Below are 60,948 nucleotides of genomic sequence, written 5' to 3'. Positions count from 1 at the left end.
TGGGAAGGCAGGGTATTGGAATTAAAAATTAAATTTGAAAGCACTTAAAGTACAAATAAAATGAGTTTTGTCAATACCGTATCATACAAAGGACAGAAAGGAAAGAATGCTGAGTGATTAGACCAGTAAATACCTTATTACTTCTGAAAAAGATATCACATAACAATAAATATCTGAACATTTTAAAGAATTCCAATATAAAAAAATATCAGTACAGTTAAAAATAATATTGTCACTCACGTATTGCTAAAACTCATTTCCTTAATAACAAAGAAGAAAATATGTGTTATGCTGCCCTCTACTGCAATCAGACAAAACCAGAGATGTGTCATCACTGAATTATGTTAAAATTCTTGATTTTTGGTGTAACTGAGTAATACCAAAGTCCAGTGAAAGCATAACAAGAAATGTGAGTTCAGTCAAATGATTTTTTTACCTTGAAAAGTATAGGAGAGCAGATTGTCGACAGAATTACGACAATTGTCCATTGTCTACCCATTTACATTTAAAACAAAATATAGTTATCCAAATGCTCGCTTTGCCTATTGTAATTACAGTTTTAGAAGCATGTTTGTCAGTGTAGGAAAACTGTAATGGAAATTCTGTCATATTTGAATTCTTACAAGATTTAAACACAACAATAGAAGCATAATTGTTTAATAGCTCAGTGCCCAGTGTTGAAGCTTAGTATTATAAGGTGTAACAAATCCAGAGACAGTTGTCCTAACATATGATGAAATTATTTATTCTCAGGTAAATACATTCCTGAATGCCTTTCTTTCTCTCGTTCCACATTTTTAGCTTAGCATAATTATGTTTTTTTTCCAGAAAATAACCACATGATAGTCCACACACATTCCCCTCTTTCTGAAATCAGTGAACTGCAGGGCAGAAGGGTGGGCTGGAGGTCATTCATTTAGCATAAACACATTTTTCTTTGCAGTGTGTAACTTTTCCTGCACAATTCTTATTCTGTGTCTTCTGTGGAATAATAAGCTTATGGTACGATTTGGAAACTGCTGTGAGAATTTTTTTTTCACTAATCCCAGGCAGTGGGCAGGCTTAACTATTCTAGTGGCTAGGCTCATATATTGTAGTAAAATAATCTTGCAGCACTGGAGTAAACAGACGCAACCTATTCACTCCATTTGCTTTATGAAGCCGTTTTACATAGACAACATGAGAGGTTTGGTTTATTATAAAGGTAACTGTGGTTTTGTTTTTTGCATAGCCCAATAGCATGTCTATTATTCTTATTTACAAGTAGTGACAGTGAAAAGAAATGTAAAGATTTTGGGGGATGAGGAGACATAATGTTGTAGACATTTACAGCCTGGAGGGTGATTAATATGATTTTATTCCGGCTTATAGTTCTGTTTTTGAGGTAAAATACTGCTCAGGTCCTTACAATTGTAAACATTTGGGTGGCGTTTAATCACCCATAGGTGGTTAACTTCTCTTATGTGAGCAGTGTACATCTATGTGAAAGACTAAATGACACAAAAATGTAACTGAAGAATCTGCCATTAATGTTGGGTGTGTGTGTATGAGGAGGTGGGCTGTAGACCCATCAACTGGACTAACTCTGATGATTTTTTTTTCCATTTACTCAGTCTTTAAGTTAGAAAAGTAATTCTTAACAACGTGTTGGTTTAAACTTGGTGTTTTTACGTTGGTTTAAATCAACGTAAGGACGTAAGAACATTCAAATGTGTGTGTTTTTTTACTATAAGAGATTATTTGATAATTTCATTTCAATTAATACTGGCTAAAATGTTATGCAAGTATAACACTGTGTAGTAGTGGGGGAAGGGGGGGGGTGATAAATGCAAGATCTGAGCCCTTTCCCAGACCCTGGGAAGCTTTTGGGAAGAAAAGGAAGTCATAAGGGTGATGGGACGCACCCCTCCAGTATGGGCAGTGTGGCAGGTCATCAAGAGGAACTGACTGCCTTTCACCATGAACTGGACCTCAGCCACACTCTTCAGCATAGTCAAAAAATTACCCCCCACCCCATACACCTAGATCACCAGAAGAGGGAAAGTGTGTTGATTTATGTCGGGTTAAGGTGCTTACTGAGCTGAATTAATTATTCAATTTTGTTTTTTGATTGATGTTCCCCCTTTTTGAAAATGTTCCTTCCATCTTTTACCCTGTGGCCACTATTGCAGGGTCGCTCGTAAAATGGCTTGGGTGGTAGTGAGATTTTTACTCTTCATTCTCCTCCCTCTTCTGAGACCCTCTCCCCATTCTAAAACAATCCAGTGCACTCCCAAAACACTTCAGCGTACATACATTATAGGAGTATAGTAAATCAATTAAGATTTTTAATCAATTAAAACAGAGACATGATTAGCTGACAATAATTGAGCATCCCCCAATTTAAATATGTTTGCATAAGAAGGATGAAAAATAATCAGATCCCAGTATGATGATCTGTATATTTAATAATAATCTATACATTTTATAATGGTGCTGTACTTGACACAAATCAAGTCAGTCGTGTGGTGAAATTTTAAGTTTCTGTTGTGTTCGTACTGAGTACGCTTTTGAAGGAGTTTTGACCTCTTCACAAGAAACTTTAACTGCAAAGTTTACTGAACTGAACTTTGCCTTCTCCAGGAACATTAGCCTCAGGTATTGTTATATTAACATCAACTGTCTCGTGTTTTCTAAGATCCTGTATTGTTATGTGATGCTATCTAAGGCTCTATGGTTTTTGTATATTTTTTTAGATGAAGTTCAGTTTTGGTTAATTTACAGATAATCAAATATGCATCTCAACTAAGAGTGAAGACTGCATCTGTGTTGTATATTCAGATTACAGTGTATATTGAATTATGGTGCAAATTAAAATTTCAATAGAGAAACGGTTCATTTAAACTTGATGGCTCAGTGGCCTTAAGTTCTTTTTAGTAACAAGTCCATCCTAAATGTAACAGATCTATCAAAAATGCTGTGTGTATTTCAGAGATGTGAAAGCAAACAGAATACTACTGAAGACATGGACTGTGAACACCTTTACTGTAGAGACATCCAAGGGAAACGGAAGGAATTGCATCAACACCACAGAGCCCAGTACCTTCGGATAGCAGGTACGTTGACCTTCATGGAAAAATATTTTATAAATAAAATTCATTGAGTCACATTAAGGATGTTGTTTTAGAGAAAAATAATAAGGAAATATTCTACTACACTACCTTCAAGGCTTGATGCACAAAGCTGAACATGCCATAGAAATTAAGCTTCAAAGTTACAGTGACAGAATAGAAAAATCTTTTTCAAGCAAGGATATCTTTCAATTGTAACAAAGGTAGAGAAATGACTGTAAGTGCAAATACTAGTCTTTCAAGATGCCTTTGTCTTTCAAGATGACATTTTTTATTATCCTTTATTTTTAGATTAGTTAAATTTTAATAATTGAATAATGAATTGAGTATCAAATCCAACTCAATAGAAAATAAAATTATATATATGTAATGTGTTCTTTACTACACTGTAGTTACAGAATCTTAGGTTAGACATGATCCATAGTTAAAATACATGCATGTTATGAACATCAATAATTGACCTAAAGCATCCATTGGTGTTTTCCACTATTATGCCAACTTTGACTGATTATAATACAGTTTAGTTTAGGTGTGAAAGGACCAATCTTGACATTTGGCATCTTATTTACATATCAGAATCTTCAAAAACTTGGTCAAAACAATGCAATGTTCTAATTAGATAAATCTAATCTAAGTTTATTGGGTGTTCGTTATTGACTTCATTTGTTCCTCTAGACACACATGTAAAGCTTAAAAGCTTTTTATACCATGCAACAAAGATTTTTTAGGATTAACTGCTAGAATAAGATAAAAGGGCTAATATTTCAGCAGAAGATTGCCAGAGAATTGGATTACAGTACAACAATGGAAAACACAAAATATTGAGTAAAGTCTGCAAATTATAGGACCCCAATTGGCTCATCTAGATCAAAATACATAAACAAATGTGATTAGACGTTTTTTTGTTTATCTTTCTGTAAAAACTAGCAATTAAAGATTTTAAAAAATCTGCATGTCTGTAAGTATGTTAATAAATATTTACACTATTCAACCAATGAACTGTATTTTTAAGTACACCTTGAAGTTGTATTGTAAATTTTCAGGCATTGAACAAAGAATAAAAACACAATATTTTGGGAGAATTCTCATTTGGTAAATTAAAAATAAATGTAGACACAATTAACAGGTATCATTATTGTAACAGATATCAAATAAGAAAATTTAAACGACTATGTTTTTAAAACTAACTTTATTGTGTGATATATTCTGAGTTTCTGACTTGGTATCATAATCTGCAATTTTATATGTCTCTCGCTGGAAAACATTTAGAAGCAAGTGGCTAGGATTGGTTCTCGTATCTGTAAGCTAAAGCTAAAAATATTACATTAGCTAATGCAAATATCAGAGTCGTCTGATAGGGGAGAAGAAAGCAATGTTCTTGGGAACAACACATGAAGTACTGAAATGTAATCGCTAATCAGTAAAATGTAATTGCGATATGTAACAGACAGAGATAGTGAAATAGAGCAATTTTACAATTTCTATTCCTTGCAAGTACCAAGTTATATTAGGACTGAGGTATTGCTTATTATTGTCACTTGTTTGGAGCCTTAGACTTCAGGAGTATTCCTGAAGTCTAATCTTAGTATGGTTTGTTAAATGATTGAGTAGTTCAAATAAGCAGAATGTATATTATAGTAAAATTACTCACTGGCATTTGTGTTAGATCACCTCTTACCACTCTTTTGGTCTCAGTTTGTATACAACCCCAGGAAACACATCTAGCCAGAATGTGAAATGTTCCACATCTTGGTAATCATTCTATAAGCAGTCTCTTGACTTCCATTCTAAACAAATATAATAGTAAATCTAAAGAACCGAATACTTACATATACTGTAGGTGTGAAGTTAAATACTGTCCATACTTCCAATAATGACAGGTATAAAAAAATTAGAAAATAGAATAGAAAAAAATAAAATAGAAAATAGAAATAACATTACTTCACACATACACATAAACATTTTATTTTAATTATTTCATAGCAGAATGTTTTGCTGCTCTGTTAGTTTTAAATTTATGACACAGGATGTTGCCAATACACAGAAAATTTTTAATGTTGTATAATATATCTGTAATTCAATGCATGTATAAAAATGCTTTTACAAAAGCATACATTTTTTTCTGAAATCAATTACCCCAGTCTGTCTTTGCTCATATTCATTTCACTGGATACACTAAAACAGTGGCAAAAAAATTCACACCAAATCCCAAGTGAAAAGCATGGGAATGTCTTCTAAAAATAGTTTAAAAATAAAAAAAATCCTCTGGGATATGTGGTACTTCATGTTGAGTTCAGTCCTGTTCATGTAAATTTCTGTGGCAGTGGATCAATCACGACATTAACATGCAATTGCATGAATAGGGTTACATGTTTAAAAAAGCACTCCAGCTGACTGAGGACTAACATATATATTCAGATGTTATTCCAATGAAATTCAGGGGAATTCATGATAAAAGTCTGTCAAATTATATTTATATTATTATATTTATCGGTTGTCTCAGGTTCTTTGAATTTGTTAAAATGACCTTTCACAATGTAAAAAAACATTTATAGATGTAGGATTTTTCTCTTGCAGAACTATTATTTATCACTTAATCAGCTCTGTTCTAATGAAAATGTAAGTCATCAGCACTACTCTATCACAGAGCAAATAACACTGTTTGCTTTGTGAAGGGCCTTAAAGGAGATTCGGTTCTGGTTCTTTGTGTCACATCTCCTTTCCCGCATCTCGAGAACAGACCCCAGGAGGACAACAGAACCCCGCTGGTAAGTACACGCAGGGAGCTGAGAGGAATAAAAACACAAGTGGTCGGCGTGGAGAGTTTTCCACTGTGGCAGGTTGCTTTGATCAGCTTCAGTTTCTCAAGATGGCATTGTCAATCAAAATCTCCTTCAGCACCAGACCGTCAATGGCAGGAGAATCTATAAGACATGCATGAATAATACACTATTGTTTCAGATAATGCTGGTTCTCTTACAAGCAAAAGACTTGTTTTTAAGAAGAGTATATTTATTCTATAAATAAATCGTAAAGAACTCGATATTTTACATATATGCAGTGAGTGGGGGGATTACTTTATGGAATGACTGAACTAAAACGTGTATGAATCAGTAGTTAGAGACACTGTATGAAAAATGAGATGCTACAATTACAATTGTTTCCTTTTCTGCAAAGTGAAACGTTCCTGCCTGCCTTTTTCGTTTTCCCACGCATCGTCTTTTCTTTCTCGTAGTTCCCGGCGTGGAGACGTGGACACAATGTCATGCGACAAGGTCGCCGCGTTCCTGTGGAGCCTCTCCCGCAGGAAGCCCCTGGCCCCCGAAGGCGAGGCGTCCAACCTCCGGCGCTGCCTGACCACCATCGACCTGGTGGCGCTGGGGGTGGGCAGCACCCTGGGGGCAGGGGTGTACGTTTTATCTGGGGAGGTGGCCAGGGGTGTGTCCGGGCCCAGCATCATCATCTCCTTCTTCATCGCCGCGCTGGCCTCCGTCTTCGCGGGCCTGTGCTACGCGGAGTTCGGCTCCAGGGTCCCCAAGACGGGATCCGCTTATTTGTACAGCTATGTGACAGTGGGCGAAGTGTGGGCTTTCATCACGGGATGGAATTTATTGCTCTCCTATGTGATAGGCAAGAAGGCGATTGTTTTGAGTTTCTCAAAGAATGCACAAACACCATGATGGAAGACATTTCTTGACAAATTCCCGGTTCATTTAATCCCTCAAATACAGTACAACGTCTCAGCCTTTAAGGCTCAGATAATCGCATAACTACATTAGCATCACTCGGAAGGGTCACGAAAAGAGCATATGGAATGTATTTTCTAATTAACTGACACAGATGTGAAACGGAACAACTTGATTATTAAATACCTGTAAAGCAGGAATCTAAAACTCATTTTCTGGAGGGCCTAGTGACTTTTGGTCTAATTAGCTAATTTTATAAGTGTCAAATTTCTGAAGCGTTTTGTAGCTAAGTGTACCTTTAATTAGGTGAATGCTTTGAGTAGCTGACATTAAAAGACCTAAAGAAATGTATACATATGTCTTGGACAATAATTAGACAAAAATCATTTAATTGAAAATCAGAAGACTCTAGGCCTTACAGGAAATGTATCTGTGATCCCTGCAAAACTTAATTAATTTCAAAAGTAAATATTTTTCTCTTCTCTTAAATCTTCAAATCAGGAAAGTCTTTCACAGAAGTATTAGGTGTCTTCAGGTAGAAACCTAGAAGGAAGTACTATTGAGGGAGATTCAGGTGGTAATGGGACTGGGAATTTTTATCTTTGGATTGTATTTTAAGGGAAAATAAAAAACGATTACCAAAAAAATCCATGAAAGAAATCTATGAAGAAGGTTTTGTTGCATGATAACTGGAAAGATTAAGGTTTTACCATTTGGTGTCTGACAGAACAGGTTTTTTTTTTTTTTTTGGAACAGGTACCTCGAGCGTGGCCCGAGCCTGGAGTGGCACGTTCGATGACTTGATTGGCAATGTCATTGCTAATTTCTTTGACAAGTATGCAGCCATGGACCTGCCAGGCCTGGCCTCCTACCCAGACTTCTTTGCAGCCGGTCTCATCATGCTGCTGGCAGGTGAGTGACTTTTGGGAATTTTTTCGGCTTTTTATTGTTTGTTACCCACTTTTTTCCTTTGCGTGTTAATGCAAGATCTCACCTTTTTTTTTTCTGTGCCAAAAGGTCTCCTTGCATTTGGAGTGAAAGAGTCAACAACGGTTAATAAGATCTTCACGGGCATTAACATTTTAGTGCTACTGTTTGTAATCATTACTGGGTTCATTAAAGGACGTCTTAAGAACTGGTACATCAGTGAAGCAACTATTCTGAATGAGACTGTGCAGGCTGAGTACGTCTTTAACTGTTGTTTTTCTAGGTTATTTAAAGGGAATAGATTTTTAAAGCTAACTTAGTACAGCATGAATACTTAGGTGATAGAACATGTGACTCTGTCTTTAATACTCATGATCGTCATTGCTTTGGCTGGATATTAACTGTTATAAAGTTTTGCAGTGAAATTAGGTGAAAGTTTGGCTAGTGAGCTCAAATGTACAATAATCGGAGGACCTTTCTGAATGTCACCTGTTGTATCGTGTCCTTCTCTGTGTGTTTCTCAGAAACCTGTCTTCAGCTGTCAATGTGACCAGTGAGTTTGGGGTTGGGGGATTTTTCCCTTATGGTTTTCAAGGAACACTAGCAGGTGCTGCTACTTGTTTCTATGCTTTTGTTGGATTTGACTGCATTGCAACTACAGGTAAGAAGCCAAAGAAAAACACATGAAGAGATTTAAAGTGAGCACCTGTTTATTAAAGAATATTCATTTTCAGAGACAGGGTATGCAGTTGTCAACTACAGTTAACTGAAAGAAAACACAGTAATTTGCTGTTGACAATTATGAAAAGGCACATTTTAAAGGTTTCTCTTTATTTTCCGAGATTTAACAACATTTCTGAATTATTTGCGGTTCCCAGAGATGTATCCCTGCATAAATCACATGCCAATACAAACTGCAATCCCTACGTTGAATGCTATGAATTTAAATTTCAAAGCCACTTTCAAAATAATGCAAAACTTCAAACTTTAAATGTGGGGGAAGGTTCAACTTTGAGTAAAAGCTTAAAGGATGAAAACAAAGCTGGACATAGACACTGCAAGCTAGCTTATGTAACCTACTGCCTCATTATCTTGAAATGTACCAAAACCATATTTCTTAGCATGTGCTTTTAAGACTGTCAGCTAATGAAGTGTGTGCTCCCGGATTGACTGTGCATTGCTCCTCCAGGAGAAGAAGTGAAGAATCCCCAAAAGTCTATTCCTCTGGGAATTGTCTCCTCCCTGTTGATCTGCTTCCTGGCCTATTTTGGTGTCTCTGCTGCACTGACACTCATGATGCCTTACTATCTTCTCAACATCCACAGCCCTTTGCCTGTGGCCTTCATGTATGTGGGCTGGAGTGCCGCCAAATATGTAGTGGCTGTGGGCTCCCTTTGCGCCCTTTCCACCAGGTATGGATTCCAGGATGAGGGAGTGATAATGAGTTTAAGGCGGTGCGAGTGAAACGTCCTCTGCATCTGCTTACCTATGAAGTGTTGTGATGCTGCAGTGTTACGCTTATAGAGTGCCAAGGGTTAATTTTAGAGCTTTAGCCCTGGAGGTGGAGACACTTTCAAATGGACATCTTGGCTCTTTAACACCTGCATGAGTTAACAAACTGAATCCCAGTGCACTGGCTCTTTCGTAGATCACTATTAAGAACTGGTACTCTGGATGTAAGCCATATTTCTGGATTGTTCTCCAAGCCTTAAGAGACATTATGATGCACAGCATGATTTGTGACAATAGCCTGTATTTTGTTTTCTTCTCATAGTATCTCTGCTTTCCGGTTATTCTTAGTAGTGACTCCCAAGGAATTATCTGCTAAAGAGTTACAATCAAAAGGGGGGTGTCCCCTGACACAGCCTAACTCTCGGCACTGTCCTTTCCCCTGCAGTCTTCTGGGCTCCATGTTTCCCATGCCCAGGGTCATTTTTGCAATGGCAAGGGATGGACTACTTTTCCGAGCCCTGAGCAGAGTTAGCTCACGCCAGAGCCCCGTTGTGGCTACACTCTCTTCTGGAACTGTAGCAGGTAAGGAACATCTAAGGAGCTATTTTCACCTCACTGGCTTTAAATGTGCAAATAACATCCTTTAAAAGGAGGATTATGTGGGTATCTGATACACATATTTTAAAAACTCCTCAAAAGCATTGACAGCCCAATGGACTCCTTCAGAATGAACGCAGAAACATCAACCAGAGTACGCACGTGGAATCTCTGTAGAAGTACATTTAAAACCTACATCAGGTTGGCAGTTCTTTACCGACAGGGTTATGTAACGAGCTGCCCAACCAAGAAATGACAGGATGAGATCCAAGGCTCAATTAGCTACTAATTACCAAAGAGGCTAGAAGGTCTGAATAGCCTCTTCTCATTTGTAATCTTACTTTTCTTCTTATAAAAAAATACCAGGAAATTCAAACTGAAAGGTCCCTGTTGTCCAGACTGGGCAAACTGTCCAGTTCACAGTTTAGTATAACATTGGATGGAACTCTACAGACCTGCTGCACCAGTGGTGCTCTACCTTTTAATGTTGCTGATAACAAAAAATGTATTAATTTTTTTCTCTAAAAAAATCAAATGATGAGGTTTTCATTTTCTGTAAAAAGTAAATGTGCATACAATGAACTTTCCAGCTATCATGGCCCTCTTATTTGACCTGAAGGCGCTGGTAGACATGATGTCCATTGGAACTCTATTTGCTTATACCCTCGTGGCTATCTGCATCCTTATACTTCGGTAAGCATTTTAGCTATGCCTTATTGTAGGGAGCAAAGTGCCTGTGATGTCTTATCTTTAAAGATAACAATAAAATAAATATATGCTCTACAATTATAAGACAAAACTATATTCAGGTAGGTACCAGTAAATGATTACCCAACCTAAGTAAGGAAGCTCGGAAGGTCTGAACACATTTCACACTCAACTATGGTGACGAGGGAATCTCAGCCTCCTTTAAATAACCCAGCCCAAACCTTCTAATCACTCAGCGGGATACCCTTATATACACCATAAGCCTTAACTAAACCCCAGGTGTGAATGTGTGTTACAATTAACCAGTTACAAAAACATCAATTAACCTGTGATTACTGCAGGTGAACTGTGTTATAAATCTCTGAGGCCTCTAGTCACAGGCCAACTGTAAATTGCGTTTTTAATGGCTAGAACTGTGATATGCTCTATATACACATATTGCATTCGATATATCTAGTTGATGAAATGTCTTGAGGTTTATGATAACATAGCTTCATTCTATATCTAAAGGAGAGTTTACTACGTATAGAATGAATACAGTCCTTGAAATGTATTATCCAATCATTTAATAAAGCCTTAACACCTTAATAAAAGAAGTGGAAACAACCTATTAGAAGAGAGATTATAAAATAAATGACATTTATTTTGTTTTGAATCAATATTTGCATTACCGCTATAACAAGGACCCTGCTTTTTTAGGTACCAACCAGATTCTTGTGAAGATGATTCCAGTGACCTCCATAAACCACAGGGAGGTTCTAAGTTTGCTTTCTTATGTCCTCCTTCATATGCAACATCACGGACCTCGAACACCGTATCAGCTTGCACAACATTTATAGGCAAGTAAAAACATTTTTCTCACCTTAGAACAAGGTTAACCAACCTGTAGTTTTAGTTTTTGCAGCCTACGTCATGGGAGAATGTGGCTACAGCCAGTAAATCAAAATGATCATTACTGAAATGATGATTCACAAGGCATAACGACAACAGCCAGTAAGAAACTGCTTTTAGAAATGTTTCTGTAATTGGAGGAAGTTAGGACCTCTATGCAGAGTGAGGATTTAACCAACAGATTGCTGCAAAGGTGGAGATAGGGAAGAGGAGGGATACAAAACACAAATGCATGTAAGAGAGTATGGCATGCTATGGTTATGGTAGATTTTAAGGAAGTAATATCGTGGATAAATATGAGTTAAGGTATCAAGAGCTTCCAGGAAGAACTTGGATGCTGTTATCCATCCTGAACGTTAACTAAAAAGTCAATTTAGAGGACACATAAAGCAATCATTACACAGGATTTGATACTTTAAACTTAAAAGCAAAATGAATAAAATCTTCTGTTGAGTAAAAATTCTGAGTAAATGAGGCAGCAGTGTGGGGCTGTGGTTAGGGATTAGGAATCCTAAGCAGAGAGTTACAGATCACAGGTAGGTAGACAGTTATACCCTTAAGTAATGTATAGTACCCTGAATGATTCGACAAACCCACCTGTGTAAATTGATATCAACATTTTGCATCTAATAAAATGCATATTTAAGCGTTTCTGTGGATAAGAGTGTAACACAGATAAATTAACGTTAAAAAATGTTTATCACAAAAACTGACTCACGTGTGGCAACAGTGCTGGTTTAAATTCAACCTTAAAAGGAATGACAAAAGTTAGCAGTGCTAACTTTATACAATTTTATAACTGAGAATTCTGCGCTGTGCTTGCTTTCCAGTTCTCATGGTGATTCTACTGAGCGTGATTATGACAAAAGCAATAAAGCCCTTGCTACTCAAAGAAGTTTGGAGTCTCGTTTGTGTTGCCGTGATTCTTCTGATAATTGCCATTGCTGTCATAATCATTTGGAGACAACCCCAGAGTAAAATCAAAGCCTCTTTTATGGTAAGCAAACCTTGGGCTTGGAAGTAGAAATATCATTCAATCAACTTTAAGAAATGAACTGTCATAGTATGTTGGTGTCAGTCAACATTAAAATTCACTCCTCTAAAATAATTTTCATCATGGAAAGGTGTGGTATTTGTGATAAGAATTAAAAAAGCATTTTTGATTTAGATTAACCACATATAAACAACATTGCTAAACATTACTTGAGGTGAATGAGACTGAAATAGAGACAGTGCAAAGTTCCTGCATCATATCAGTCTCTTAATCTAAAATGGTTGTTTGTCTGTTGGCATTATAAATACAATCAAACATTGTTGTCTTCATAGTTTAGATTCATGTATATCTGTGTGTTACCAGAACGAAGGAAGGTGAATCTCAGGTGGCATCGATAATGACAGTCAAGTGTCACAAACCTACATTGCGAGTTCTTTTTTGATTCATAAAATGAGATCACGTCAACAGCCCAGGTCTCTGCCATTAACCGATTTCCTCTGCTACCTCCGCAGGTTCCTTTCCTGCCACTGCTTCCAGTCGTTAGTGTGTTTGTGAACATTTACCTCATGGTTCAGCTAGGACCAGCCACTTGGATACGCTATGCTGTCTGGATGGCAGTGGGTAAGGATCATAAAACCCAGCTGGTTGACTATAGCAAAGTCTAACATAGAACTTGTACCAACATGAGTCTGTGCATTTTTGCAGGTTTCATCATCTACTTCTGTTATGGTGTCCGTCACAGTGTGCAGAGGAAACGCCTCCTCAGTGCCAAACAACGAGTTGACATTCACACTATTGATGCCAACTCGGAAGGCCATGGAGTGAAAGGAGAGGGCTCTTGAGTCGAACTGATTGATGGAAAATCAGGACACAAAAACCAGTGATGCAAACGAAGATGCATCTGCAGAATCTTCCCACTTTCAAAGATATTTCTAAAGCCTCCCACAGGAAAAACACTGAATGGCACAGCATGCACAGCTAAAGGAAACTACAGTATACTGTAAATGAAGCAAAGAGAACATTTGTAACCCATGCTGTGCATTCTGGTATTTCTACTAGCATAAAAAACAGGATTTTACACAGCATCAGGAGGGTTTTGAAGTTCATATTCAGAGAAAACATATAATACAAAAATATAATTCAAGTAGGCAGTAAAAGCAAATAATCAAACAGAGAAACGTATGGAGTGTAAAGCATATGAAAGGATAAAGAGTCTAAGGTACACTTTAAAGATAGAAAGCACTTATTTTATATTTTATAATGTTTATGTATGCTAAAAGCTGGGAAGCTCAAACACTAGACATAAGCTTTCTTTTAAACATTTTCTTAAAAAAACATCTAAAATGGATATTTAGACCAAAGAACAATGATGGACAAAGTTAGGAAAGATGAGCTACAATAGCAAGTTGTTTGACTATACTAAATGAAGACAATTACTAAAGAAGTTAAGATTCAGTGGACATATGTTCAGGGCACGTTTTCTTAAAACAACAAATCTCACCAAGTTCTTAATGCTTCACATATTTCACTCAGTGAGGAAAATGTATTGCACTAGATATGTTTTCACTTTATGTTTGAGCCGTGTACACAGAGCAGACACAAAGCACTGGGGAAAAAGGCAGACATTTTAGATATCCGACTCAGTCAAAACTGTTTAACTGATGGTGAACAAAAACATTATTACAGACAAAACATACATCCTAAATGTATGCATGGATGTAATACATTGTTAAAAAATCTAAAAAAAATATTTCATCACCTGACTAGCAAGCAAATGCCTATATTTTGGAGGCCTAACTTCTCTAATTTAAAACAGTTCACGCGTTATAATAGCAGGAAATGTATCATCTTAAGTAAACTAATCTCTTAATAAAATGAACTTGGTCTGTTTTTTCCACACTGCAACCCCCACCAGGAAAAGCGGAGTGAAAACGGGTGGATGGATGGATGTTTTGTCCACTGTAGAAAGTCATAGGTGTTTTTAGTCAATATTGTAGGTTTTTTTTTTCATTCCCGGTTTTTGAGTAAATTCTGGAAAGGCTGGTTCTACAGACTTCCAAATGCCATAAATGAGGATTCCAGTTTTCATGATTTAAGTAAAGTTTATGTAATGAAGTCACAGAAACTAAAACAACTGTCATTTAGGGGCTGTATCTTTGATCAGTATATACACTGTACATGGTTTTGCTATGAGGTGTTTTAAAAAGTCAGCTTTGTCCACAGCATGCCTGATACAGCCAGACCCTAGTTTGGACTGAATAACTTCATAACTATAAGTTCTGGGGAACAATGTTCCCATTCATGTGTGCTTACCTCCTCTAAATTAATCAGAGCTCAGCCATTTAATCTGAAGGAATTTTGGCCCATAGTACAAGAAATACATCTGTCTGAAGCAGCAATTCACTCATCTACCAAAGGCTCTATAATTGTACTGTATATTAACATCACTGGGGGGGTCATCACTACAGAGAAATTCCAGGTGGCATAACATGATTTAAGTGCACTATTAAATTAGACCGTTTACACAATCTGATTCTGAACTATAGATAAACTAGGAAGGCTGACTCCTGAGCACAAAAAAGGATATCTGTAGCGTGAGCACAGTACAATGATAAGACTGCTGGCAGCCCATTTGAACACAGTTAAAATAAGCACACAAAGTAAAGCAAAGGTTATTCCAAATGCTTCAGAAATAATCTTTAAACTTCTGATTTACCATCACATTTGAAGAATACAGGTCTTGGTGTTTATTTCAAAGGAGAATGTTCAAAGGGACATACTGTGCCATGGGTACTGTATTCAGCAAGCGTAGTGTGCAAGTATAGGTGAAGATGTGTGGCACTACAACAGTGACAATTAATTTTCCACACTATGTACTGCTGAACTAAATGTGAGATACAAGAGAAATGTCCACAAAATATTCTTTTTGGTCTATGGGGCATTAGAATTCATAACCTTATAGGAGGGAAATCAATAATGAATGAGAATATGGACTGGGAAAATTATTTAGTACATTTCCAATTAAATCAAAACATACCTTTGTGGTCTGAAATGATGTTGTAAGCCAAGGATAACTGAACTGACATAACAGAAAGCAGGAATTTATCCTTGGAAAAAATGTTTAAAGTTAGAGAAATGCTATATTAGAAACAATATGCATACTATGTTTCCAGGCTAGGTAGGCTCCTCTCTGTGCTTCTGATGTTGGGCAGGCTTGCCTTGCTTTCGATTGGCAGACTGGGCTTTGAATCGACTCTTTCAAGGCAGCCAGAGGAATGTGGGGTTAGTGTCACTCTCCTGTGAAAAGGAATTTGGTTTGAACTGGAAAACAGCTGAGCATTTGAGCTCTGTGCCTCCCCCCCACACTTTCTTGCTCTGCTGGGTCTCCTGACGGGCTGCTGTGAACTTTTTAATCTTTCACAGTAGCATTGGGCTCAAGCGCCAAAGAGAAATCGGCTTTTGAAGGCAAATAGAAGTGGTGCACGAACTCGGTGTAAATTTGTCAACCATGAAGCTGAGGCTGGTTTTAAGCATATTGGTGGTCACAACTTTGCTGGTGGAGTTTGGTGAGTTCTTCCATGGATACTAAGCTATAATGAAGTTGTCAATTTGTTTTCAAAAGATGCCTTTCAAAGATAATATCCTATCTTTGAGTGCTTGTAGGGTACTTCTGTGTGTTAGGTGCATAGGTGGATCTAATGTAAACATGGAAATTATGGTTGCATTGGTTGTGCTTAATTCAGGTTCCAATTGGATCCTATAATTTAAAGTCTAAATATAGAACTCATAATTTAATTCTACATTCCCTTCGATGGATGTGATAATTTTGCTGTGCTTGCAAAACCTGTGTGAACCATGTCTGGTTAATGTTGAAGACTTCTTTTTCAAAACCTCATCGCGTTGGCTTTTTCAGGTTTGCTTTTTGTTAACCGTTTCTGAACAAAAGTAGTAACAATCTCTTAACTCAAGTCTTCATTTGTAAATCCATCCAGGTAATGTCTGTCGTCTCCTAGCCAATACGACAACACAGTACTTACAAGGTTAGACGGTGCTGTTTAAGGGTTGTGCCTGTGTCCCTCTGCAGTTAACAGCCAAAAAAATGATGACAAGGATCCCAGGCTCACAACAGAGAAAAGGCCAAGGCAGAAAATCAAACCTGGAAAGGTTGTGGCAAAGAAGGCCAAAGCTGTCAAGCCAAAACTGAAGATTACACCCACGGTGAAAGTGACTCCGCCCCCAACAGCGCCCCCTGCTGCTCAGTCAGCCCTAACGCAGGTGCTGGAAAAGGGGAAGTTTCAGAAGGTAGGAGACACACTGACTGTGCAGGCAGGAGACAACCTGGAGCTGAGGTGCAAAGGCAAGCCTGTCCAGTGGGCTGTCCCCTACTACCTGGAAGAGGAGGACGAAGGCAGGCTCAGGTAACCCACAAGCAAGCTGAGGTCCAGTTGACTCTCCAGACAGATAGGGGATGAATATTTTACCTGCACTTCTTTAAGTGCACAAGCATTTTCTTTACGTACCTTACTTTGCATTTAAAAACCTGATTTTTCTTCAGTCTCAGTGATTCCTCTTACTGGCAAGGACAAGCTGCAATGGGGCACAGCATGCTTTACATCTGCTTTCTATAATACAGGAAGTACAACCTTCCTTAGATACCATGGTAAATCAATGCAGATAAGCATAAAAAACGTACAAGCTCATTGCAATTCCCTACGATTTGTCTACTCATGGATGAAAATTAGCAACTAGCATGGCAGTGTAGTCTTAGCCGTGTCCTGACCTACAAAGACAAAATATGTGAATGAAAATATTAGGGTGCCTGATTCTAAATTGCAGATGCTCAGGTTAGCGGTGCTACTCTGACAAATCTGTCTTTCCGGTCAGGATCGTTCAGCATGAAAGATACGGCACCCTGATTTTAGCCAATTCCACGGGCGCTGACACAGGAGAGTACACCTGTTACCCCATGTACTGTGAGGAGACAGACTGCAGAAGGGAGTATGACAGAGCTGCCAAAGTCTTCGTCTTTTTCCCAGGTAAATGCTCTGTACTCACTGTTGTTCTTTTTTATTACTATTGGATGAGCAGTACACTGGCATGATAATTAAAGCTACTTCCTCACAGTTCAAGGGTCTTGGGTTCTATTCTGAACGTGGGCTCTTGTGGTGTCTGCTGGCTGAGTTTGATTGGGTTTCTCTCCAGCGTCCCTTTCTCTGTGGCCCCGGTAGCCCATCCAGGGGACGAGCACTCATACAGTAGAAACCTTGTGCCATACTGTATACTTCCAGGATAGGCTCCAGCACGCTGCGGCCCTCACAATGCATGTCTGAGCATATCTTACAAATGCCCATACTGCTGAATGCCTTTCAGTATTTCTCCTAAATGTCAGAGCTAGCTACATTGTGACTGATATATTTTTTACGTGTGAGTAGCAGTGCTATACATACAGTATGTTCAGTATTTATTAGCTGGATGATAGCATGGAACTATTCACCGATTAGCAACCAAAATGTGCTTTTGCAGCTCTTTCCCTGTGTGATCCCTTCTCTTTAATGCTATTTGATTCTGTTTGTTCAGTACGCAAAATTAGATAGGCCTAAAAGAGGGGCTGGTTTGCTGAAAATGAGGGGTGCACTTGTTTTGGGATATCTGTATCTTAAAGCAAATACAAATTTGGCAATGTTGTTTTTCTAGGTGCAGAACTTCCGAGTTCACCGTCCCGTGCTACAGCACGACCTGCAATGTAACACTGACACCTGGTGGGCAAATACAACACAAGCTGTTGGCTCTCAAATTCATTTTAATTCATATTTAATTCTCCAATGTAAGCCAGTCCAAGACTGCACAACAACATCAGGGTGTGGGATAAAATATAGAAGGCTTGATTTCTGCACTGAGATAATTCGGTGAAGTGAAGTATGAACATAGGCAACAGATCTCAGGAACTAGCACTGCAAGACAAAGCTTTAAAAATAATTCCATGGCATCAGTGTTGGCGGCCAACCTCGCTTTTCTCCCAGATCCCCAGGAGCTGTTTGTGCCCTCGGCGGACTACTACGAAGTCCTGCAGCTGCGCTCCAACCGGCCAACCACCCTGGCCTGTCAGGTGACGTCCCCGCTGGCCACGGTCACGCTGCACCGGGAGTTTCCCCCCGAGGAGCTGAAGGTGGACGGGGTCGAGATCTCCTTCGACGTGAAGAAGGGCTTCACCATCCACCGGCCCAAACCCCACCACGCCGGCTCCCTTTTCTGCCTGGCCAGCTACCGTGGGCTTCGCCAGACGTCCATCAAGTACATGCTCATTTACGTCAACTGTAAGTGCGGGTCTCGTTCGTGACGCATATCCCTCTGTTCTTGGGCACGTTTTGTAGGAACGTGAAACTAAAAACATATTAGAACATATTGCATATTACAAAAACAATATAATACATATTAGAAAAAAAACACAATTGGTTCGGGGAGGTAGCATGCTGCTGTTGTAATGCTGTTGTATTCAAATCGATTTACAGATTACAGTTACAATCCTCAGTTTCTCTTTCTTTTCCGCGTATATTGTAGTTAACACACAGTTGGTTTGGCCGGACCAGTCTGGGTCTGCTTTACTCAAGGGTACAACAGCACGGTCCCCACCCAGATCTGAGCCCACAGTTTTGTATGACTGCTCAGGAAATTAAAAGCCAGCAGCCATATCACCTTGCAACTCACAACTGGCAACTCTCTGAAGCTCAGCAGGTGTGAGGCTGGTCAGCACCTGGATGAGAGACCTCCTGGAAAAGCTAAGGTTACTGCTGGAAAAAGTGTCAGTGGGGCCAGCAGGGGGTGCTCATCCTGCGGTCTAAGTGGGGCCTAATGCCCCAGTATAGTGATGGGGACATCATAGTGTAAACAGGTGTCGTCCTTTGGCTGAGATGTGAAACCGAGGGCCTGATTCTCTGTGGTCATTAAAAATCCTAAGGTGTTTCTTGAATAGAGTATGGGTCTTACCCTAGTGTCCTGGTCAAATTTCCCATTGGCCTTCACCAGTCATGGCCTCCTAATCTATAAACTGGCTTCATCACTCTGCTCTCCTCCCCACTGATAGCAGATGTGTGGTGAGTGCTGTCGCATCATCCAGGTGGGGCTGCACACTGGTGGTGGTGGAGGGGATCTACATTACCTGTAAAGCAGTTTGAGTGGGGTGTCCATAAACATCCTATATAAGTGTAATGAACTATTATTAAAAGGGCACAGGAAACAGAGGCATGATGGAGCTGATCGAAAATTGCTACTTACAGTCGTTTCCAAAAATAACATTTTCTGTTCGTACAGTTACAATGCTTTGACATGACAGTTCACATACCGCACATCACAAAACAAAATCAAGATACAGATAATATTTTCCTAAATTAAGAAAAGCTACATACAATCTGGATGTTCAGAATTATTTTACCTGTGCTAGTTCCCACGCCATAGCAGAAATTAACTTTCATTAGACATTGCCTCAAGTTACTTAGCTGATTTATGTGTTGGAGTGTGAAATTCAATTACCCAGCTACACAGAAAGCCCTGTGTTTAAGGATTACAGCTCGTAAGGCCGGCAGCTTACAGGCCCCAAATGCAATGAAAACAGGAAGTAAAGTGTGGCCTGTTTCTTGTTAGACCCTGTCTCTGCCCCCTCTCCTGTGATTCATGCCTCGTCTACTTCGGTCCACGTTGGGGAGAATCTGCAGGTGACCTGCTCCGTGCTTGGAGAGGCAGACATTGCCATCGATTTCACTTGGGAATACCCTGGACAAAAGGTACTGTACACTGCCAATAGCCTTTTCATCATGGGACAGTTGCCTAAAATGTCACCTTTGCGAAAGGGAAAAATGTCATTGTGGGCGTGGCTGATACAGTGTCACTCCCACCAGCACCTGTCCATTATAAATTGCTCCACTACTAAGAGCTGTTTAGTCAGAAATTAGTCAACAGCAAGCAAGCTGAGGGGAGGCTGCATGAACATCTGTGTGCTGAGGTTGCTAGACACAGTAACCTTGAAGTAGGGTAATTTTTGACACTCGGTACCAACCAAAGAAATAGCTTGTGGTCAAGCAAGACCATATTACTCTAGGGTCAGGGCTGGGAACTGCTGTCCTAGGACATAATGTAGGTGAAAGGAGACCCAATTACATCACGTATAATTTCCATAATGACTCAAGAATGGTAATCAGTGGCAGAACATGATTGCAGGGCCCACGTGCAAATACTTAGACCGCACTAGCTGCACTGTCTATAGCTCTAATAGGAAAACAACCCACAAGACTGAATCATTCACTGTCATGTGGGTGACCTCTGCAATGATTAGGGCCATGTTCTCACTGACTCAGCTGATCCGCCAAAATCATATGAAGTGCCAGTTGGCACCTCTGACGCACAACTTCCTTTGTTGAACTGCTCAGATTGGCAGGCCGCTGTACACTCAGGACGCCACGCACACGGTGCGCTCAGGAGGACAGGCCCGACAGCGCTCCGAGACCGTTCTCCTGGTGGACGAGGTGAGAGCAGTGGACCAGGGAACCTACAGCTGCACCGCGCAGAACCTGGAAGGGTCCACTACAGTCTCCACAAGCGTGACTGTGCTGCCTGCTCGCACTGCCAGATCCAGACACCACTGAACTCAACGTTCCCGGCCTGGATATGAAGCAGAGACATCTCTGGTCAAACAGCTGTGGCTGTTTACTTAAATGTGATATATATAAATGCTGTAGTACCAGTACTCTGCACTGCCATGAGGGTTTATTGATGGCAGGTAGTATTGCAGAAAAACTTTCAGAGTAGAAAACAGAGATGGATATAGTGATCTATGATGGCAGCTGCTGCACTGACAATGACAATGTTGCGTTTGGAAATAAACTAAACAAATAGCTTTCTTAGTTTATTCAGCAGGTTCACTGTGTATAGTTTCAATATACTGTATGGAGAGCGTGTTTTATTTCTAAACAATGGTGAGGAAATTAGATTTGACCTGCATAGTATCATTGATTGGACAGTTTTGGATTTTTAGCCCAGTCCAGCATATTTGATGAAAATAATTTCAATAATATTTACTGTTAAATTACAGTGTACTTCAGGAAAACATCAGGAAAAAAGTTCTTTTTACAATATTTTAGACTTTTTATATATGTAAACCAAAACATGCTATATTTTGTTTTTTTATGAAGGGGGACACAGCACCAAAAATTCTGTACATAATTCAGCCTAATATAGAACGTTCTTTCACGTGGTTTGTATATGAATAAAAATCAAAGTATGGTCTAAGTAATTTATGCTGTAAATATTTTAAAACAATTCAAAACATGAATCTGATGGCTACCAGTATAAAATGTTATTCCAAAGCATTTTTATCAAGTTCTCAAATTCTTTTCAGTATTTTACCTTCTCTGATCTTTTACAGAAAAAGTAAGCACTAGAAATAAACAGAATAGCTACATTCATGCATGGAACAGTTTAATCTTGTATCTCACCTTTTTTTCTGTTTCAAACATGCAACAAAGTTAATAGGCCCATATAAAGTCAAAACATTGACCCAACTGCCAAGTCACAAGTTCCAAACCCAGTAATTAATTGTGTCTTTGTGTTTGCCAGAGGTTTGTCAGAGCTTTATTTCATGTGCAATTTCAACATGAATTTGGCACTTGGATGGCAGGCTGAAGTTTTGATTTTACCCAGTTCTAAGTTAAGCATTATTAATCTACAAGGAGATACATACTGCCATTGATGTAAGAAGTATTACCAACACTTAAATATTTAATGTATTACTGCTGTGTGTAAACACTACTATTTCTTGACTGCAAGTATGACAACATGGGAAAGTTTTGGGAAAGCCTGTTTGTTGTTTTAGCAACTACCTGATCCTAGCACTTCATCCAGCTTCTTGAAAGGAACTGGGAAAACATTGCAAAAAGGGCATGCTTGGAAAGCTTTCTTCTTTAAATCACACAGGACCCCAATGGTACTTAATTGACAGGTAAGCCTTTGTCCAGACGTAAGCTGAAAACCATTACGCTCATACACTTGCGAAATTCTTGACGATGTTTATTTTCCCCTTGACAAGTTGTCAGTTAAAATGAAAAAGAAAACTATGTTTCTATGGCATGAGTTCAACACATCCAGAAGAGTGGTTTAGATAGCACCTGTACTGGGGAAAAAGGCTAACAGTACAGCAACTCGCATAAAATAAAGGTGTGTATTGCTTTACCAGCTATAGTAACAATAGCTAACAGCTGCACACAATTCTATGAATTAACACTGCCAACTACATTTCAGCTATAATACATACAGTCCTGTGATAATAACAGGTTCATTTTCAAAGCTTTTTGCTCTATACCAAAACCATGTCCTCCTCACTTGCTGAAATGGGACATTATAGGCATAAGAAAAATACAGGCACAAGTAGAAGAAATTATTTTTTTTCCCACTTAAACCGTTCTGAAAAAAATAAGAGTGTATCTGAAATGATAAGGACATTGTTTTTAGCAATAGTGAAAAAGCTTTGAAGTGCTCCAGTTACTTGTTTTTATGGCACCACAATCATACATCATACGTCAGCTGTTGCTTCTAAATCGGATAGGATCTATTTAAAACGATACCTAGATATAAGTTAGACATATCTTCTAACGCACACTACTCGCACTTTTGCACTTAGCATTTGTGAAATAATTTCAAAACAGTGCTCCACAGAAACGAACCATAGAAAACAAAATGGCAAGAAAAAAAATGCACGTACATTTTAAAAGTGCTTTCTATATACACATTCTCACCCCATTAAAATCAAATAAAAGCAAATAAAAACAGATAAAAACACTGGTTAAAAAGTGCACGTGTGCATCTGAATACCTCGTGCAGTTTCAGATTTCCTAAGGTTTATGTTAAAATATGTGTGCTTAGCTCTTTTTTTTTTATAACCAAAGATGCCAGTACAGTATTGATTTGTTTTTGTTAGCCATAGTGTTTTGGTCTTTTGTGGGCAAGAAATTTAAATGCTGTGACATTTCTCCCAGGTGTGAATAAAAGTAATGAAGTACACAGAAGGTGTTCAAAAAGCGTATCTGCTGGTTATCAGACTTCTTAGGCTGAAATTAAAGCTTTGAAACCAAAGATCCAGCTACAGATTACATAATTACTGACATTTGTCCCCATCAAGGTACTAACTGTTTACTATGTTGTAACCTTCATATAATCTAATCTTATATAAATGATGAAATGTTACTCCCAAATGAGTCAAAATATTACTTACAGTTGATTTCAAAAGAGGTAACAGTTGACAAAAAGAATAATACTTGAGACAAAAAAACAAAAGATAAAAATGTTTTTGAGCCTACATTGATTTGTCGAACTATGACAAGCACTAGTGAAAGACAACAGATGCAAAGAAACACATTTATCATAAGAGAAAAATTATCAACACAACTGAGATGGTGACTGTCTGCTGTTACTGTTACCAGCACGATACAAAGTCATATATTAAAACATTCACTTACCTGGAAGTAGTAAATAAGGCTATTGGCTCTTCGATTGGAAATAAAAATAAAATGTGAAGGGAAAGCAGGCATGCTTTCCACTCTTATAGGCACAGTTTGACCATGAGGTAAAAACAAAATTCTGTTGACTAGTAGTATTTTGGGTTATTTTCCTAAAAGAAAAAGCAGCACTAAAAACAATCCTGAAATTCAGCTTTCTAGATGGTGATGTCATCCTATACAGTGCATTTACTGATTTATGTAGATCACAGATTTCGTAATCAGTTTTTTTCAAGATTTCCATGTCAAGGAAAGCCCTGTGCATGTTTTGAAGTGAGATGCTGCAAAATGTGTGGCTTCCATCTCAAGGTCCACTAAAAAAAAATAGAGAATCAAACTGAAACACACCTTTCCGTTTTGTGCTGCAATATAGATGATGAAATCCATCAGAGTTCAAAATGGTTTGCAACACGCATCAGAAAGGTTACAGTCAAAAATCAATTCCCAAGCTGTTCTGCTTTTGACTACTCATCGGAAGCTCCTGAAGACATTTGTCACATTATAGCAAGGGCAGACGTTGAGCAGTTTAGGAAGACTGCCAGAAAGTTGTCCAGTTTAAACGTTACGGACATGAGGATTTAACGAATGGCTTGAGCCAAAGCCAAGGTGAAAGGACACTTTCAGCATTTTCCCGAGATATTCGGGATCAGGTCGCAGAAAGAGGAGACTTCTCCTCACTCAGCCAGGGCAGTTCCTCTTGAGAAGAGTGATCTCATAACCTCAGTGTGATGTGGTCACCTTGGGGAGAGTTCAGGGGTGAAAGGTGACACATGAAAGGTGGGCGGGGAGTCTCCGTTGACCAGTCTGTAGAGCAGCTCTTCTTTCTCTTGGTTCAGCCTCTGACTCAGAAGGGACTCCTTTTCCAGTGACTCCTGTAGCCTGGCATGCTCGCGAGACAGCTCCCTGAAATGCAATTGAACATAGACCAAAGTTGTGACAAAATTTACAACATTAAAGTAAACACATGAATGATACGTTAAGGTTCATCCCACATTCTTTCCTACCTGTATCTTGTGCTCAACCCATTTTTTTTATACTTATTTTATTTTTAATAAGTATAAGAAACTAGTCCATGTCAAAGCAGTCCAACGTAGTCCAACCATTAATGAGTACAGTATTACAAAACATACTGTCACTAACTTTCTAATAACTTTCTGATTTCTGCATAACCCACTCTGCACTCTGATCCTGAAAAAGGCTTTCAACTTTTTTTGAGAGAGAACTGCAAATTAAAATTGATCGATTCTTGTTTCCCTCTTTTTGTTTGTGCTCCACACAACTCTGTGACTTACGTCTGTTTCATTTTGTTTGATGCTTCTTCTCCTGAAGTGCTAACAGTTTTATGGAAAGTAGCTCCTGAAAATCAACTTAACTGCACAAGTTTAGCTATGACATTGATTCTTCTCCTGAAGTGCTAACGGTTTTATGGAAAGTAGCTCCTGAAAATCAACTTAACTGCACAAGTTTAGCTATGACATTGATTAGTACCATCTACCGTCCTGGAGCCATGCTTAAAGTCTGCTGCACTCAAGTCTGTGCCAATACTTGATAGAGTTATTCACAACACCCTCTTTTTCAAGCTTGAATTATCTTTTCAGAAGCAATTTTACATTCATGGTTTGGCAGAATGGGAAAAAATATCCTAAGGAGAAACAAGAAATGAGATAGAGAAGACACAAATAGGTTGTGAAATGAGGAAGAGCTGAAAACAGTGTTTTCAGAGAAGGGATAGTAAAAACTACACTCAGATAAAAAGAGTAGCATACATTTCTTGTTAAAAGCCCAGCATTCACAAATTGCTGTCAATCCTCAATGTCATGCTTTTCCTGTGAAAAACAAGCTGATAATCCTGATGCAGTACTCTGTCATTCAAAGGATGTTGGATCTACAGTATATTGAATTTTGTTTGTTGACCATACAAGGAAATATGCACTCATTAGGATTAGTCTGAAGTCAGGAAAAAATAAATAGGCAAAAAAGACATACAAAACATGATTTAGATACAGTACATGCATGTACCAACATGGATGAACAATAACACACACATAGTAAGAAACTATTTCTAAAAAATGTCAGACAAAAGCAATATATTACCTCAACCTTTTAAGTTTCAAAAACATTTTTATAAAGTTTCACTGTATCAACTTGTTTACCTTGTTTTAATGTGTAATTATACATATATCCTGTGCCGACTCTTCGTGAAACAACACCGTAAGTAACCAATCTTTGAATTCTCTGGCAATAAGAGAATCAGAATAAAATGATTTTACTGTATTAAGGTCTGATGTTTCTCCATTCTGAGCCTCAGGTCCTCATTCTGCTGAAGCAAGTTCTTCACTCTGTCCTCCAGAGACAGGTTCTTCTCAGCCTGAAAAAAAAATGTAGAACTAGAGTTACCTGAGAGTTCCTGTTTCTAACCTTTAAAATATATATACTGTGCATCTTGCATTGACAACTTCCTCTTTCTTTGCTAGGCACTAGGTGAATGGGGGCTTCTCAGCAGGTGTATGAACAAACATCAGGCTCTTTGTCCAATTTAGAAAAAGTTTAGAAGAAATTAACTTTTCAGTAAAATTAATATTATAAAGTAGATGAAGATAAACTAAAAAAGAATATCCCTTCCTATACAATCTATAGATTAACCACACCTTTAAATTTGGCAAAACTGTGGTGGTGGATAATGAATGGAGGTGCATGGAAGAAGAATACAGGATAATATGGATTGTGATTTGAGGAAAGTCAAGCTAGTCCAGCTCTTTTTACTCCAGCTCCTACCAGGGCTTCCATTTGGAGTAGCTTTTTGCTAAAGTTCTGGATGCGTTCGTTTTTCATTTCAATCACAAAAAGCAAGCTGTTCAGTTCCTGCTCCCAGAAAGAACCCGGGCTGCCATGATCCTGAGGAACGACAACAGGGATAAGGTAAGATGCACAATAAGAACAACTCAAAAGTGACCAGAATGCAACTGAATGCTAACTACGATCATGCTCCATCACAGTGGGGGAAAATTTCATAATTGCGAATGTAACAGAAAGCCATTCTACTGCATTACAGAGTGCTCTTTCAGAAAACCAGAAGAAGAAAAAACAATTATTAACTTAAATTGGGCCATGACAAACCAGGTGACCCCTCCAAAATGCATTACCTTAATATTTCGTAGCAGATCTCTGGTCAGGACTGACTCCTTCACTCTTTGTTTCAACTCATTGAAAACCTGCAGTTCAGCCGTCAGAACATCAACTTTGCCCTGCAAACAGTTCAAGGTGCAAAGAATAAAAATGTCTGCCTTCCAATGATGTCCTTCCTCCCTGTGACATCCTATGTGAATCTGGGAAATTACAAAACCCCATCTCTTGCCCAAAGTTGTCCAGACAGGAAAAACGTGTGAGACTGCTCCCCCTGGTGGTGATGAGATTGAAATACATGGACCCACCCCCTACCCTATGAGCTCTAATTCCAGAAATCAGGAAGTGCAAGAGTGTGGTTAGTTATCCAAATGACACAGAAGCCAACTTGACTGATAATTTCTGGTGTGGTACTATCAAGCAACACAAAGTGATGCATGTCTTTATGAAGATGCCCTTATTTTGGCGATAGAATGTGGTGTACTGTATAGCGAATCCTGAAAAGTGTAAACTACCTGCAAGGAAGCCTCTGTTTCCTTGAAATTGTCTGTCAAAGTTTTCTTCTCTTGGGAGTGCAATTTCTGCAGCTCTGCAAAATAAAGATCAGGGAAAATCTTAATTCAGTCTTCATTCATTCAGCAGAGAAATGCCCACAGAGTAAATTTCACTGTCATTTTCTTTAGCAGGGTTTAACACAACATATTCTGATGAAAAATAATTGCATGCAGTAAAATTATAAACAATACACATTTCCAAGTAGTGCACTTATTTTCCCATGCCAGTTATCTATCTCCATCAACTACTGTATGCATAATTTACCATTGCTTTCTATATTGTATACATAGATTTTATCAATTGAAACTTGCAGATTTTGTTCAGTGTTTAACACAGTTCTGTAGACTATTCTTATGACTAAATCTAAGCAAAGAGAAACTTCTATATTAACAGTGTGCAAGCAAACATATACTCATCATCCAAGTTTCACTTATTGTATGAGATCATTGGTCAACATTCCCTTAGTCTACAGTATGTTAAATAAAAACCAAGACTCTCACCTTCAGTTTTGTTTGTGTGCTCTTCTGTGATGCATTTAATTTTGTCATCAAAACTCGCATTCAATTCCACAGATGTTTCAGTTTTAATCTAAAATGAGAGAGGTTGAGATTTGTGAGCCAATACAGTTGCTCAGATAGGCTGAATGCTCAAAATCTTTTTTGGGTGGAAAATAAGGCAAGAAAATGCCGTAACATTCAGACCCTGCAGCCCAGGCAGGGTTATAGAATAAACAATCAAACAAAGAACAAAATACAAACAATATACATCATCATCACCATCATCAGTGAGCATGTCACTCAGGTAGCTTCACAATTGATTTTCTGCATCAACTAACTGCAATGCTTTTTACTGTGCCTTTCTGAAAATGTAATCCCGTTTTCTTTATACGTAAAAATAAAAATCTTTTATTAATACAGGTCTTTCTTCAGTGACCTGAAGTTCTTGTTCCTGGGAAGACATGCCAGGGCAAATGGCTCCAAACAGTAACACTGAGAACCAAAAGGAAGTGTATAAAAAGGCGTTGTTCCTACCTGTTCTGTAATGACAAAGCATGGCTTATTAATTCAGATTCACACGGGTAATTACTTATTACTTTTCATTACTATGCTTGTTTAGATATTTGTACCTGTTGTTCTTAAATTATGTGAAACATTAAACTGCCTATCCTTGAAGGCTCACATTAAACAGTTTATAACTGGACATAGAAGCATAAGCTCATTTTGTTCCAAAGAGCAAGGGAAAAAGAAAATAAAAATACGAATCATTAAATAAACTATTCTTTATGATCAAAGTGACCAGTGCAATGTTAAAAATGATAGCACTACTGTCTTTAATTCATGAATGCAACAGACTCACAACTGGCATCCCACTGAAGCTAAGCAGGTGTGAGCCTGGTCAGTACCTGGATGAGAGACCTCCTGGGAAAAATTAAGTGGGGCCAGAAGGGGGTGCTCACCCTTCAGTCTATGTGGTTCCTAATGCCCCAGTATAGTGATGGGGACACTACACTTTAAAAAGGTGTCCTCCTTCAGATGAGACGTAAAACCGAGGTCCTGATTCTCTGTGGTCATTATAAATCCCAGGTTGTTTCTCGAAAAGAGTAACCCAGGTGTCCTGGACAAATTTCCCCCTGGCCTTTACCAATCATGGCCTCTTAATAATCAGAACCATCACAGATGTTTATTCTGTGGTGTGCTTAGTAACGTTTTTGGCCTTTCCAGCTTAAGAGTAGCCTTTAGCCGTCACATTAACGCTTCCAAGCTTCACTCGCATTAGAAAGGTCAAATTAGTTGAGGGATACCTTTGCAGTGATCTCCTCCACGAGCCTCTCTATTGCCTCCTGGTGGGCCTTCAGCAGTTCCTCTCTCTCTGAGGTCCAAGTGCCCTTGAGTGTCTCCCTGAGACTCTCCAGCTCCCACTCGTGCTGTTCCTTGAGCTTCTCCAGAGCCAAGCCCGCATCCTTCTGCAAGCACTGATCTGGGAGAGACATCACAGCTTTGGCGTGAGAAGAGGTCCAACTTCACCATTAGCAACTATGAAAAATCTCACCAGAACGTGCCTCATTCTGCTGAACTACGAGAGGTTTACAGAATACGTGACCAAGACATAGCCAGTGGAGGAAGATCAGCTTACACACCCACAATCAATCAAAGACCACATTAAGCACCATCTTTGTATGAATGGAAACAAAATATCAAAGCCTGCTTTAATCACTTTTTGGGAAAATAAATTAGAATGATTGAAAAGGCTTGAAACAGTCTTATTCTTAAAGACTCTGAAATCAGACTCCAGGATATTGTAGAACTATTCATTTTTCTGCAAAATTTACTCTGGCCTTTTAATGTTATACTGCAAATAGCAACTATTTCAGTGCTGGGAAATAAATTTAAGATATCCTCTATAAGACATAGAATAGATAATATCATGTGTGTGTAATTTTATGAGAAACATACATCTCTTGCTAGTCTTGAAGAAAAAATATATAAAGCAGGAAACCACTTACCACATCCATCCTGAAGGTTATTCAGCTCTTTTGACAATTTCACCTGTTCTTTAGCTGCATTTTTTCTCTAGAAGAAATTTAAGAACAGTGCATGAGTTAAGATTTGTTGTTTTATTGTTTGCTACAGTTGTTTTCATGTCGAAGACATTTAAGGAGATTCACATACTGTATGTATCTGACATGAACTCTGTCAAACAGGCAATCCTTAATCTGCTGTGCAAGAGAGACAGAATATAGTTTTTCATCCATACATCCATTTCTTTCTTTTAAGAGTGGGACTATAAGGGTGAGGCAGCTTCAAGCAGTGAAGTCAGACTCTTACGACCAGTGAAATTATGTTGGTTTATTCTCATTGCCCAGTACTGACACACAAAAAATATTACAATCCTGGACACTGATGGGAACATGACTAATGACACAAATCTCAAGGCCCTTAATCCAACTATAATGCTTATCTGCGGATCACCATCCACTCAACAAAAAAACACAGTGCAAACACAATTTTACTTTTCAGTGCCACTCACAGTTAATGACTCACTTGCCCCTCACTCTTTGCTCTTCTTATGTAAACAATACATTTTTTAATGAGTTAAAATATATTTTGTTTAAAATACTCGCCTAAACTGCAATTAATCATTGCCCTGCTGGCTTTACACACTGTTTAGAACGGTGGAATACAAATTATAACATTTCAAAATCCACAGGCTGTCTGGCTTGAATGGTCAAATTTAAAGGAACATACAATTTCCCACTTACAGCTGGAAGATTGGTTCTTCACATGCCCTTGGTCTCAGCATCAATATACCTAAACAAGCTGAGCAGCATGATAGAGTATACTGCTTGTTGGTTTGCTATTCCTCACTAATTGAATATTGTATAATTGTATGACTACAATTTAAGCCTGTAGTAAAAGGCTGGTGCATTTTACTGCTTAGCAGCTATTAATGTGGTCTTTATTTTTTATATTTGTATGACTATTTATGACTTTCATACATGTGAGGCTGCTTGGCTTATTTTCACTAAGAAACCCTAAACATCTTTAATCTTAACTATAGAAAGTAGGCTAGCTGATGTTTATGGATTTTTTTTAACAGAATCTGCATCCTGTTTCTAAGGCAGAGTGTTATGTTTTTATATGACAGGAAGTGGTGGTCGGAGCACTATTCAAGGTAACAAATCAGCATTCAGCATAAAGTTTCAAACGACAGGAAACAGTGTTGTACACCTACCATATACGGGTTGAACTATAAAAAGCAAATTTGCCTAGAATTTTGCACTGGCACCAAAATGTGAAACGTAATTAAACACTTTGTAACAATTCACACGTGCACAATACTTAGTTGAAAGCAGTTCTTTAAATTAGACTACAATACAGATGCAATACAATACTTACAGAAATCACCCACTTCAAGAGTTTTAACATTCATGAAGCTGTGATCTGCTTCTTCAAACATAATGCAAAATACAAACAAAATTTAAAACAAAGATCTGAAATTCACAGGAAAAATACTGAGTAGCTTTTGGCACTTTGAAATTCTCTCTTTCTGCTTAGTAATTATTATTATTATTATTATTATTATTATTATTATTATTATTATTAGTATTAAGCCATGTTTTTAAAGCTTTTGACCGTTTTTCATGTTCGAGCCTTAATCATAGAAGGTTCTTAAAGAACTGCATCTATTTTTGACTCTAAGACCATTACAATAAACTTTCATAACACACTGCCAAAATAGGCCAAGAACTATCAGCAGCATCATTAAAATGCCAAACACCCTGTCAGCCTGTGCTCTGAATGTTGCCCTCTGTGGAATTTAGGCTAGAGCACCATTATGACATCGACTGAAGAAGCTGTGCCACACATTAGCAAAGTGTGTCCATGAAGGCTGAAGGTACAGTAGAGGCAGGAAAGGTGTCACCTCTCAAGTACCAGCAGTCCATACACCTTTCAAGAAAGCTATTATTTTTGTTAGAGGAACTTTAGATTTGTTCACCACTTTTAAACAGGCACTATGAGAATACATAGTAATACAAATACAAATAATAACATAATCATCATTAGCTACTAAGTTTCAAAATGTAACTGCCTTTTACTAGAGACTCAAATCATAGTAATACAATAAGTAATCACAAACTATCAAGCAAGAAATATTAAGTTTAAAAACATTTGCAAAACAGCGATCAGTTGACTGAAACAGTAAGTAACAACACACATGTTCACCTGTGCATATCTATATTCATAAACAGTACCATAAAATACAATTTTAGACATATATCAAATATGTTACAAACATTATACTCCTTAAGACATAAAATGACATTTTATTTTTTTACTAAAGGAAAGTATGGTTTAATATATGGAATTTCTTATATAAAAACAATACACTGTATATATTAGGCCTATTCTTCTATGGTTTGGTAAATCGAGTGATTCATAATTAAAAAACTAAATTAAAACAAACTACATGTACAGCACATCTAAACTTCATTAGACATAATTTTCACTTAGAGCTTTCAAAAACAGCTTGCAACGTCTACGAGATTTAGTCATTATAAAAAGAGGATATATTTTGAGAACCAAACCACCTCAAAGACTTTTCTGTCTTTTTTTTTTTAGTATTTTATGTATCAAATGTTGTGAAAAAAAACTGTTAAGAGGAATAAAGCACCTCTGGATAGACTTCAGCTTTAATTAAAACCAGACAATGATCTGACCTCTACATTAAAACCAGCTACGGGAACATTTTTAATGAAATGAGTTTCTAGGGTCTGAAAGGCTTATTAACACGGGCTGCATTCAATTAGTCTGACCAACATCCTGTTAAATGAACACAGTGTACAGCATGCAGCATCAGACCCCTTGACAGCCAGCAAGACCTGCTGAAGTCCACCCAAAAATATCACTGATCTTAATCCGGAGTCGATATGGTTAAAAATATCTCTCTCACAGGAATGAGGATGTTATCTGGCAATTTGCCTTTACTGATGTCAGCCTTGTATTTTACATATTGTACTTGCAGTATGCGTACGACATATGTCATATATGTGAGTTTGCACAGCAAAAAGCAGCTAACAGTGACTTTGGACAAAAAAACTGATAAATGTAAACAGACAGAAAGTGTATGCAGTTATTCTGACAACTGTTGTTGACTGTAATTGTGAGCCATACTGTACTTCACACATACAACGTTAAAACTGAAGGTACCAATACCGACATATGCAAACAAATAATTTAATTAACCTGGTAAAAAGGGGGAAATGACTAATATGACACGGCTTTATGAGTGTACTCCTGAGAAACATACATTTCCGAATTTCAGACGATAGTGCAGCAATTCACAAAGTGGTTTCCTTTTTAACCGTTACCCTGCTTCCCGGACACTAAAATGGGGGGAAAAGGGTAATTTATTTTTGGTTATAGCACTTGAACCTTTTGTAATACTGAGAGCAGCCTCCTACGTTAGTACTTATATTGACATTAAAAGCTGTTGTTTTTTGTGTGTGAAATGCTTGCTTGAGATCAATTCTCTTGGAAGATTTTAAATGTATCGAGATAATACTAATAACCGTGGTGATGTGAGAAAGTGAACACGCTTAGAAAATGTCACATCTGTTGCCCATCAAAACTTCATGCAAAGTTTCACAGCCGGCTAATAACGTCTTCTGAAACAATAAATAAAGCTTTCGAGACCTAATTAATGTAAACTAATACACAAAACTGCACATGGTTAAGAATGATTGAAAACCGAAGACTGGCTTACGCGTTCTGGAGTTTTGTATTAATTCTGGAATCCAGAACACTATTTCATTTCCTGTAGTTCTACTCCTCACTATAGTTCCCAATTTTAAATGTAGATATTTTACAACAAACAAAACACATTTGATCTACCTTTTTCTTCCGAAGTCCTCTACAGCACCCTCGGCTTGTAGCGGCACCCATACCTGCTCGCCGCCTTTCTACTGTTTTGTAGTCAAACTCGCCAGTTTTATTCGGCTACGGCGTTTGTTGACAGAGCACAATTAGCCCACAACTTCTCCACTATCTTTTAAAAACTCGAAGTCGAGACATAGGAGTATAATCTCCTGGCCAGGACTACCATAATCTCTAGAATATGTGCGCCACTACTTTTCTGAGCAATCCTTGCTTGAAAATATATCCTAATAACATTTGCTAAGCAGTTCAGAACTTTTTAAAATACTGCATTGCATGTCCAGTGATAATAATCCATTGTGTTTCCTTTTGACAATAATAAATCGGCAATAGACATCCTAGTGGATTTTAACAGAAAGGTTCTCTTCTGCAGCCAACTGATCTACAGTTTAAATTTTAATTTATGAAAATTATTTAGTTTTATGTTTTACAGGAGATGACAGTTAACAAAGATATGCATTGTAGCAATAAAAACTATATTTATATATTTGGTAAGGGTTGTCAAATAATACTATTCAGCATCAACAACTAGCCTGAGGTAGTCAGACCTAGGTAAGGTTGGACATCTGATCAGTGCTGGCTTAAAATGATCAAGGAAAACCAGACTGCTGCTGAAAAGTGGTGTTGGTAGACCAGTATTTGGCACACGTTGATGCCAGAATTTCCACACCAGTGCACCAGTGTCATGACCAGGGACATTGTGCTATACAAGGTGCCATTCATTGGAAGAGATACTAAACTGGGAATCCGACAGCTAATTCAGATTTCATTACAGAAGTAAAAAAAATAAGGATGTTAACTCTGATATCAAGCTAAATTCCACCCTGAGCTTGCACAGCAAACTGGTCTCCCTAACATTTTGCATCCTGGAATTATGTGATGGGTGAAGGTCTCCTCCTGTGTATAAAATTATTTGGGATAAAATGCACTAAATGCTGGGAATTATTAGTAATTGTTATATTGTGATTTCGTATTTACAAAAAATCATCTCAAACTCAGCTCTTGTTATGATTTTTCTATACTCATAAACACCTGAAACCTATATATTAAAACAATGCACAACAAAGTTTTTCAAACTACTACTATCACAGCAAAAAAACAAAAAAACAAAAAAAACAAAACTAAAACAAGCTTCGTTATCTGTAGGACAGACACACAGAAGAATCTAAAGTCCTTGTCCACCGTTCTGTGGGAACTCAGAGACCGATACAGCCTGGTGTATGATGCATGTAAAGTTTTTTAGGTCTTTCTCTTCTGTGTAATACGGTAGCTTGTCCCCATAGGTACAAGAAAGGGAGAACAGCTCTGTTATTCATGTACAGAAAACTGTTATGGTAACCAAAGCTTATTACAACACATGTTTGTCATGAAATATTACCTTTTCAAATCACAGACTTTCCTGGGGATTAGGTTTCATTGCAAAACAAGGTCCTAAATGACTTGTTAAAGCTGCGCTGTGTGGTGAAAATGTTGATCTTTAGGGTGGAGTACAAATTATAAAGACCCTTATCTCCACCATTATCTCACCACAGCACCCACCTTTCTCTAGAGGGTCTGTAGTGCCTAGACCTACTGCAGGTGTTCATAGAGGATTTGGAATCTGACATGGCAAGATATTTGGAGAACGCACCAAAAAATGATGCTTTTGTTCAGAGTGAACTATTTCAGAATGAGCTATTTGCGTGAACTTCTTTGTACAGCCCGAGCTTGATAAAGTTCCTCACCAGGCACAGGCACTCAGCTGCAGTCGAAATGCTGTGAAGTAAAGAGCCAAATGACCTTCAACAGGGAATGCTTATTGGGAGCCTTAGGGGGTATGGGTGTCAGCAAGTCAGCTGTGGGTAATGTCATTCACAATCAAAGAACAAGCCGTCCGGGATAATCTGGAGCACCATCACAACAACATCCCTCTCAGAACCTGCACAAGCTCCACTGGCAGAGCTGGGGCATGCTCCACTGGATAGCTATCAGAATTCTGTGCTGTGTATGAGTGATTACATGGAAAATAAATTACATCCATGTGTCACAGAGCTGGTTTCACAGACAACACATTCAACTTGTAAAAATGAAAAAAAAAAACCACATACCATTCTTTTCTCCAGTCTCCTAAGTGTTCTTCTCAGCTTATGTGATAAAGTAATAGTAACACAATGCTTCATGTTTTGTTATTATCATCAAAATGGCAATATTAATGTATGTATCTTTTGGTAATTGCAATACTGTTAACTTGTTAACTAAATGCTTGAACCTATCTAGGGCAAAGTGCATCTAAACTGGAGTCCAATTATTCTGGTTATAAATCTCCTCATGGATCTAGTCATAAGAGTTCCCAGGGGAACCTGATCCACTGAGTTTAAACCAGGTCGTTTTTGTAAAAGCCATGCTATTTATAGGCCAATTCTAAGCCCTGATAAAAAAGATAATGACAGTTGTTCCTGGTAGCCAGATACGAACGGAAGAAATTTCCATGGTGCAGCAGCTGCTGAGAGTCTCAGTTACCAAAAATGGCTGAGCTCACCATCCACAGAGCAGCGAGCACTCTTCACAAAGAGGAGAGTCCTGCTCTGTGCTGACAGTCAGCCACTGTGTCCTTACAGCATATGACAAAACACACATCAAACCTGCCTTTTCTTGGCAAAGGGAGACTGGGGGAAAGTGTGGAATCAAAGCTGGCAGAGTCAGAGTCAGTGTGTTTTGTATCCTGGCCTTTTCAGCCTCAATAGGATAACATGACAGCATTAATGATGTTTACAGTTTAATAAGAAGTTTAATCCCACACATTTTTTTTTAAAGGAAAAACATCTCTTTGGTTTAAAATATCTTGAGAATGTTACTGTGATATCATCACAAGGAGAAACAGAGTGTAAAATATGCATTACATCTAAACAGTTTAACTTTGCATTCAAATAGATATTAGACTTACTGTATGTAAATCCAGTAGACAGGAAAAGAATCACCATATGATAAACTAACACAACTAGTCCAGAGCCTGATTTTGTCATCTTTGCAGGTTGTTCATAGTTTTGTACTGTAAGTTTCATTTTTAATACAATTGACCACAGTTAGTTTTATTAGGACATTTGAGTACAGCCTATAATAAGCTCTACTGGCAGACAAACAATAATGCAATAGATTAGGTGCTACAAGCTACCGGCTAATACAGCTGATATGCGTAAGGTGATTTATGTTCAAAGCATTCTGTAATTTATTACAAATCTTATAAAAGGCTAGTGATATATCCTCAGGGATACTGATGGGGAATTGGTTTCTAGCTCTTTTAAGAGAAACTTCAATATACAGGTGTACACTAAGTATATGTTTTTAAACCTAATTCTCACTTTAAATCAAAATTGTTTAGAAGGCTTTGCAGATGTTTGATGCAGAGTTTTCAAAGTAACCAGAAACCTTTTTAGTGCAGTGATTTTGGCATTTTAACTAATACACAGGATTTGGCAATAGGTAAGAGAGACTGGATGAAATTTTGTAAAGTACAGATGCAGTTGTTTATAGCCAAGGAGTGGGCCTGCTGCCTTCAGCAATAAATGTGCTTAGTGTCACTGAGCACTTGAAAAGGCACCGCTTACCCCCTCCCCAGACTAAGATAAAATTCTTTCCATAGCCTCATGGAGGAGGGGAATGGTTACTGAAGTGGCTTGGAATCCATATTAGAATCATTGCATCAATAAGAGCAGAATTTCAGTGACTAGAGAATGGCATTATTTTAGTTCTGCTTTCTTAAATTAACACTGTCGCATTTGCTGAAGTCCTTAATGGAGAAAAGCAAAATCAGCTTTTCAGAAAATGTTCAGAGGACCTAATCTGCAGTCATCTTGTTTAGTAAAGCACATGTTTGGGCAGTACAGTGGCATGGTGATTTTCTGAGCATTGCTGCCTCACAGCTCTTGACTCCTGGGTTCGAGTGAGGCCTGGGATACCATCTGTGTAGAGTTTGCATACTCTCCCTGTGGCCACATGGGGTTTTTCTAGGTGTTCCAGTTTCTTCTCACAGTCTAAATGCAGCATTTGTTGACTAATGTCTTTAAACTGTCCCGTGTGTGTTTGTGTGTGAGTCCTGTGATGCACTAGGGATCTTTCCAAGGTGTGGTCTTTCTTGTGTACAGTGTCAGCCAGCTCATAATGAACTTGTATTGAGCTAAAGGGTTATTTACAAATGATTTTTCTTCAACATTCTCATTTTATTTAATTCTCAAAGGCTGTTCTGTTCATCTGCCCTCACCAACTAATGAATGAAGCAATGCAGAAGATTTTTTTTTAAATTCCTTCCAACCATTATTGTAAAACCACGTTCATTGAGATTAAAATCCAGACTATTACACAAACAGGAGCACCTGGCAAAAAATAACACAATTATGAGAACATGCAAATTTTCCAAACACATATGCCCAAGGCTACAAGAACCTCTGAATTGTGATGCAGGGGCACTAACCACCTTGTCATTACTCAATTAATTCTTTTCTATAACATCATTCTTGGGATTTTGTGCCAGGAATGGGTGCCTAACATATTTTGACAATCCAGTATGTACAGTAAGTGTGTTATGATCTTATATAAAGCTTACTGCAACACAACAAAACAATAACCCCACATACAGTAAATGTTTGCAAGTGACATGTACTATAATTTTCCAGAGTACACTGGAGAGATTTTAAAACAAGAAATTTAAATTCTAGACTGTGCTCTCCTCATGTTTTTGTGGGTTCCCCTGCTACCTCACAAAGACATGCTGCTAAATGTATATTGATCGGTGTCTTTAAATTACCCCTGTACTATATGCCTGTGTATTTGTAGACCTGTCTACAGTTTTTGTGCCTCTTGCTGGGATTAAGTAGCTTTCTGATAATGTTTAACACATTAGTTTGCTCCCACAATTTGCCTGGATCCTTTCGAAAACCTGAATTAAAATGCACGCATTGATTTTTGAATACTGTATTTTCAGGAACTTTTTAATGATTAAATCCTCTTGCCGAGAGATAATGAAAATATGTAAAAGAATCTAATAACACATTGTCTTGCTCAAGCATTTGTCTTTATTCTGCCAGTCAGTATAATATGCAGAGTTTAAAGCCACTTGTTTTGACATTTAACATTCTCAGAGGCAACAGGACCACAGTTTTGGTTTCAGTAGAATGACAACACATATGAATCCCGAGTTAGAGTTTTTGATGTATAGTCAATGTCTCAAAGGTTTTTTTTCATTTAATAAACTACCTCAGTTGATGTTGCTTGCCAATGACATTGCTTTTATTCATACATTTTAATTTTTTTATACATTGTGTCATTTAAACAGTATGATGCTTCATTGATTAGCTCATAGATTTATTCATGCAGACAGACGGTTTTCCATGTTATTATCAAACCCCCCCCCCACATGACTATTTTAATTTCATTGAAACTGTAGTCTGAAAACAGACAATCTCCTTCTTCCCACTAATAGCTTTGATTTGGACTTTGTAAGTGCCACCAGCTAGAAAGCTAGGAAGTCTCACTTTTGGGATGTGAAAGGTAGTTGGAGGAACATTCAGCACACCCTGGAAAAAAAAAACCAATACATGTAATTCCTTCATTTGCTATATTTGTGCTCCTTGCATCCCTTATATAATCAGGCTGGACTTTTTCTTTTTTTTCTTTTTACTAAATGAACACCCAGATTCTCTTGTTGCCTCAAACTGAAATAATTTTTTCTTTCCGACATTAAAAAGAAATCTTCAACAATTTTAAAGACAAACGTGTTCAACTTTTTGAAGCAGTTGGAAAAAATGCATTGTTATACATTTACAATTTCACTGAAAATAGTTTTTATACGGTATATCTTTCTAGGTAAGTAAACAGCAGGAGATTGCGATTATGCTTACTGGTTTGATGGGGCAGCGACAGGACCCTCCATATGACACAATTCGGGATGGGCAAGAATTTCCTGGAAAGATCTTATTCAGTTTCTCACAAATGTTACGGTAGGTACAACTGCCATACTTAAACAAACAAGGCACTTTCATCCAAAACCAGACGGCCTTTTTCTTCACTTGAACCTCAATCTAGAAAGAACGGAACAAGAAATATAAATCATTTTAACCTGCTCAACAAGGGGCTTTTGTAAAAATGCTAAAACTTACATTCATCACTTCAAATTGCCTTGGCTTGGTCTTCAATCTTTTATGAAAATATATGGAAATACACCTTTCAGGAAACTTTCTCCTGGCATTAAAATTCTGAGACTGGGGCACTGCCTGTTTGCAAGGGCTATTGTTCAGTTTTGTTGTCCCTTGCAAACAATACAGACCAATATCCTCATTAGTCATGGATAAGATGTGTGTTGAATTTAGGCAGTCCATATAGCATACATATGCATATCCATATCCATGAAGTACCTAGTGAAAAACTTATGAAGGTTTAATAAATACTTAGATTAATAGGGCTGGAAATCGAGTAGTACAGCACGTTTAAGTTATTTAATTATCTTCTTTCTTGTAGAAGCTGTTTTTTTGCACAAGAAATATCTCAAGTGCTGCCCCCTTTTGGGGAAAGACACAAAAAGCACAATAGCCTTTCTCTGGAGAAGCGTAAGTGATCCTTCAAATCATTCAGTATTTAGGTAAACCTTGCAAATATATTTAAAAAGCATGTTTTTATTTGAATTACTTTAAACAGTTAATAGACAACTGGATCCAGAATGTAACCACTTTATATCGAATAAATGATTGCTATACGGTGATAAATGCAAAGTCAAAGCAAAGTAGTTTTTTTCTTACTCGGAGAGGAGCTTCTATTGGCACCTTCAGTTCACCCAACAGAGAGACTGTGACGGATCCAGGTACGTAAATGGTATTTGGGAAGTTAAGATTTTTGATGACAAGGTCATTCTTGGGTCCACAATGTGCCCAGTTTGATGAATTTGACTTGTCAATCTGAAATACAGTGGGAAAACAAATGAATAATTAATTTTTAATACAATTTCACAGCACAATAACTAATAAATACTGTTTAAACCTAAGCCAAGGTTAGGTTTGAATCATTCAATATTTAGAAAAGAAAAGATATACGAGATGGGGTGTGCACAAGTAAAAAGAAACACATGAAAACAGAAATAAAAAAGCAGACATAAAGTAATTTCCTTATTCTTTTTGTCTAGTAGATAAAAGTTTGGAATAAGTGCTTTACATTGGAGACTTTATTCCAACAGAGCCCAGACCATAATATAATCAGTGTACCACTCTAATGAGAAAACAGGACACTGAGAATTAACCCTAAACTTAAAAAAAAAATAAAACTTTAAAAAAGAGCAAAAACTGTAATCAGGTTTACTAAATTAACCTGAACAAAAATGTTATTCACTCACAGGGTATTACTTTTTTATTGAAAGACACACAGAAAGTTATAGTTAATTACAAAAAAAACCTCCTTATTTTACTTCATTCAAGTTTGGTGAAATGGTATGTAGTTACACTTACAGTATATACACCATCTGATTCCCAGGTAAAGCACTTACTGGTAGCATTCTCGGGCCTACCTGAGCTGTGTTTCCAAAAGCGAGAAAGCAGCAGAAGATGCTCAGGACAGCAGTGAATCGCAGGGAAGTCATTTTCAGTCTTATGCTGGTGGGAACATACTAAGAACTCCAACAAACCTCCTTATATACCTTGATTCTTGTTTACCCTTGGGTATCTCAAGTATACGTACAATTTTATTCTTTTATTGTCACGCATTGGTTCACACAAAGCACTTAATTATTCTCGGTTCCCATTTTCTCTAGAATGATTTTTTTTTATCATTTTCTTATTTGCCATTGATAACATGATCACCTTTTTTGTTGAGGTGTTTTTTTTTAAACCAGAGACACATCGTTCCGTTCACAAAACCTTCCCCAGTACAGTTCTCACCCTCTTAAGCAAAGTAAAACAAAATCTTGAGAAGTAGATCTGTTAACATGCTTTATCTTATCCATTCCTCAGGGGGCTCACGAGGTGAGCGAGTGAAATTATGGTGAAATTTAAGTCAGGATAAGTAGAACCATGACTGTAGATTAATGATTCCCAAGAAAGCATGAAGCAGCAACACAACTGAGCATAAGGACATTTACTCTGTTTTACTTCAAAAAGACTTCACTGACTACATTTATTGTAGTGGCATTACTCAGCTATGATTAGAATTTCTCCAATTTAATCAAAACACTAATACATCCTAACAAATCTACAGTTATCATACAGCATAATAGTAACATTACCAATCTTGTGAATATATCCTAATATCACAATGGTATGGAAATTTCAGTTCAGTACAACCTGTGTCCACTTTGAGCTTGACCCCAAGATCTTGCTATAATTTCTGGACCTTACTCATATTGACTGTTTCACTGTAAAGCCTGTGATAAATCTCAGAATTGTTCTGATATCTGCACCTTACGTTGTATTGTTTAAGCTATTCTATGAGGTTGAATACTTATATCTGGAGTTTATGCTCCTGCCACCTCACATATTTTCATTGTCTTGAATGCGAGTCACTCTTAATGAAGACTTTGACTAAATGTTTTTTTTTACAAAAGAAAAAAAGAGGAGCTTTAAACTGAAAAGCTACACCAAGTTAATATAGTATAGGTGTAGGCCACACTACTGTATATTATTAATGCTATAAACCGGATTCAAAATAGTTTTTATCATGAAAAATGATTTGAGTTGGTAAGATAAAATATCCACAGACATTGGGCATCAATTGGGAGTTAAATGACAATAGCAGAATAAGAATTATAACATTGGCAAAATTAAATCAAGAACAACTATATGATCAGATACATCAAACTTTAAATTTTGCATATAAAAAAACGGAGAGGGAAAGTCTTACAGCTACAATCACAAATTCAGTTTCTCAGAGTAAATTTATTTTTATGACGGAATCCATTTTGATATATTTTCCATCCATAGTACATTCACTAAATCAACTATTTTATTATTTTTTCAGTATTCAAATGTCTCAAGTTAGTCCCCAACAACAGACCCAACTAAATGGTTGTGCTAATGTGTAATTGAGGCATTTTCAAAGCTTTAAAACTTGAAGCTTGAAGAAGGGTTAAGATTTGCACACACTTCCTGTGGCTGTTTTGAATGCTATTAATTTTGGAAACATTGGTACCCAAGAGCATGTATTTTATTGTATATACATACAACCCAATGGAATTCAAAGCAGTGTTAAAGCAATAATTCCCAACTTTACTCAAAGACTAAATCTTCTTCTAAGTGAAAATAGACCAAGCCAAACTCTTGATTACATATGACAGCCAGAAATAAGACGCCAGTCAGTACAACACGAAGCATTAAACAGAAACATTTTATTGCATTGAGATTTTAGTATCAGCCAACTGTTTATGTATCAAAGGCAAACATTCAGATAACAAGTCAGAAAAAAATAGTACAAGTGACTTATCTCACACAGAATAAATTCTGATAAAGTGCACATTAAGATAAAATTTCAAAACAAACTCTGATTCAGTGTTACATTATTATGGTCCTGATCTTATTTTGTAATTAAAAAACTATTTAATTTAATAGCAATGAAACCACACGCTCAAAATAAATCAATAAAAATATGTTTTTAAAGTTACAGTTTTACAATAAACAGTTATAAATACAGTTGCAGCCTTAATCCTAATCTTAAAATTCTTCTGAATAGCATTCTTGTTTTCATATTAAGTTAGTATTTTTAACTTCTACTACTACTACTTTATATTACTTGGGAATTTCGTTACATCTCAGGAAGGTATTGGTTATATACTGTATACAAATACTCTATTAATGCTGCATTTAAAACAACAGTCCCCCACAACTGTGATCTGCGTTTTAAATTAATCCTATAAATATATTATTCAGATTATTTCCGAAACAGCCTTCAAGTATTTGAGCTCCATTTTAAATGCATGTCTGTCCAGTGAAGGCCACATTTGGCAACAAACAAAAGCTAAAGGTTTCAACCAAAACAAACTGCAAAAAATGATACACATATATGTGTTTATGGAATTAGTATAAATGTAAAGATAAAGCATTACAATTTAAAATGATCTGCTTTCCAAATGCTATATAATTTCTCAAACACTTCCTCAGCCTACTGCAGAAATATTTACAGAACGTACCGTTAATGTTTAGATTTTTTTTATCTATCATACTTCAACCTTTGAAAATGTAAACCAAGCAGAATATTAAAATCAAATTTCACCTGAACGTTTAAAAATGATCAGTTAAGCATTTAAAGGGAAACGAGTGTATTGAAAGAAGAATCAAGCTCAAACTTTCATTTAAGAAAATTTGTCAGCCACCATCTGTAGTTTCATATGTTAACAATCTTGGCAATCAGACCTGTCAAAGATGCAAAATATTTCATTACAGCTGCAGCAGAACCAAATTTCTCTGCTGAGCCGCCCTTTCTTTCTTAAGACTTTGAAGGACGACTTCAGCCCTCAAAGACCACAAGCATTACTGAACTGTTATTTCAGTTATTCTTACTGGCCTGCAATACTTAGCTTGGTCAATGCAACATGTGTTAGCTTCTGTCTGCAATTGTAAAGATTAAAGAAAGCATGCAGCTCCATTAATATTGCAGATCGAGGCAATCTGTGAAAGCACGTTGAGCATTAGTTGGAGTGTACAGAAAACGTCACTTTCAGACAGCCAAGTTCCAGCCCACTGTTTCCCAGGACGCCTTCAACTCTGTAATTTCCATTTGTCAGCCAGTAGGGAAGGTCCACATTGGGCAAGTAAAAGTCAGTCTCTGGCAATGTATAGTCTCCCTTTTGGGGAAAAAAAAAAAAAGAAAAATTCAGAAATGCAGGTCAGATTTGCACAATTATGGTGTAACAGGTAGGGTTCCGGACCTGTAACCGGAAGGCAGAATAGTACAGTGCTAAACCAGATGCTTCCCTCAGATTTCAAAGATTATTTGAATACAGATATGAGATGCCTTGCATAAAAGCATCAACCAAGTAAATTCGTGACAATAACCTTAAGGAGTCTGAAATTTCAGAATTAGAAATATGACAGATCATTTTAAATGCTTGATTGACTTTGAATAAATTGAATCCATTGACCGGTCCTGCTGACCAGGCCACCTCTAAGAGAATAACATTTCTACAATTTCTTACTTGAAAAATCCTATTCTTATATTTCCTTGATTTGAAAATTTCACTAAAGTCTAAATGAAAATGTGAACATAAAATTCACCAATATATACTCTACTTAATATACATATACAATCTTTCTTTCTGAGACTATAAATGAATTGGGAAAGTGAGTCTTCCAAGGCTTAATATGATATAGTATAGATACCAACTACACATAGCAAGTATAGATATACAGGTGATTAAGCAGTGTCAGTAGAAAAACCTATTGGGCCACCTTTAAGTATCTTAAAAACTTAAACTCAAAACAATTAATAATATGAGAGACAACACAGTTAAACATTTACATGTAGATAAGTTTAACAAAAACAATATTATTACAAAATTCTGCTTAGTAATATTTACTTTTGACACAAAACATTTAAGGCTTCCGTCATAAAGATCAGCCTTTATTCAATAATATTCTGGGAATCCTTAGAGAAGTCGCATTTGTAGATAAGTTGCAAAAGATTTCTTGTGACATGATTTTGTGGTTGACAAAGACTGCTGACAGTTTGTGGTGCAACTGTGCTCTTCCAAATTTTTAAAGTTGCATTTTCCTTTAAAATATGATTTTTAAAAGCCTTTTTAAGAACAAGTTTATAAAAATTTCAGAAAAAGACTAGCAAATTACATATACAGTAGGTTCTCAGCGTCTGCAAATTTAACATTCACCAATTTAAATTTGGGCAGAGCTGGAAACCGAGCCATAGCTTAACTGCAACTTTCATATTAGAGGCGCAAAAAAAATAGGATTGTGGATTGTTTTCATATTGTAACGAACGCTCCAGGCTCTGGGTCAGCAGTGTGGGGAATCACAGGCTGGAGACGACTACCATGTTTTTGCCCATTTTATTATAGTGGGTGCTAATCACGGATTCAGGCTGAGAAAGTGCTGGCTGGATGCAGAAGAGGGGTTCCTGTTGTTTATTTTAATTGATTACTATAAGCTTGTGCTTGCCGTTGTTTCTTTTAGTTGATCAATGTTATTTACATTAACTTAAACCCTGTGCACTAGCACTTTAATTATCATGGAAGGGAGAGTTACTTTTGCCTTTTAACCATTCAAACTATAGACTTTATTACATTATGCGATGCGACTTAGGCTGTTCAGGACAGATGGCTACACCAAGCCCTCATGAACGTTGGGACCCCACTGTATGTAGTTTTGATACAGCCCTGGGCTCAAAAAATATCTCTATAAGAGCTCGTGCTTCTTTTATGACCAATGTGATGAACTCACAGCCTTGAAAGGGCAGTGGCAGGGAATGCCATAGGTGTGCAGGGGCTCTGGACAGGCCTGGCCTGGGGGAATCGCCTTGTCCAAAAGTTGACAGACATCAGTGTAATCACAGCTCCCAATCTCTTCCACACAGGGTACCTTCACCCAAACCCCATATACTTCTTTCTCCACAGTCAGATTGACCTGAGGGGAAAAAAAAAAAAATCATGAACACTGATGTAACACAACCAATCCATTTTCAGCTTCTGTTAGAACAGTTTTCCATAAGACTTGGGTATGACACAACTCCACTTGCGCACACATTGATAATGATGTTATTTTATACAGCAAATAGTGTATTCCAAGACTCTGTGCATCAATGGCACACAAATAAGAAGACATAAAAGACAAAAACAGGAATGACACCACAATGGCAACGTAAATATTAAGAGAGCACAATGAGTTTTGAGTTATGTTTGTAGATCAACAAAAATGAACTCAAAGTCCCTTAGTCTTACGCTGAGTCTTTCACTAATTTTGCACGCGGCAGAATACAATCCTGAATTGGAGAAAAAGTTAGGTGACATTCAAGAGTTCCTGCCAGAGCAACTGTAGCCATTCATTATGGCCTTGTACTGTATCATTACCCACTTTCTCCTACAAATCCAAAGCCCCTTAGCTATAAGCTACAAATTCCAAACGCGACAACATTAGCACACTTATTATTTTTAAATGTCAGATTTTGAAACAGTTTTAAGAAGGTGTTTTAGTGTCTTCCTAAAAGTGTGACTCTGTTTTATATCTGAGCAGGAGAAAAAAGTTTAACTTTGTGGTATAAACTAACAATATAAATGCAACACATTTTACTGATATAACCCTTAACAGGAGGGGAGCACGTGATTCTCAGTTGGAACTCTTTGCTTTTTTGCATTTTCCACATTTATTCATGTGACTGCTGATAAGAACATGATGTGAACTCAAGTAGCCCATTACCTTACGTAAGAAAACCTTAAGTGCTGTTTCCATTCAAGCTGTGACAGAGACACAAATATCTGTACTTAGGAAAATGTGTTTTTTTGTAAGCTACCGTGAACACTTTCTCAAATAATACAATAATACTTTGCAAATAATGAGGAAAGGGAATGCATTAAAAAGAAATTTGTTTCAAAATTCCCAGAACATAAAATTGTGATCTCAAATACTACATCATGACCAATTAGAAACATATAAACATAAGATTAGATTAGGCCTCTTTAAAAAAACCCACTCAAGCAACTTTAAATCTTCCACAAAACAGCAGTGTTTTTTACCGGTTTCCTTCTGTGAATTAAAAATTCAAACTCTTACTCTAATACATACTTAATTTGGGAGGATGTCAACCCCTAACCCACCTAATCTGCTCTCAAGTATAAATATCGTCATTTAAGCACACCTCAGACAGGTGAGTTAATAAATCAGTCTAATTCAATTACACCTTATTATGTCTTAATTTGTTTTTAACCAAGCGGAAATCGAAGATTAAGTGCATTTTTACACATGCTATCACCACAGTCGATTTTCTTGAAAGGGAAACTAACATTCTTCAGTATGTCACTTGACAATGGCTTGACAGCTCATCAAGAGTGACTATGAGACCTTATGAAACTTGTGACTTACCAGTTTCTGTTCAACAACAACATGCTAAGAGCTGTATAACACCTACTGCATGCCAACGTCAGGAACATTTCACCTTTACCTTAATCACACAGAGAATAACAGAATAATCCATGGTACTTCTAAGACTTTCATCAGAAAGCATTTCTGACATAAAAACAAAGATGCAATGAACAAACTAAAAAAGAAAATGTTTTGCACATAGGTTTTACATCTACTAAAATGAAAGTTTGACTATTTGTCAACATTCTTTGAGTCTCCACCCTGTACAAGCAGACAAAACTGTATATACAGAATTTCCTGCTCCTAAAACAAGGGTCACTGGGATCAATTACTAGATTATTGTTTCTATTGATTATTGTTAATTTTATTATGTATCTGGCAATGCAAATCTGACTTTACAAATCCATATGTTCTAAAGTATTAAGGATATGATTGTTGGAGTGGGTTCTTTACACACTAACAACTTAATAATTAAAACAATTCCTTAGAGCTAGGTTTAGAAAGAACAGGTCATGGATTATCACTGCTATTTTACACACGTACACATTTATATACTTGTGTCAATGCAACTACTGGGGAATTATTGCAACACAGTACTTGTAAGAAGTCTACTGTTATGACAAAAGTTAAAACATACAAGAAAACCCCTAATATTTTCTTCTCTAGAATGTTTTGACCTATTTTACAGTTATAAAAAAATCGTCAAAAGTCACTGTCATAAAGTCAACCCAATGGATTTTTTTCAGAATCAATATTCAAACACAATCCAGAGAGCAGAAATGTAAAGTACTGGGAAGAGCATTTTAAACGAAGAAAACGAAGCATTTTGTTTTTACACAAAGCATTGTGGGTGTTTTGAGAAAGGCTACTCAGCCATAGTTCTGTAGGAGATACACTGGCTTCTTTCAAAAAAACATAGTGGGTATTTTGGCTGGATGAGATCGAGCTCTTAGCACCCTTTTTATATTCATATGCATTGCATGCTAACCTTTTATTTTACTGTTCTGGGCTTCAAGCACTGCAAACAAAACCATAATTTCACCACTGGAATTTCCCAGTGGTGTGTTAGTGTATACAGAATGAAACTAAACTGTTCATGGAACACTGAACTTTTTAAAAGTCAAAAAAAGTTTTACTTCCTTGTAGCAGCATGTTTGCAATTTTTCTAGTTGACAGTTTTGTTCCTTGATATCCTAAACGGAATGTATCACCTGACTTCCTTGGGTTACATCAGAAGCCATTAAAGTCTAAATACTGTAGATTGCTCATATAACATACAGTATGACCATACAGTTTCTGATTTTAACTTATAACAGGGTTTTGAGGTTTGAATAGTAAAAACAATGTAGTCGAAAGCTGGATTTTGAATTTTGTTATAAGGTGTAAAGTAGGCTACATAAAACATATAATGGATCGTCTAAGAGGGTACTGTATACTGCCAACAACATAAAGCCTATGATTTTATAGCTCTAGCAATAAAAGATTCATGACCAACGTTCTTGACTGTTAACTTTTATACAACAGAAGAAACCATGAAATTATAGGATATCAGAATTCGTTTTAGAGAGATCCCTATAAGCATTCATTTATTCTTAAAAGCAAGAATGCAGGTAACATCCTGACATGAATGGATTTAGTTTGTAATGTGCACACTACGACTTAAAGAAATAAAAGTAGAACTGAGACACTTTCAGCTAGCATGTGAGATTGGCAATCCTGGTTCAGGTCTTTAACCCAGCATAATTTGGTTTCATTAATATCTTATTACACTCCAGAGTTTTTGAGTTTCAGAGGATATTAAAAAGTCCCTTCAATCTCAACCCAAGGTTAATGTTCCTTATATATAAAAAGACACACAGTGGCGTTACGTGTGAGAGTGAATAGTCACATTCAAAATGTATGGCTATTTTCCAGTGTTGTTTACTCAATGTGTAAAAACAAACATTACCTCATTTATCCCTCCTAAAGAACAGTACTTTGTAAAAGAGCAGGCATTAAAGCTACGTGATTTATAGATTAGATATAATAGTCTTTTAAATTTAACCTTCACCTTATGGAGATTCCCGTCTAATAAAATAACTGAGACTTTGCAGCACACTATACACGTAAACGTTACCTTGCAACCAGTAACATCGACACCTGCACTAACACGAGAGGAGTCCGAAAAGCATTTTGGAAACATCATATATAAGTGAAAGCCTTTTGTTTTTGCTCTGGCTGAAAAGAAACGAAAGTCATTGTATCGACAAGAGTATTTAAATTCTTTAAATTAAATAAATATATACAGGAGACGCAATGGTATATGGCGCACTGCTAACACCAGTTAGTGGTGTAGTGTATTTGACACGTTAATATTCTTGGGTAGATACTGATTAATGCTTTTCATTCAGTTTTTGATGCTGGATGGGTAACACATACTCTGAAAGCATGCTTGCTCTCTCTCTTCCCCAGACCCCAGCCCCCGTACTCACGGCCAGCGGAGAGGTAAGCGCTACTGCTGTCGAACCCGCCGCGCTGGCTTTCAGGTCCCCAGGAATAGAAATGGGATCCGGCGACAACGCCAGACTCTTCATCACCGCCGGGTCTTTGGCTTGGCCGCAGTTCTCCCAGGAGAAACCGATGACCTGCAACATTTGGACAGTTAGTGTCTTCTCCGGAACTTTCTTATGTGACCCGTCTCCGCATCACCTGAAGAGAGAGGCGAAAAGACTTTATATCTAGCAATATGCACCACGCCGAAGGTAACAAAGGAACGCGAATACAACCTGTAAATAAAAACAAATGAATCTATTATGCTTACAACTGTTGGTCACACGCTTGTCTTGAAACACATTTACTGTAGCAATGCGGGTTTTGTCAGTTGCAAGTGTTGCGAGTGTCGGTGCCGTGTTTCATATCGCACTCACCTTGGTAGATTTAAAAGAGCTTCTTTTTAAAATGTATTCGCATTTTCCCTGCTGAAGACAAATGCACAACACGCACAACAATAAAGAGGAGGAAGGACTGGTGTGCATTGTAAAGGCGGAAAATAATTCAGGAAACGTTTTCAGGCATAAATTCAAGGTTTGATCTGGCTAAATCAAACAAATACAGAGACTGGATATTCTCTACTGTTTCGAAGCCAAAGGTTGCTGCACAATATCCAGAGAGAAAACTGTTTTGTTGGCTTCACTGAAATGTCGATTGCATTTCTTCCTGATTTATTTCAGTTTTTTTTTCCACACGATTTAACATTACAGAGACCTCTAAAGGAAGGAGGACTGAACAGGACTTTCTTTCGTGTCGTGAAAAAAAAAATCGGCATTTAATTCGCACTGTATCGATATACTGTATACTGTACTGCAGACAAATAACGTACTGTAATGTGAGTAGAAAAAAGGCATTTTAATGCCTTTTTAATGCAAAATATTATATTACATGCATCATTTTGCTTCTTCATCAGAAATTGTTTATTTTGGAAACTACCCACGGTTTCTTTTTTCTTGGTTATAAAACTGCTCAAAATGTTGTTCTTAATTATGTGAATTAAATGTATTATGTGAATTAAATGCAGAATGTTAACTAAATTCAGTTTACTGATGGTAGCTTTGTCAGGACCTTCTACTTTTGGTAAGGGTAGAAAAAAATGGATGTTAAAACTATTAGGCTAAAAAGTCTTTTTATATATTGCGTCATTTTAACAATGAAAAAGGTTATATTTTAATAGTAACTTTATGTGAGAGCTTTAGTTGACATTTAGCGTGAACTCTTCAGTACGACATATTCCTTTAGACAATCACACGGGAGGATTAGAATTAATTTATTTTCGCCATTGCTAAGGAACTGTATTTTATTGCTATAGGACTATTTAAAATGTTAACTTTTCTACTAAGTACATTTCAGCATGCTTGCCTGTCTTAAATACACGCCCTTCCCATAATTGTACCCATTCTTTAATGTACCACTAGGTGTCACGCTGCTAAAGATCATCTGGAAAAACATATTTACCAACAAATACAAGAAGTACAGTTAAAAAATAGTTTTATTTACAGTATTGTTACTGTTCTATACAAAATGTTTCGTTTCTCTTTCTGGTTTTGTTACTACTGTATATTAAGTATAATATGCAATTTTCTTAATCCTTCTTTCTTGTTTCAAAAAACTATAAATCGATGGAGTCAAAATGGTTTACCGCGGTTTGCATGTCCTTAAACTAGTGTTCTCGTCTACAAAATAATTATTTTGGCAGGTATTGACAGGTCTCGCACTTTGTTGAGTCAAATACTTTAAGACAAATTATCAGTGAGTTCATTTGTAGCAGCCAAAAACAATAAATAAAGTTAAAAATATACACATTTTTAATTAACTTTTACAATAACGAGAAGTTGTGCGTAACTGGACGCTTTCATTTTCTGAAATAATTGTCTACCTCTTCGTTATGTATTTAACTCTGTGGCTAAGGATCTGTGCCTGTGGCCGGAAGGTTGCCAGTTCGTATCCTGCAGTCGGCAGAGGAATCCTACTCTGTTGGGCCCCTGAGCAAGGCCCTTAACCCCAAGTGCTGTATAAATGGCTGACCCTGCGCTCTGACCCCCAGCTTCTCTCTCTGTCTGTGTGTCTCATGGAGAACAAGTTGGGGTATGGGAAAAGACAAATTCCTAATGCAAGAAATTGTATATGGCCAATAAAGTGATCTTATCTCACCTCTGCCAATGTTCATTGTCCACGTTAAAGTTTGATTGAAAGGCGCCTAAACATAAATGTTCATAAAAGATTAATTATTGAAGTTCCATTTCAACAGCACTAATATGAGTTTATTAAGACCCGTCTATCTTGTTAGTCATAGGGAACAAAATTAAACTGGCGCTGTTTCTCGTTTGTGTTTATTTATTCTATTGATATTTTTGTTGGCAAGAAAAATAAATCCTGGCTACTAATTACCCAAGAAAAACTGAACCTATTCTTCATTTTAAATGAGATTCCTGTCTGTTGGCGGCAGTTGATGATAGGTAGCAGTGAAAATAATTTACAGTAACCACTAATGAGACGTTTTTTTTAATTGGGTGGTGTCATTTATTGTCAGCTTTAAGTGTCTATATAAAGTTGCCTAACTGCCTTTTCTCTCTCTCTAAAGAACTGGCATTATCTCCAGGTGGTCACAAATGTTATTTCTCTTATATTTTCAGTGTACTCTGTGTGCTATTAGCTCAACAATTAGCTCATTATAGTCTGCATGTGACTGCAAAGTACATTTTGAATAATACAGTTGGACCCACGAGACGAATGTGACTCACTTAAGCCATCTCTTATCCCTGAGGTGTGCCAAGAGATAATGGACAATTATTATTCCTAGCATTGTGACATGCATTTGCAAACTAGCTTTGGCTGCTGATATATTTTTATATATGCTGTTTATATTCTTGACATGGTTTTTATTATTTCATACCCTACGTATAACATATTCTGTTATGCGTTAATTCAGTGTGATATTGTATTCATTAAGTACAGTTTCTTCAGCTTTTTCTCCCTAGATAGTGGCTTGTCTCTGCAATTATTGATCACCCCAACCACAGCAAAGAATTCTTCAGAAAATACTTTGTCTTGAAGAAAATAAAATAACTTTTTTATGATGGGAGTACATCGGTTGTGCATGAGGTTAAATGCTTCACTAAGGCAGTCTGAAATCGAAAACTAGAAGTGTCCTTCACTGCCTTACCAATATCTTGGCAAGAATTCCTGATGCTTGCAACAGCAATTGAAGAAGAAAATGACTGTGTCCATTCTGATGTTTGCCACTTTTACGGATAGCAGTTATTTCTTGTTCTACTAAACCTTTTTAAATGGGGATTTAATAGGAAATGCGCAGTTGTTTCTTGATTGTCTTTTAGTGAACTGTCATGATGTATCATAAAATGTAGTTTTGTTTGGTCTGTCAATAGCAATCTGATTCTTGAAATGGGCATGGTTTCTGGCATTAGTAAATTTGCAGAGATGATTTAAGGCTCTGGACCTATAGTCGGGAAGATATGAGTATATGTCCTTTACGTGAAAAGAGATCATTGAGCAGTGTACTTTGCCGAGTTTGTCCAAATCCCCAGGTACTCCAACCTGCAGTTAACTAGCATCTCATCCAGGGGGAGTACCGTGCTCTCAGTTCACGTAAAGCAGTGGAGCATAACCTTGCTCTTCAAGTGACACAATCTGGCAGGTGTTGTCAATTACATTTGTTTAAATTGGTCCAGTTAAGCTAACAATTCGTCCAATTAGCTGGTTAAGAGCCCAGCAAGGTAGAGAAGCCGAAGACTCTGGGACCATTCACACTGGAGTGAAGGTGGCCCTGAGGCAGAGTAGAGGCAACAAGTGTGAAAGGAGTCTGAGACACTTAGTCTTGCAAAAGACTTGAGTTGCAGGAATGTGAAATGAGTGTGGGATTGGGGATAAGTGTAAAAATCCTATTGCAGATGATTTCCTTATTATGAATGCATCTGATTTGAGAGAATAATTTAGGCAGTGTTGCATTGTGCTAACACATGTCCTGCTGAGGAAAATAAATCTGCAAACAATCGATCAATGGAAAATGTCAAAAACTACAGTGTGAACTTCACTTTACATGAAATTGCAAAGTATTTCTAATTAATGACTGGTATTTAAATTTAAATTATTACTTCCCTTAATACTTTAAAGATCTGTGATGCAACATTATATACCCAGGCATCAGAAAGTTAGCAACATGTAGTTTGTCTTCTTGAACATTTATAGCTCGGTTGTATCAGGCATGTCAGTTTATATGGAAGGTGAGGAAAGGAGTATAGACCTGAGCATTTAGCACAAGTCCCTAAAAGTACAGTACATGTGAAAGGTTTGGATTGGGGTAATGTTTCCTTATAAAGGTTTGGTTTATCCCCCACAGAAAGATTAAGTTTATGAATGGAAGTAAGTAGTTTTCAAGGAATTTTGGCTTGATACGAATAAGTGTCAGATGGACTAAGCTGTTTTTAGTGTGAGGTTAATCACACAGCTTTGAGAAGGTAATGCAGAAGCAAACTTGAAATACTGGTGATACCACCTCCACACTTCAAGGTTTCCGGGATCACAGCAGAGCAGTTCATTTTTGTGCTTGGGAATGGATAGTTATTTTACATTTAAAGGGGTATACTTCTACAGTAGTACAATTTCACATTTTACCTACTTATGCATTGACTCTTTAAAAGGGAAGAAGGATTTGATGTGTCATTTTAGATTCTCAACACTTTACTTTTGTGAGGTCCACTGGCTATTATATTCCTCTTTCAGGAAAAAAAAGAGCAGAATTTGCCTGTTGGCAAAAAGATTAAGCAAAGATTTGACAAGATTAAACTTGCTGTTTCTGTAATCGGCCTAGCTATCTTGGAGAAAGGAAGCTCTGTTGAGAAACTAAAGAGGGAGTTCAGTACAATACAGAAGAATATTAAATAATATTCAAATATTAAATACAATTAGAGAAACATGCTGCCTTTATTTGTGATTTATTGTGCTGTAGTGGGCTGTCATTTGCTCTTTAAATATAAATTCAAAACACCTTTTACTCACTTAGAGAATTAGCACAGTACTAGAAATAAAGGAAAAAAAACAATAGAAACAAGAAACCACTGTGTCAAGCTGAACCATTTGTAATGTGTGTTTCTTTGGTGATGCTTCAGACAGTTTAGTTTTTGGATTTTTCTCAAAAATACCAATGCAGGATTGCCAATGAGTTTCTGAAACAAGGGCACTCCTGCATAGTTGTGGGCTGTAGTAAACATCAAAGCAATTGCACATTGTGGTGTTGGGGTTCATCGCAAGTAGACGTCAGAATAGGGGTGGTATTTTGATGAGCTGTGGGACACCACCAGTTTTTGTATGTTACCTAACAGTGCCTGGGAGGGTGCCAAATTAAAAGAACATTGGTTGAATAATGGTATTTGTGAGCCACATAAAGAGATCGGTGTGCTAAAATACTGTGTCCTTCACAATGTTCTGACCAAGAACATTTCTGTTTTAACTAGTGAAACACCAGGATGCCTTGAAGGCAGTGTGATTACAAGGAATGTAGCTCTGTTTGTTTACCCATGAAACTATTGCGGTGAACTAGGGTCCAACCATAAAAAGGTGTAACAGTGCACAGGCATAACCACACTGAACCCAGCCTGTTCATGGCAGAAGAAGAAAGGAATACAATGTGCAAACAATATTCATTTGATTAAACTGAACCATTTCCAAGAACATATAGTTAATTAAGATATTTGGTTTAATGCGGTAGCAGTTAATTGAACTTTTTTTACATTAGGTCAAATCTGGCTTAAAGTAGTGTTTTCTCAGATAATTGTTTGTTTAATTGATGAATAGCCTTTCTTTTTCTCCTTCTTACAAACTAAAAATATTGATAATAATGTAATCATTTGCAATAGGATATTTAGACTTACAGTATCTTCAATCCCACAATCGCTTCACATTTCTTCAACTCAAGTCTTCGGCATGTTTTTTGAAAATATTTATTTCTTTTTATGTTTAAGTTCTGTTTCATTTTTACATTAAGTCCTATTTTTTTCATTGTCTCTGTGAGATTTGTCTCTTATTCTTGTCTTTAATGTTTTATATTAGATCAAGGAATTCATTAATTTTAAGATAAAGCCTCACTTCCAAATGCTCACATTACCATTTTTCTTTCTAGGGAGCTAAGTGAAAATTGTAGCATATTGCTCTTAACTCAATCAATTAGCATTGGCCTTTGTAAATTGGAGAAAAGTAAAATGGGGATATTGGTCCAGACTTATCCTGATCATGAAGTATGGAAAGATAAATGCTCTGACATATCATGACTTCTTCACGGTTACCAACTACTATCTTAAATTTGTCAAGGGTGCCTTTGTCCCATATGTATAGAATTCTACCAGCAATTATCAGAACAGAGGATATACAGCTGTTAATGTAAGTGTAGCTGAAGAGTGTAGCTTTGCAGAGTGGATTAACCGCACATTATAAGGATTCATGTGGGGCTGATTATAATGAGCGAAGTGCAGAGGTGTGGTAAAGCGAACAATTAGTCTGTTTTGCCAGAAATTTAATTAGTATTACTAATGTAGAAAAAAAGTTCATAGAAACTAAGACACTAGAAACATTGTGAATCAGCATCAGAAAATGCAGCTGGTGAATACAGTATATGAAATATAGTTTTTCTGTAATTAAGTTATGGGGCATTTACAAGAAAGCCAGTAGTTAATAAAATACAAGATGGAAATATTAAAGTAAAATATTTTTGTTGCCTTGTATTAGGTTAAGACATTTTATGATGAAACAACAGAATGCAGTTAAGATAAAGTTGAACTATGCCCTTTAAACTACTATTATTCAGTCTTGGTTTCTGTTTTTTTTCTCTCACTTTAATGTACACCGCCAGTCATCCAAGTTTGCACAACTAATTCTGTAACCTCACCAGTTTGCATCTGTTGTAACAGGAGTTAGAGGACAGCTTTACAGGTTTGTAAAAATGCTTTTCAAATTTTGCCCGCAAGCTATGTTTCAACAGAAAAAAAAGTTAAATAGGACATTCAATTATTCAAGTAATAGCTGATCAGATCTTTGAAATAGTAATTTTGTTTTACTGGTTTGGAGCATCTGAAGAAAATAAAAAGGTAAGAAGTGTAAAGGAGTTATATATATATATTTTAATTCAGCACTATAATTACTTAAAAAAATAACATTTCTGCATTTCTGACTTGAAAATGACTAAAAGTTTGTTTTGCACAAATTTTGTATCTCCTGTACAATATAGAGTACTGTACTGAACAAGGTATTCCTCTTTGATAATGAAATTATTCAATAAAGTACCTTCATGTTCAAGCATGCAGTGCTGGTATTATGCATCACTGTTGATTGCATGCATACACTGATAGTACTACAAATTTGAAGATGTTGAGATAACATCTGGAGACATATGTCAGCTTTAGAGACTCTGGATGTTCTTTTTGGCAAACTGGCGCTGTTTATCTTTTAATCTAAAATTTTACTTCAAACATAGAGACATCCATTATTTTGTTAAAGTGATATCTGCACACATACTTTATAGTGCTCTTTGCTGCAAGTGAGTATTCTCAGTGCATGGAATCTGAAAGTTGTAGCACTGATAATAACATTTATAATATACTGTGTAACATATTTCTTGTATGTTATCTTAAAAGGTTGCACAAGAACAAAAAAATCAAAAGAGAGTGTTCACAAATAAGTAAACTGAATTAAAAGCTAGAGTATAAAAGGGAGTTTTCAGACAGGATTTGAAAGTGTGGACTGACTTGTAAGATCCAATATGGGCAGTGTGATCATTTTAGAGTCTTGAAAGAAGACCCCTTCTCAACAGGCCCCCAGTGTCATAAATCAAAGCAATTTGTTACCTCTGGATAACTCTTGAAATTTTACTAACTATGGTGAAAGAACAAATTAATTTTATTTGCTTTTCCATACTGTGGTAAACAATTCTGCTAGGGGGTCTTTGCAAAACTACAAGGATGAAGTCCAGCATATTATCCCTGCTTACATGATATTTGGGAACTTTTGAGATACACTTATAGAAGACACAAAACAATCTTTAAAGAAACTACTGAATGAGATCCTTGAAACAATGAACTTCTAACAACTGAATGAGTGAGATGGACTGACAAGCCTGCACTGACTTACTCCCTTACTGCCTTTCTAATATTCTGAAAACAGCATTGTGTCTATGATGAAATGAATAAAATGGGGGCAAATTGTTTTTAATTGTTTTACTTTGTTTAATTTAATGTTACACACTAGAAAGATAATTGCAGCTCATAGTGTTTTAGAATGTATTTTCCTTCAACTTGTTCAATAGTGCAAAAAGGTTCATAGACGACCACGCGATGACAATGATGCAGATGTTGCTGAAAGTATCAGATTTGTTCCTGGGTGGGCAAGTGCAGATAATATAACAGCTGTTTTCTCCATTCACAAAAACTGTCTTGCCTTATTGAGTATGCTATATAATGGCTTGGGTTTGACTAGCCAAATGACTAGTACTATACATTAAAGACGGATGCAGCAAGGAAACTTTACATTTTAAAATGTAAAGGAAAATTATGGGAAAGAGACAGGTTTGTCGCAAACTTTAGCAGGGTGTTTTTAATTTCACTGCTCATCTGAGTGAGATGGAAAAGCTCAGTTAAAATGAATTTTATTAATTTAAAAAGGTCATTGTAACTGTGGAGCTTTGAGTTAAATCCCTCCGATATTAGGAGTTAGTAAATGGATGGCTCAGATTATAGACATTTGAAGATATAAAATGCTGCATGTAATTATCTGAAGCAGAGGTTGAACTGTTATAAAATTGTTAGAAGTTACTAAAGAGTTTTCTGTGTGCTCTACCGTTTCATTTTTACAAAATATTTGTATTTTATCCATTTTTAAAACTCTGTACCTTAAAGGACTATGGAACCGATAATAGAACTAGTGTAATAATTCGATATCCATTGAAATGTTATGGCAGGATCTGACGCTAGCTGTTCATGCAAGGAAACCCACAAGTGTCACAAACCTTTAATAGTTTTATAAGGAAGAATGGGCAAAAATACAAGAAATATCTAATTGAATGCATCACTGCTGAAGGAGGTGCCAGCAGTTTCCAAATCGAAGGATTCATATACTGTACATATTTACACGCGGATATTTACTTTTGGATGATTTTGTTTAACAGTCCAAAATATATCTTTTGTTTTTGTATTATAAATTTAATAAGGCCTTTACATTTAATAAAATCGTAATATTTTACTATGATTTTCATGAAGATATGTATTTATGTAATAAATACATACATATGTAAGAATAGAGACTAACTTAGGGAGTTAACAAATATTTTTTGTTACTATACATAGATTACTGTAATTGATGATGTTTTAAATTAGTTTTTCCAACCTCTTCTTAATTTTAAGAAGTAAATCATTACACAAGTAACTTGTAGTATTAAATTTAAAATGTAATACTTCTTAAAAGTAGTTTTCCCCAACAATAATATTTCTAACAAAAGTTTAAACTCCTCAGCCTTAACAATACCATTAATTTTAACCCTAAGGTAATACAGTATTCATTTTATTTTATAACAGATACCTTACTTAAAGTATCATGAGCCAATATAGACAGATAAACATAAGTATAATTAGGACCTTAAAAAAAAAAACATGGTATTGGACTGTGGTGAAGCAAGGGCCTAACCCGGCAAGCAGTGGGCACAAGGCAGGATAAAACCTTGGACAGGATGCCAGTCCATCACATGGAACACACAGACACAAACAGGCATAGACTCACACCAGGGCCTATTTACTAGAAGCCAGTTAACCTACCAGTATGCCTTTGGTCTGTGGGAGGAAGCTAATGCATCCAAAGGAAACCCACGAAAACATGGGGAGAACATACAAACTCCATGCAGATAGCACCCCAGCAATTGAACCCAGGGCCCCAGTGCTAATGACTGTGCCACCATGCTGTCCTCATTGCAATAAATTGGATTGAATTGTCTAAATCAGTAATGTTCCACTGACAGTGCACATTCAGGGATTGCAGTGAACTGTTACAGGTACATGCTTCCAGATGTGATTATACAATCTCACTTAACCATCGTAGCTTCTTCATAGCTGATAATACTTTCTCAAGATTTTCCGATTCTCTATAATGACAAAAAGAGGTGTTCACAAAAGAAAACTGAAGTGTGGAATGTTAGTCCCCGACGCTAAACTGTTTTTTTTTTTTCTTTTTTAAATGCGGGCAGTTGCTGAAGGCACTTCTACTGAAATCCTCCTCTTTTGTTAGGGGGAAGATTGTCTCTAATGAAGCTCTTTGCTGCAGGACACAGATCAGAGAACTCATTCTCCAAGTGTGATCAACTGCATTACAGGGA

At 37.0% G+C, this 60,948-nt stretch overlaps 5 protein-coding genes across 10 annotated transcripts; 2 read left to right on the top strand and 3 right to left on the bottom strand.

The window, feature by feature from the left end:
- The first annotated feature begins 1,085 nt into the window (after positions 1–1,085).
- On the top strand, positions 1,086–14,244 carry LOC148650594 (cationic amino acid transporter 2). Of its 2 annotated transcripts, none has more exons than XM_088604585.1 (14): positions 1,086–1,204; positions 2,972–3,095; positions 5,786–5,878; positions 6,346–6,437; positions 7,553–7,708; positions 7,814–7,979; positions 8,248–8,384; positions 8,913–9,135; positions 9,621–9,757; positions 10,363–10,465; positions 11,180–11,319; positions 12,202–12,368; positions 12,878–12,986; positions 13,071–14,244. In XM_088604585.1, the coding sequence occupies exons 4-14, from the start codon at positions 6,371–6,373 to the stop codon at positions 13,205–13,207; spliced, it is 1,542 nt and encodes a 513-aa protein (XP_088460711.1). In that variant the 5' UTR covers positions 1,086–1,204; positions 2,972–3,095; positions 5,786–5,878; positions 6,346–6,370; the 3' UTR covers positions 13,208–14,244. The 2 variants fall into 2 exon arrangements, with proteins under 2 accessions (XP_088460711.1, XP_088460710.1); XM_088604584.1 differs by having other exon boundaries at positions 1,087–1,204; positions 6,346–6,740.
- Positions 14,245–15,625: 1,381 nt separating this feature from the next.
- LOC148650593 (platelet-derived growth factor receptor-like protein) lies at positions 15,626–21,644 on the top strand. Its single transcript, XM_088604586.1, has 6 exons — positions 15,626–15,931; positions 16,450–16,783; positions 17,250–17,401; positions 18,386–18,679; positions 20,004–20,143; positions 20,786–21,644. The coding sequence occupies exons 1-6, from the start codon at positions 15,874–15,876 to the stop codon at positions 20,999–21,001; spliced, it is 1,194 nt and encodes a 397-aa protein (XP_088460712.1). The 5' UTR covers positions 15,626–15,873; the 3' UTR covers positions 21,002–21,644.
- ccdc69 (coiled-coil domain containing 69) lies at positions 18,150–34,176 on the bottom strand. 4 transcript variants are annotated; one of them, XR_015926159.1, is made up of 11 exons: positions 33,976–34,176; positions 30,087–30,153; positions 29,385–29,560; positions 28,084–28,171; positions 27,544–27,617; positions 27,049–27,150; positions 26,681–26,800; positions 26,176–26,273; positions 23,867–24,808; positions 19,350–19,521; positions 18,150–18,746 (listed from the first exon to the last, which is right to left on the bottom strand). XR_015926159.1 is itself a non-coding variant. In XM_088604587.1 (9 exons), exons 1-9 carry the CDS (start codon positions 34,024–34,026, stop codon positions 24,640–24,642), a joined length of 945 nt encoding a protein of 314 aa, XP_088460713.1. In that variant the 5' UTR covers positions 34,027–34,176; the 3' UTR covers positions 22,405–24,639. The 4 variants fall into 4 exon arrangements, 1 of the variants encoding a protein (XP_088460713.1); XR_015926160.1 differs by lacking the exon at positions 19,350–19,521 and having other exon boundaries at positions 18,150–18,310; positions 18,370–18,746; XR_015926158.1 differs by lacking the exon at positions 19,350–19,521.
- Positions 34,177–39,042: 4,866 nt separating this feature from the next.
- Positions 39,043–41,697, bottom strand: LOC148650591 (ganglioside GM2 activator-like). Of its 2 annotated transcripts, none has more exons than XM_088604589.1 (4): positions 41,543–41,697; positions 40,785–40,940; positions 39,891–40,070; positions 39,043–39,566 (listed from the first exon to the last, which is right to left on the bottom strand). In XM_088604589.1, the coding sequence occupies exons 1-4, from the start codon at positions 41,612–41,614 to the stop codon at positions 39,411–39,413; spliced, it is 564 nt and encodes a 187-aa protein (XP_088460715.1). In that variant the 5' UTR covers positions 41,615–41,697; the 3' UTR covers positions 39,043–39,410. The 2 variants fall into 2 exon arrangements, with proteins under 2 accessions (XP_088460715.1, XP_088460714.1); XM_088604588.1 differs by having other exon boundaries at positions 41,522–41,665.
- Positions 41,698–43,340: 1,643 nt separating this feature from the next.
- LOC148650590 (ganglioside GM2 activator-like) lies at positions 43,341–51,282 on the bottom strand. Its single transcript, XM_088604582.1, has 4 exons — positions 50,957–51,282; positions 50,522–50,674; positions 46,416–46,598; positions 43,341–44,806 (listed from the first exon to the last, which is right to left on the bottom strand). The coding sequence occupies exons 1-4, from the start codon at positions 51,062–51,064 to the stop codon at positions 44,651–44,653; spliced, it is 600 nt and encodes a 199-aa protein (XP_088460708.1). The 5' UTR covers positions 51,065–51,282; the 3' UTR covers positions 43,341–44,650.
- Between the last annotated feature and the right edge of the window lie 9,666 nt (positions 51,283–60,948).

The sequence above is a fragment of the Lepisosteus platostomus genome, chromosome 13, assembly GCF_059453375.1.
Source record: "Lepisosteus platostomus isolate fLepPlt1 chromosome 13, fLepPlt1.hap1, whole genome shotgun sequence".
NCBI lineage: Eukaryota > Metazoa > Chordata > Actinopteri > Semionotiformes > Lepisosteidae > Lepisosteus > Lepisosteus platostomus.
The sequence above is the reverse complement of the archived record's forward strand: the minus strand, read 5'-3'. Positions and strand labels throughout refer to the sequence as shown.

Bases quoted from the DNA above. Each gene is read 5' to 3' on its own strand.
- LOC148650590 (XM_088604582.1), bottom strand. From the start codon at position 51,064: ATGCACACCAGTCCTTCCTCCTCTTTATTGTTGTGCGTGTTGTGCATT. The intron at 50,675-50,956 runs GTGAGTGCGATA...CAAATGTTGCAG, and splicing joins GCTCTTTTAAATCTACCAAG to GTCATCGGTTTCTCCTGGGA. The intron at 46,599-50,521 runs GTGAGTACGGGG...TTTTCCCCTCAG, and splicing joins CGCTTACCTCTCCGCTGGCC to GTCAATCTGACTGTGGAGAA.
- LOC148650591 (XM_088604588.1), bottom strand. From the start codon at position 41,614: ATGACTTCCCTGCGATTCACTGCTGTCCTGAGCATCTTCTGCTGCTTT. The intron at 40,941-41,521 runs GTAAGTGCTTTA...ACTGTATTTCAG, and splicing joins TAGGCCCGAGAATGCTACCA to ATTGACAAGTCAAATTCATC. The intron at 39,567-39,890 runs GTAAGCATAATC...TTTTTTTTCCAG, and splicing joins GTCGCTGCCCCATCAAACCA to GGTGTGCTGAATGTTCCTCC.
- LOC148650594 (XM_088604584.1), top strand. From the start codon at position 6,371: ATGTCATGCGACAAGGTCGCCGCGTTCCTGTGGAGCCTCTCCCGCAGG. The intron at 10,466-11,179 runs GTAAGCATTTTA...CTGCTTTTTTAG, and splicing joins ATCTGCATCCTTATACTTCG to GTACCAACCAGATTCTTGTG. The intron at 12,369-12,877 runs GTAAGCAAACCT...CTACCTCCGCAG, and splicing joins AAATCAAAGCCTCTTTTATG to GTTCCTTTCCTGCCACTGCT.
- LOC148650593 (XM_088604586.1), top strand. From the start codon at position 15,874: ATGAAGCTGAGGCTGGTTTTAAGCATATTGGTGGTCACAACTTTGCTG. The intron at 18,680-20,003 runs GTAAGTGCGGGT...GTTTCTTGTTAG, and splicing joins CATGCTCATTTACGTCAACT to ACCCTGTCTCTGCCCCCTCT. The intron at 20,144-20,785 runs GTACTGTACACT...TGAACTGCTCAG, and splicing joins GGGAATACCCTGGACAAAAG to ATTGGCAGGCCGCTGTACAC.
- ccdc69 (XM_088604587.1), bottom strand. From the start codon at position 34,026: ATGGGTGCCGCTACAAGCCGAGGGTGCTGTAGAGGACTTCGGAAGAAA. The intron at 29,561-30,086 runs GTAAGTGGTTTC...TGTCTCTCCCAG, and splicing joins TAACCTTCAGGATGGATGTG to ATCAGTGCTTGCAGAAGGAT. The intron at 24,809-26,175 runs GTAAAATCATTT...ATTGCATTTCAG, and splicing joins AAACATCAGACCTTAATACA to GGAGCTGTCTCGCGAGCATG.